The 52,276-nt window shown below is 36.1% G+C and overlaps 2 pseudogenes; one reads left to right on the top strand and one right to left on the bottom strand.

The window, feature by feature from the left end:
- Positions 1-23,326: 23,326 nt before the first annotated feature.
- On the bottom strand, positions 23,327-24,071 carry LOC124985470 (hepatoma-derived growth factor-related protein 3-like; annotated as a pseudogene).
- Positions 24,072-24,112: 41 nt separating this feature from the next.
- Positions 24,113-51,746, top strand: LOC124985691 (coiled-coil domain-containing protein 115-like; annotated as a pseudogene).
- The last annotated feature ends 530 nt before the right edge of the window (positions 51,747-52,276 follow it).

Below are 52,276 nucleotides of genomic sequence, written 5' to 3'. Positions count from 1 at the left end.
ACATATACATACAAACACACATATGTATAAGGAAATTTATGATGAGATTTTGCTCATGTAATTATGGGGTCTAAGAAGTCCGATGACTGTATTATCTGGAAGCTGGTAACGTGAGCTTCACTAGCACAACTCATTCCTAGTATTTCAAGGTCTTCAACTGGGCAACCTATGGTAATGTTTAGAGCAAGAGGAAAGGAGATGAAGTAACCCAGTTTAAGCAGTAAAACAGGCAAAAAAAAAAAAAAAAAAAAGAAGGAGGGAAAGAAGGAGGAGGAAGAGGAGAAGGAGAAGAAGAAGACAATGACTAATTTCATCTTTCTTTGCTCTTTTGAGGCTCTCAACAGATTGGATAAATGTCCAACAACACTGTGGACAGAAATTTACTTTCCTGAATCCACTGATTCAAGTGCTAATTTCATCTGAGTACTCTGTATCTTACAAATGCATAGATAAAATTAATAACCCCTATGATTATCTGAATATGGATAGGCACAAAATGACTGCAAAAGTGTACAGATATGGGTTAGTGCTCATATGCACATTTCCTAGTTCCTTTGATGGAAAGTGCCCAGAAAAAATAAAATCTTAGTAACAATGAGCACCTTATCATGCAAATCTTGATTTTAAAACAAACACCATACTCCAGTAAAAAAACACCAGAAGTTTTTAGGTCAAAAGACAATATTAAACAAATTTAGTTAAAATTCTAGTTGGCTTTTATTTACATTTCATGAATCAAGAAAATTACCATTCTACCAAATAGAATAAAAACTCTCAACAGGTAGGAGAAGGATAGTGGGTTTGATAAGATAGATAAAAGGAACAGACAAATGGAAAGAAAAGCAACAAAAAGTTGTTTCAGGTTACCTTTTCATAAAGTTAAAAGCATAGACTTCCTTATTACACTGGCTCAGACAGACAAGAATCATCTCTTTCTAGGAAGAATTTGTCTGTTTGAGATTTATCTGCTTCCTTGATGCTTCAGTCTGATGATTTAGCATTTAGCGTGATTGGCTCCATTTTGATTTGGTCTGGTTTACTGAGGCTAAGTCCAGGAGCTCAGTTCAAAAAAAGGGCCTTCCATAACATTTATTTAACACATAAGACAATGGGTGAATTCTACAGTGAGGTTAAGGAAGAATACAAGAAGGATGAAATGCTAAATAAGGGGCTAAAACAAAGAGGTAGTGATTAATTAAAATACTGTTTCAGAATTCACTATATTTTCAAACTAAAATAATTTTAAATATTTTTATTACTAAAGTACTTACAACTAAAACAGAGCAGAGTTCTATATTTAATGATTAACTGGTAACAGCAACTTTTCTATAGGAGAATCTGAAATTGAATATTTCATTAGGAACATTAGAGAACATGTTTCACTTTTACCACTATTGACATCCTTGTGTTGCAGACCTTTGAAAGCACTAAGTTACTACTCAGAGCCAGTGATAGAGAAATCCATAAAGTATTTTGTCTTTCTAGTAGACATAAGAAATGCGAATAAAATACAGAGATGAATAGAATCTCATCAGAATTACTTTTGACATCTTTACCCAGGCAAGAGATCAACAATATTCTTTATATATGTTAAATATTTTATAGTCTATATTATTTTTACATTTATTTCTACTCTCAAAAGATGCCCCCTTTGATATCTCATCCCTGTTATTTCTTGTCTTAAAACTGTAAACTTTGTTTTAAATAAGTAGTCTTCTTGGATTAGTAGCTAAACATAGATGTAATTTCAAACAGACAATAAAATGCAAAGACACTCATTGCATCCTTAGCTAAAAAAATAGTCTATTGCACAATGTGATAGCCAATTTTATTCTCTTACCACCAGCTCAATTAGATGTAGATAGTATGCAACACATAAATATTATCTTTTCTTCAAATGAGAGTTTAACCAAAATGTTTTGCAAAGTCTTCCTTATGTTTTTCTACAGGATATAATTAGTGTCTTGGCAATATACATTTGATGACTCAAATCTAAGTACAAAATTCAGCAGAAGATATCACCTTGGAGATTACTTTATGGAGTATTAATCTTACAGATCACTCAAATATAGTTAGAGAATTTATTAGCTCTAAATCTCAACACATGATATAGCTTTTCTCAGTTACTTTATGACTGTTCCCAAAGTCTATCAATCTTTCCTTTCACTTTCCAGTCCTATTGTAACACTTTCTTCCCCTTACACTATGGCCATGACCATGAGAGTACACTACCCTAATAGAGTGGTTATTGAGGTCCCTTCTTTACCCTAACATCCCCTTCCCTGCACTTGGACTCAAATTTCAGGATATAAAAATACTATTCGGGGGTACATTTACTTCCTGGGTAAGGGTTTTTATATCGTTTAAAAAAAAAAAAGAAATAAAGAAAGGAATACAAGATCCAAAGCAAAAACAGCATTTTGTCTCATGCTGTCTCTAAGATTTATGATTTCCAGGTGTTTTAATAGGGTGCAGCATGGACAGTTTGAGTTCTACTTCTGCTCTGCCTAGCCCCCCTGCAATTCTTTGAAGAATCCAAGAGCAGGGGGAGGGATGTTGGGAATAAAGCAGGGAGTTGAATGGACTCTAGTTATAAATTATCACAGGCCTGCAAAATCTGACATTGGTAAAACCCCCAAAGGGGGTTTAAAAGGGTCTCTAAAGCAAGGGAGAGTTGACATACCACATCGCCATATTTCCTGAGTGTATGTGTGTGCTTTTGCTTTGCTTTGGTACTGGGGATTGAAACGGGGGGGGGGGGGTAGGGTAGGGGGTAGGGGGGGTCTAACCACTGAGCAACATGACCATCACATTTTAGTTTTATTTTTAAATTTTGAGTCAGGGTCTCGCTAAATTGCTTAGGGTCTCACTAAATTACTGAGACTGGCTTTGAACTTGTGATTCTTTGACCTCAGCCTCCCATGTCGAGTCCGCTGGAATTAAAGGCAGGCATCACCACTGTGCCCAGGAGGCCAGGTTTCTAACTGAGGAAAGTTAAATGAATTTGCTCCTGGGAAACTGGGGAAGGGAGGTTAGGGTAAGTCTGGGCTCCGCCACCGCAGCGAGTGGAGTCTGCAGGACCGACCAGGGATTTTCAGCAGAGGCAGCGCAGGCTTCTCAGTGAGCTGACCAAAGCAGGGACGGAGAGCTAGGGGATCGGGCGTGGAAGGGCAGGGGTCCCATGTTCGGTGGCAGTAGGCAGCGGGTGGAGCTGGAACGCTGGTACAGGAGTTGCGAAGAAAGGCTGAGACTCTACTTTCTCTGCTGCTCCAGGTGACAGGCGGGCCAAGCCAGTCAGGGAAAGAAAGCCCTCCTGGGCCGGACAGAGAGGGTAGGACTGAACGTGGAAAGGCGCCTCACCGGGCTCTGCGCAGCCTCTCCAGTCAGCGCTCAGAAGAGGCTGCTACAAGGAGGCACTCACGTGGGACCACCGGCGGCCCTGGCCCTGGTCCACTCTGTGGCACTCAGTGGGCGCCGCCCTGAAGGAGGCGAGGAAGGCACCCCGCGCTCAGAACCTGGAACCCTTCCAAGAACAGGCTCCCAGGGCTGAAGAGGAACAGTTCCAAAGGCTGCGGGAATAACCAAAGGCGAAGGGGGTTTTATAAATGTAGTAGCTATTATATTTTTATTTGTCATCCAGATGTAGACAATTATTTAGTAAAGCACTTGTAATAAAACTAATCAAAGGAAATAACAGACACGGGTTATGATTATGAAATATGTTTAAGAAATATGGACATGTGGCCTTTGAAATAAATACATATGAAGCATCTTTTTTTTTTTTTACCTTTACCTGTCAGTCATATTTAGGTTACTGTATTTTTCACATATTCACAATTTGTAATTATGATTTGAAACTGGAAAAATCAATACCATTTTTAAATTCACCGTTTTATAAAATAGTTGACATCACTTGAAGAAAAGTCTTGCAAAGCCTGCAGGTATATTGTTGTAACAAGCAACATCTTGAGTTTGGGAAAAAATAGCTATTTTAAAGTAGAAAAACCAGGTTTGTTGATTTGAAACAGATGACATATACTTTTATTATGTTCTGGGTTAAATACCTAGTTTTAAGATTAAGAAAAAAGTATCACCAAAAAGAGTCCATTTCTAAAAAAATATTTTTAAAATACTAATTTTAATACACTTGGACTGAACTTCATCTACACACAGTGGAACCTTCCATTCCCTTGAAAAACAATAAACTAGAACATGATTCATATAAACCGAGCCAAGGAATAAAGAAAATTGCATGTCAGATCATTGATGTTGGCAAAATTATCTTTCCACAACATACACTCCAGAGTAAACTTCCTTCTGTAGACTAACTTTTCTTATAGAGACGACTAATAATTTTGGAATACAAATCATGTACATATTACTCTGTTATTGAGATCCTCTTCAAAATTCTGAGTTTATCACATGTAAAAAATTTTAAAACATACCCCAAACCAAATGTCTTCCTTTTTGATATATAAAACCACAAAATGTCCTCTTTCTCTGAGAATATGATTAAGAATGTAATAACTAATTAACCTTTACAAACTATTAGAATAAAATATAACTTGTGTCACTAGCATTGTTATACATTCTTAAATGTTCCTTAACAAACTCATAGTGATATTAGCATGATACATATTTCTGTATTATTCATTCTTACTTATTCTACTGAAATACTTAAATGCCTTTTTTATTGAAATTTAGGTTTTGGTGCATCCTTAACAATTCCAAGGTTGGTATAAGTAAACATATAATGCAATTAACCTAGTATTATTATCCCTTAAAGAAATACAGTGTATTAGAAATCAATTTGGTGTCACATTTTTGCTTAATATGCATAACCATATAACCTTGGTACTCCAAGTTTGGCTCACAAATCAGCATTATGAGTATGACTTGGAAACAGTTAGAAATTCAGACTCTCAGTCCCATCTCAGTCTTACTAAGGTTGAATCTGCATTACAAGGTTCTCCAGGGATTCATAAACTCAATAAGTTTGAGAAGCCTAAGTATAGACTTTCTAATAAAATATTGAGTTGACATGGTGTGCGTACTCCTCAAAAGTAAAGATACAATTATTTTTCACTGTGTTGGAAAGGGTGAGGGTAGATTACATTAAAACATAGGCACAGACAATTTTAGTATATGTGTCAATTGTGAACTTGATTGGATTAAGAGATCCCTAAGATTGAGACTTCTGAGTCAAGTAGTACCTCATTTTAGTTTGGATTTGCATTTCTGAGATTATTAGTGAAGTAGAACATCTTATTATACACTTGTTAGTAGCTTATATATATATATATATATATATATTTTTTTTTTTTTTTTTTGAGAAACAGGTCCTTTACCTATTTTCTAGTTAAGTTATTTGACTTTTTGTGGTGGTTGTTTAGTTATAGAAGTTCTTCATATTTTCTGGGCATTAAGGTCATATCAGGGATATGAGTTGCAAACATTTTGTACCATTCTGAATGTTTCCTTTTAACTCCAATGAATCCTTTGATGCATAATCATTCTGAGAATTAAAATTTAAATATGCATATGTATACGATTATATATATGGATAAATGTACATATAAATGTATAAAAGTATGTATACACAAATATGTACAAGTATATATGTCAGGAGTGGTGAATGAATCATGGTCTTTGAACAGTCCAGAGACAGAGACTGTCGCCTCTCTTGGAATTTCTCAGTGCAAAAGTGACAAGAGAACTACCCAATTGTATGGTGACATGCTGTTCAAAGGGGAATTCTTGCTAGCCAAGAAGTTTTTTCAGTTAGTAACCTTGGTTTCAAAACACCTGCTGCCTGGAGGTAAAGAGTTATGGGCATGAGCTGGTAAATCCTAATGGGTTGTTTTACTCACCATGGTTTTATTTATCTTGAAGAAGTTTTCTCACAATTAATCCACTTGATGTTTAATAAATGTGCTGTTATATAAGGTGTATTTTCATTTCTAAGTGGTAAAGATTATATTCCTTTTGAAGTATTTTTGCATAAAATGATGATATAAGTTTATGAAAGGAGCACATTTATTTTTGAAAAAAATGCCCAGTCTTATGTTGTAAAAATCTCTTTAGAAGTTCACCCTGCGGGCTGGGGAGATAGCTCAGCTGATAGAGTGCTTGCCTTACAAGCACAAGGCCCTGAGTTCAATCCCCAGTACCGCAAAAAAAAAAAAAAAAAAAAAAAAGAAGTTCACCCTGCTTTGACAGCCTTCAAAGCATCCATATCCTGAGAGCTCTCTCAGCAATGAGGAAGCTTTTCAGCATGGGGCTGTTGTCTCACCTCACACTGCTGACAGCTCTGATTGGAATGAATGGCTACTATAGGGAAAAGCCTGTAATAGTCTCCAAGCTTCAATCCCACTGCCAAACAGTAGTTGTTTCATGAGAATACACTGGAAGAAAAGACTCTAGGTAGTACTAGGAAATACCTTACTTTCACATAGTTATGAAGAGAACTATATAGTATTGCCCTCCTGTTCTTACCTGTTTTGATAAAAAACTCTAGATATCTACACTAAACGAAAACTTTACTAGAGGGACAATGTTACTATTTATTTATTCTGGTCTTTTTTTATGCTTCTTCTACGATCCACCCACAAACTATGTTGGGTGCTTTGTTGATAACTAAAGGCACATGATCTGATTAAGAGTTCTGAAGAAAGAAATTGAAAAGAATATCAAATGATTCATCATTATATTTATCAGCCAGTTCTCTTATCACTTATGTTCAAAGGCACTAATTTTTTGTCTCTTAACATTTAAAACTTTTTTTAAAAAGCATCATTTTGTTCCTGATTGTAAAAACATCAAAAAATGATTGATACAATTTTCATATTCTAAAATCTATTCATTATCTATGACCATGTTAATAAATCCTTCAGTATTTATACAGCACATATTATTTACCTATTCTTACTAGAAAACATTAGAGGTTCATAGGAAACATAATGTCATGTTTTCAATTTAAAGAATCGCAAGTCCCATCATAAGGACAACATGTGCCTCCAGGAAATAGAAGGTAATATTTAACTAAGAATTTGAAAGTTTAAAATAATTATATCTAAAAATATAGTACAGAAAGAACAATAAAAGCAGAATACTAAGTTGAAAGGTTCAATTACAGATGGACATTGGAGCACAGACCTGAAAAACCAATATAGTTTAAAATAAGAAAGTGTCATGTGGATAGCTAAATTTAATTGGGAGAACATGAGAAACAAAGAAGTTAACACAAACTCAGAAAATACTATGAGAAACACTATGGGGAATTTCAAAAGTGCAATGCAAAGAGGAGGAGTAGGCCTCAGGAACTGACAGCTGACTGGAAAAACATGTTTGAATGCAATGAATGTATTATTGATCAGAAAGTAAAATGGACTCTAAAACATACCACATGGAATTGAACACGAGTGGAAAAACAAAAATAGAATCTTCCAACAGGATGAGACAAAAGACATGTTTTAGGAGAACTCTATTTCCTCAGGAAATCCATGGTGTTAGTTTTATGTAGCAAACAAAATGACAGAGATAGAGTGATATGTCAGTGTGTGGGACCTGCAGGGCATGATAAGGAATGTTGTATCCTAGGTATTATGGATGTTGGGGTATTAGAGTGAGCAGTAAAGGGTAAGAGCTCATGACCAGGTAAAACAATGGATGATTGTCAGGCTAAAGTGTTTCAATTTTTTTTTTTCAAAAATTCTTGAAGGATTTTTTTGAGAAGCATGATAATTTCATGCTGTATTCTTCTCTCCTCTCTTTTATAATTTAGAAATTTTTAATTTTTTTTTATTTTTACAGACTGCATTTTGATTCATTGTACACAAATGGGGTACAACTTTTTGTTTCTATGGTTGCATAGGATGTAGATTCACACCATTCCTGTAACCTTTTGACCCAGTTATTCCATTCCTCTGTTTATCCCCAAGGAACTTAAAACCAGCGTACTACAGGAATGTAGCGACATCAGTGTTTATAGCAATTCTCATTGTCTTTTAATGCATATTCTCAATAAATGCAGATATCAAATTGGCATTGCAATAGTATTCTTTGATTATCACAAAAGGCACTTTAGTGTACAATGGAAAAGAAGGAGACATCTGAACCTTTCCTTTGGAGAGGTAACAAATAATTAGGAGAAGTAAATGACACAGAGAAAACACTGAAGAAGGTTTAAGATGAAGGGGATAAAAAAGACACATTGTCATGTTTTTAAATTATTTATTCTAGTTTATACATGACTGTAGGATAAATTTATAAAATTTTGGTAGATCATGCATAAATGGAATATAACCTCTCATTTTCTGATTATACATATTGTCACATTATCATGATGATTATGAAATGAAAGTACAAAGAAAGGCATTTAAAAAAATGGAGACATTTACAGCTATCCCTTAGTATTGAATTTTATAAAATCTCCCTGATTCAGAAGTCCACTGCTTAATTCATCCGTTAATTTTGTTATTCACATAATTCACAGCCTGTGGATAGACTTTTAGGAAAATGATTGATCATGTCTAAATTAGTATTATGTTTTCATTCATCAAAAAGAATATTCAAGAAAACAATTATGACTAAAGTTGGTGCAGGTGGCAGAGTTTCTGTGCTGTTTATAACAGTCCACAGAGCTTATATGCTTTTTCAAGACAAAGTTTAGGTTTCCCATCAGTTTAGTTTTATATTTTCCCCCAAATATTTTTATCTGGTTTTCAACGGTTTTGATGTTGATATTTCAGCCATAATTTCTCCAGAGTTCAAAGTTATGCAATAAGAAAGGAAAAGAGTGATGCAAATATCATGAAAATCTTTGCAGTTAGGTACCCACTTATTCCTTGTAATAATTTATCCCACTCCTCAGTATATACTCAAAGAACTTAAAGACAGCACATCATAGTGACATGCCAGGATAGCCAGCACCCCAGTAGGTCAGATTCCTGCTAGGAGGTGTGAACCACCTGGAAAAATAAAAGGTCTGAAATAAGCAGTAAGAAATAAAGATAAAGCCAGAAATTAGATTTTAAAATGTGGGCGCCAAATGGGTCTCCCAGTCTTGATAGAAACTGGAACTGAAAAATCCCCCCAATCCTTTATTTAAGGGGAAGTACATCACAGCATTCAGGGTGGCAGGGATATGGTTTCAGTGTGGCAGGGGTCTTGTTGTAAACAGGTTGTTTGGTACTTGGCAGGTTACACCCATCTCTGGGTGGCTTTGATCCTAGGGCTGAGCACCAGCATAATCTGGGCTTTCTTGAACCAGGGAATTTCACCCAGGAGTGCCCAGAAAAACAGCTTCCCTGCCTTAATGGCTCAAAAAAACCCCATAATTTATACATGACTCTCAACTGCGATGTTTATAGCAACTCAATTCATAATAGCTAAGTTATGAAACCAACCTACTTGCCCTATGACAGATGAGTGGGTAAAAAAAATGGGGTATATACACAATGGAATATCAGTCAGTCATAAAAAGAATGACTTTATGACATTTGCCAGAAAATGAATGGATTTACAGACTATTACGCTTAGTGAAATAAGCCAATCCCCCAAAGCCGAAGGTCAAATGTTCTCCCTTATATGTGGATGCTAGCACACAATAAAGCAGGTGGGAGGAAATGAAGTTCAGTAGATTATACAAAGGAGAATGAAGGGAAGGGAGGAAATAAGAAAGACAGTGGAATGATTTTGAAATAACTTTCCTATGTACATGTATGAATACTCCACAGTGAATTCTACAACTGTACAACCACAGGCTGGGATCCTAATTAGAATAAGGTGTTCTACATGTTTGTATAAATAAGTCAAATTATACTTTACTGTAATATATAAGTAAAAAGAACAAAAATAAAATTGAAATAAATATTTATTGAATAAAGTAATAAATAAAATAATTTATATGCTGAGGTTACCAGCACCCCGGTAGAACAAATTCCTGCTTTGAGGATGAGATACTTGGGAAAATAAAAAGTCTGAAATAATCAGTAAGAATAAAAGACAAAGCCAGAAATTAGATTTAAAGGGGGGTGCCTGATGGGTCTTCTAGCCCTGAAAGAAACTCGAATTGAGCAATTGAACAAAGCCTCAATCCCTTATTTAAGGGAAAGTACTTCAAAGGTTTCGGTGTAGCAGGGATCTTGAGGTAAACAAGTTGTTTGGTGCTTGGCAAGTTAAGCCCATCTCTGGGTGGCTGTGTTTGATCCTAGAGCTGTGAGCTAAAAAGCAGGGCACCAGCATGATCTGGGCTTTGTCCAAGTGGGGAATTTCACCTGGGAGTTCCCTGAAAAGCAGGTTCCTTGCCTCAATGGCTTAAACAAACCCATAATTTATGCACAGTTCCCATCATATATGGTAATGTCCACATTGCCAGAGGGAAATAAAGAGGAATTCAATAAAGCAAATTATATGTAAATTAGAATTGATTTTTCACATATATTCTATTTAATGCTAGAGGAAAAACAACTGAAGAAGCAGCAATTTCTTGAATCTGACATACATTTCCTTTGTACATATATGAATATACCACAATCTCAACAATGTGTACATCCATAAGACTGGAATCTTAATTAGAATAGGATATATTCCTTGATTGTATACATATATAAAAATGGATTCTACTGTCATGTATAACTAAAAATGAACAACAACAATAACAAAATCACTGCAGAAGGAAAAAGAAAGTATAGGATCTCCTCTATGGTGGTTTTCTCTGCAAGATTCAGATGACCAACTCATGGGATAGTCACCTGAGTAAACCATGAAAGTGCTTTGCTGTGATAATATACTTACAACCAAACATACCAATATGCAGTACTATATTTATCATCACTTTTTCCTTCCTATCAAAAAAGACAAGGGAAAAATTATTCATTGCCTTTACTTATGAAAAACTAGAACTTCTTTAGAAAATAAAGAACCCAAAAAATATGTATGTCTTTATATACACATGCATATTTAGAAATGATATGTGGTTAATTAAAAATGTTTGATTGTAATATAATTTCTTTCATATTATTCTTATATAATTTTAACAAAGAAAGCATCTTTTACTCATAAATGGTAAATGAATGTATCTTGTGAATGTATTTCTTCAAATATTGAATAAAATTTATACTTAGCATGTTAAAAAATACTAAAAATGGAAATCTCATGTTCAGTAAATACATGATAATAACTTGGTAAATAACAAGGGGATTGTTATATTGTTTAATTTCCAACTATATTTAAATTGAATATGAGAAAGAAATTAATGGGTAATGTTTGTCTCATTCCACTTTTTCTTTTCCCAACCCCACCCCTCATTTCCCTCTACACAAACCAAATTTTCTCCATTCTTCTCTTACCCCTCAACCCCATTTCCCCCATTATCCACTTATCAGAGAAAACATTCGGCCTTTGGTAAGTTGGGATTGGTTTATTTCACTTAGCATGATATTCTTCAACTCCATCCCTTTGCCTGCAAAAGCCATAATTTTATTATTATTTATAAGTGAATAATATTCCATTGTGTATATATACCACAGTTTCTTTATCCATTCATCTATTGAAGGGCATCAATTTTTTTTTCCACAATCTAACTATTGTGAATTGAGCTGCTATAAACATTGATGTGGCTGTGTTACTGTAGTTTGATGATTTCAGGTCCTTTGAGTATAATCCAAGGAGTGGGATAACTGGGTCAAATGGTGGGTCCATTCCAAGTTTTCTGAGGAATGTCCATGCTGCTTTCCAGAGTGGTTGCACCAATTTGCAACTCCACCAGCAATGTAAGAGTGTGGCTTTTTCCTCATAGCCACACCAATATTGTTATTATTCTAGATAATAGCCATTCTAATGAGTGAGATGAAATCTTAGGATGGTTTTGATTTGCATTTCTCTAAATACTAGAGATGTTGAAGACATGTATCTGTTGATTACTTGTATATCTTCTTCTGTGAAGTATCTGCCCAGTTCCTTAGACCACTTATTGATTGGGTTCTCATATTTTTGGTGTAAAGTTTTGTAAGTTCTTTATAAATTTTGGAGATTAGTGCTCTCTCTGAAGTGCTTGTGGAAAAGATTTTCTCCCATTCTGTAGACTTTCTTTTCACATTATTCATTGTTTCCTTTGCTAAGAAAAAACTTTTTAGTTTGAATCCATCCCATTTATTAATTATTACTTTCATTTCTTCAGCTCTGGAAGTCTTGTTAAGGAAGTCTGGTCCTATACCAACATGATGCAGATTTGGGCCCTTTGTCTTCTATTTGGTGCAGGGTTTCAGGCCTAATTCCTAGATCCTTGATCCATTTTGAGTTGAGTTTTGTGCAGAGTGAGAGATAGGGGTTTAATTTCATTTTGCTTCATATGGATTTCCAGTTTTCCCAGCACCATTTGTTGAAGAGTCTATTTTTTCTCCATTGTATGTTTATGGCATCTTTGTCTAGTCTGAGATCACTGGATTTATGTGGGTTTGTTTCTGTGTCCTCTATTCTGTAATTGGTTTACCTGTCTATTTTGGGACAAATAGCATGCTTTTTTGCTACTGTTGTTCTGCAGTATAGTTTAAGGTCTAGAACTGTGATACCTTCTGCCTCACTCTTCCTGCTAAGGACTGTTTTGGCTATTTTGGATCTCTTATTCTTCCAGATAAATTTTATGGTTTCTTTCTCTATTTCTATGATGTTCAAAACATTATAATTATTTCAATTTTTCTCCATTTAGAATGATGTTGAACTTGGTCTTAGCATAGATAGCCTTTACAATGTTGAGGTATGTTCTTACTATCCCTATTTCTTCTAGTGTTTTGAAATTGAAGGTACTGTATTTTATCAAACAATTTTTCTGCATCTATTGAAATAATCATTTGATTCTTAACTTAAGGTCTGTTGATGTGATGAATTACATTTATTGTTTTCCAGATGTTGAACTAAACTGCATCCCTGGGATAAACCCACTTGATTATGGTGTACTGTTGTTTTAATATGTTTCTGAACATCATTAGTATTTTAATTGAAATTGCATTGGATCTGTATAGTGCCTTTGGTAGAATGGCCGTTTTGACAATGTTAATTCTGCCTATCCATGAACATGGAAGATATTTCCATCTTCTAAGGTTTTAATTAATTTCTTTCTTTAGTGTTCTGAAGTTTTCATTGTAGAGATCTTTTACCTTTTTTGTTAGATTGATTCCCAAGTATTCCATTTTTTTTTTTTGAGACTATTGTGAATGGATTGGTTTTCCTAATTTCTCTTTCAGATAATTTCATTGTTTATGAATAGAAATGCATTAGATTTATGTATGTTGATTTTATATCCTGCTACTTTGCTGAATTTATTCATTAATTCTAGAAGTTTTCTGGTGCAGTTTTTTGGATCCTCTAAATAGAGAATCATGTCATTTTCAAATAGTGATAGCTTGAGTTCTTCTTTTCCTATTTATATTCTTTTAATTTCTTTGGTCTGTCTAATTGCTCTGGCTAGTGTTCCAAGGACAATATTAAATAGAAGTGGTGAAAGAGGGCATCCCTGCCTTGTTTCAGTTTTTAGGGGGAATGCTTTCAACTTTTCTCCATTTAGAATGATGTTGAACTTGGTCTTAGCATAGATAGCCTTTACAATGTTGAGGTATGTTCTTACTATCCCTATTTCTTCTAGTGTTTTGAAATTGAAGGTACTGTATTTTATCAAACACTTTTTCTGCATCTATTGAAATAATCATTTGATTCTTAACTTAAGGTCTGTTGATGTGATGAATTACATTTATTGTTTTCCAGATGTTGAACTAAACTGCATCCCTGGGATAAACCCCACTTGATTATGGTGTACTGTTGTTTTAATATGTTTTTGAATGAGATTTGCCAGAATTTTGTTAAGGACTTTTATGTCTATGTTACATCTGAAATTTTCTTTCCTTGATCATTTTTGTCTGGTTTTGGTGTCAGGGTGATACTAAATTCATAGAATGAATTTTGAAGTACCTTTCTTGAAACATGCTGGACACGTATCTTTCATGGGAACTAGTCTAACATTATCATCAGAAACACTGTGAACAAAAAAAATTTTAAAAATGCACACATTTCCTGTATATGTATACATTTTAACTCCTTTCATTCTTAGAACCCTATGGTGAATATAGTTATTGTCACTGTTTACAGAAGGGGACACTGAGAATATGGATAAGGCATCTACCTAAAACTGGACAATCATTAAAGTGATGTATCTAGAAATTAAATTTCCATCCTGTCTGACTCCAGAGTTCCCATAGCTTACACAGTTATTCACAATTCAGTAGTAATTTTAAAGTGTACTTTTCTCTTTAAAATGCCATATTAACCTCACTTATACAGTAGAGTGATATTTCTATCTTGTAAAAATTGTGTCATGAAAAATGGAAGATAGTGCCATTTAGAGGACTTTTTCCTCAAAAAAGAAATACAAATTTGTGGAAATGATTATAATATAGACAGATGTGAGCATCAAATAAGTCATTTCAATTTTGATGAGTAGAATCTTGCAGATAGCAAAGTAAAAGGGAATGACACATTTTACCATATTCCCAGATACACATAGACTGGTAGAAAAATTGGGCATGTAGATATTTGGTTTATTTATAGTGTGCCATACTTCACATAAAAGGACTGAGATTCTACTTTATGAACTACTAACATCATCCCCTAAGCCAGTGTCTATATAACAATCTAATAATTGCCCAACTTATGCAGATGATCATTTAGCTCTGTAAAAAGGGCAACAAAATCAGGCAGATTAATTGTATGACTGAAATAAAGAGCCCTAAGAGTTGTTTGGGGAATTTTTGCAATGTTGTACCAGAGGATTGATGCATTTGGCACATTCTCTTTTTGATCCAGGATATATTATGTGATTCTACAACAGAAAGAAAATTATTTCCAGAATGTTAACAAATGATTTATATAATCATTACATTGTGTGCATATGTATTCTGTTCTAGAATAAGAATCTCACTGTGGAAGGGGTTATGGGAGGGATGTGGGAAGGAACAAGGGAAGATTTTCTGCAGGAATATCTTGACCTCTCCAAGTACTTTTAAATGTACACCTGCCATGTCTCCCCACTTCTACCCTATTCTCCAGGTAAAGCCCCACCACACACATACAAACAAGTACAGTAGGTGCTACTGTTTGTATCACTAGCATCTTATATCCTTCCTTGCCACGTTTGGCAGGTGAGAGGAGGGTTAAGAATCAATAGAGAGAGATAACAGCAGAGTAGCTAAGGAAACAATTTTCAGATCATACAGAACACTGTGTCTACCTGCAAATAAGAATGAGTTACTCATATATCTTGTCCTTATTTTCCTTACCCGAGAGATGAAGAGTTGGAAATGTGTAAATTTTAATGGTCATTCCATTTTCACTCTTCTAATAGCATGTCATTTTTTAATGGATTCAAGATAAAGAAATCCATAATTAACAAATCAACTATCTCAGATTAGAAATAGGTAACTATATGCAAATTATGGTTTTGTTTTCTATTGGAACATACTTGCACGACTTTGTCTATTCTTTCTCTTAGTCCTACTTCCCTCTGTTCGCTAGTCTAAATCCACTAATTAGGAAATATTTTGCTAGAAATAGTATAGTTTAAATTTCATTTTTCATTATTGTTGTATCTCAGTTGCCATTGCCAAATATTTTTCTTATTTTTATTTGTATGATGGTCTTGAAGGCTTTAGTGCATTTACTTTGTTATCGAACATTTTTATTATTTATACTTAAAGTAAACTGGAGTTTTTGTTTGTGTTTGCTAACTTTTTTGCCTCCCAAGCAACACTCACTTTTAAGCATTTTAATGCTAGAGGCATTTGATATATATATTCTAGGCAGAGATCCAGTTTTGGAGAAAGAAAAATACAACATTTCTAACTAGTTCAACTAGTGTTAAAAAGAGTACTTTTAAGGTAGAAGCAGTATTTTGCACATTAAGAGAAGTTTTTTTCTAGCAGTGCCAAACTTTCATAATCTTAGGAATAGTTTTATTATTCTGTCCAAATTAATGCTTCATTCACTTGTCAAAGTAATGAGTTATAAGTTTTAAAACATGATCAAGTAAATTTCCTTCCTTCAGACACATTGCCATAATGTAGAAATGTATCAGAAGCCCCTGGATTAAGATTTCAAATAGATGTGTCAGTGAGGTTTATTGTCCAATAAACTAAAATGTGTAGGCACTGCACCATGCAAATGGACTTCTATTCTTGACGGTGGCTGCTGCCTTAAAAAAAGAAACAATTTGAAGGCAATAAACATATGCCAAGCAAAATAGGCTGCCTACAGACAGTGCACTGGGCCTAAGACAGTAGCTGGGAATTGAGCATAGAAAAAGGTTTAAATTGATTTTGGTCATTTGATATTCAGGGCATATCTGCCCTTCAGACTTTCTCTGAAACACAATGTTTCAGACCCTGTGAATTCAAATCATATTTGTTTCCACTGTTCCCCAGCACACAGAACTGCTGCAGAAATCAAGGTCCCAGACTTGTAATGGAAGCTTTCCCTTGGAACACCATTGGGGGTAATGGGATATTAAAATCCTGGAGTCTTAGATTTGCAGAGGCCTCGGTGGGTCTCTCTTTCCTTCTCGTATATACCCTGAAATATCTCCAGCAAATGTCCACTTAGGTTGCACTTGAACACTTTGTATCACAAAGAGATAATAATTCAATAACTCAAAGTCTCTTAACATTACCTCTTCCTAATGTTACTCCCAATATATCTGCCAATTCAACATGTTGGTTGTCTTTCTATCCTCTAGTGCACATCATAATTGTTTCATGACTATATTTAGACAGTTGAGGAATGCAGGCATAACCCCATTTACTTGCCTGTTTTGTATTTTCTTACTACCTACTGAGTCTCATGATATGCTCATATGCAGATTCTGAACAGGATTCATGCTGTGTTGTGAGAAACTAACTCCTAAAGATGTGTAAAAGATAAAGTAATAAAAGAAGAGCACAATCCTCACTGATCTCTGAGTTTCCACAAAAGACAGTCTGTTCTCTGGTTATTGTTACTATGCCATCACATTTTTCCTTGTTACAAGAATAGACCCTTGGTTAGACTGCTTTCAGTGACATTAGAATATTTCAGGTGACTCTATGTCCACATATATTGAGAGCAATGAAATACAACCTTATCCAATTTAAAATATCTTTTATATGTTGATTTTATAAGATTATTTTATTTATGTGGAAATTGTGGAACCTTAGATTATTTCTCTTTTATGAATAAAATACCAATGTCAAATTATCTGAAAATTCTAAAGAGATAAGTTGAAGTATTTTTTTCCTTAAAAGATACGGGGTATATGTTAAAAAAAATAATATGCAAGCAGACCATGTTCATGTACAAGTGCTATCATTTTCAAATTATGTAACCTTAGACATTTTATTTAACCTCTCTTGCCTTAGTTTTTTCATATGTAAAAAGATTGCATTCCACAATATATTGTTTTTAAATTCTAATGTAAAGCCATCAGCATAGTGTATAATATTTAGTATGCTTGACTCAATTTGGTCTAAATAGTTTGAAGAATTGATGATGTGAGATGATGGTGATAATGAATTTGAAAATGATAATCATGATTGTGATGCTGCTGCTGCTGCATCTAACATATTGAAAATAACAAAAATAAAGATGTAGTCTGGATTTAGGTAAAATTTCTTTAGGCTGGAGCTCAGACAGATGTGGGGAGTGAGAAGAAAGATACAAAGAAAGGAATCTATATTAGTGTGTTAGTTACATTTCCATCAGTGTAAAAAACTATCTCAAATAATCAAGTTATAAAGAGTGAAGGTTTATTTCATCTTATAGTTTTTGAGATTCTAGTCCATGATCAGTTGGCCCCACTAATTGGGTCTGTGGGTGAGGTAGCACATCATGGTAGGAAAACATGACAGAGCAAAACTGCTGACATCACAGTCGGGGAGTGACAGAGAGAAGAAGGGTCCACAATCCTACAGTTCCTTTGGGGAGCACACCCTCAATGACATAAAGACCCCTCACTAGACACTGCATAAAAGGATCAGATTTTAACACCTAATCTCCTTGTGGATCCTTTTCTGCCTTATAAAATGTTCCACCATGTCCCAATAGCCCCACCCTGGGGATGAAGCATTCAAACATGGGCCTTTTGGAAACATTCATGATCCAAAGTGTTCTGGTCAGAATGGCCAACTGCATGAATTATGATTATTTCCATGCTTGGAAGAGTGTAGTCTCACTTTTGTGGAAAATGTATGTGTTTAGAATGAAACTCAACAATGAAAGTTAATTCTGAAATAATGACATGTATTTTTATTAATATGACACTGAAGGAGATAAAATGAAACAAAAACCATCTCTTTATCCAAAACAACTAACACAAAAGAAGACAGGAAATAGCAATTGACAAGAGATCAAACATATTTTTTGGAAAACAAATGAAGGAATAGTAACAAACTTTGCAAGGTGGCAAAAGGTACTTAGAGAACAAGGTAAGCAATTTGCCTTAAAGAACCTCAGAAAAGTCTTTGGTGCCAGACAAAAGTCCATGGCAGGCTGATAAGGGGACAATCAATTAAAAGTCAATAAAATGCATTAGCATGTTAGGTCTTTGTCCCCCCTACCAATCTTCTGGACACCGATCATTACAGAGACAGGAGATTCAATCTCTTGTGAAATTTAAATTAACTAAGCCCAGAAATGAGGTGTGGAGGCAATAGGTGGCTGGAAATGGGAAAATGAAGCAATAACTATGCATAACAAACATGTTAAGGTTTGAAAACCAGTTGACAAATAATTAACAACTCAATAAAAGATACATAAAATGAGGCATATAAAATAGCAAGACTGTAATAACTAGAAAGAGAAGTGTTGACAACTAGGGAAGATTTTTAACACCTAATCTCCTTGTGGATCCTTTTCTGCCTTATGCTATATAAAAGGTGACCTTTTCCAGGCCTGGATCTTTTCCTTCTTTATGGATTGACACGATAGTAGAATCACAGATACTCTGACTTTTAAGCGTGTAACATGCTGGTCAATTAACTAAATGGTTTTCCATATTTCCTGTTGATGTTTCTACTTGGATGGCAGTTCAAAAATTGTCATTTATATTACTTATTATACCTCAATAAAATGTTTACAAGAGAAAAGCAAAATCACTTTTAAGAATGAATGCTAAACAACTTCAAAATAAATATGCGATAATTTATAAGAATCATGATGACCAACTTTTACCCTTGAAACATCATTTATTTTGCAAAATGAAAGAGAATATTCAAAAACTAAAATTTAGTTTCTCCCTGTGCATTCTTAGCTGTGATAATTTTCTCACAATTGTTTGCATTAAATTACCTAGAGAAAAATGTTTAATTTTTTCCAGTTTTCAAAACTTCTTGTTAGAAAACATGTGTTTCCATCGTAATAAAGCAGGCAACTATATCCCATGATGTAAACATCCACACTTACATAATCATGTCAGAACACAGTCTGTGGAGTGCAGTGAAAAGTGAAGAACTGGATGTCCTTTTTCACACACAATATCCACCTGCTTATTCAGGGCATCTCTGAACTTAGGGCCCTGTGGAATTACACTGGACAGATGTCCATGAACAGGTCACATCAGAATCAATTTTGTCTCTTATTCTTCCACAAATCCCAGACCTCCTTTCCCTTTTGCACCTTTTCTACTGAAAAGAAGAAGAAATAAGAAGGAGAAGGAGGAAGAAGAGGAGAAGGAGGAGAAGAAGAAGAGGAGGAGAAAGAGGAAGAAGATTTCTCTCAAAAAACAAAAAAAATCAAGGCAGATTTTTTTTTCTTGATTGGCAAATTAACTGACAGTAACAATAAAGGGTGAAATGTCCTTAAAAAAGGACATTTCAGAGTCCTGAAATTACTATGTGTCTCCTGGAGAATAATTCTCCCTGTTTGCAGTAATTTATAGGAAAAGATTTTCTCACAAACTCAAGAAAGAAAAAATTGGAAAATCACATCTACTAGAAAAAAACTAGTGTGATAAAAATATAAAAACACAAAACAAATATGTTCCTATATGAAAATTGACAGCAATAAGTACTTTACTGTTTATGTTGAACATTATTTTCTTGTCTCAGAAAGTCAATTAATAACTTGATGCTGTAATTATTTTAGTTTGAATGTATTTATTATTCAAAGTAATTATATTTCAAACAAGTTTTAGTATGGAAAGGTTTTATTTCTCTAGAATTGGAAACATGTCTCATTAGCTTAAAATGTTATTATTTAAGTATACTTGTAAAAATCTTAAAATTCTTAGTAATTCCAGAAGTTATTTAATGATCAAGTTTACTTAATATGGATATTGAATTACTTACTCTTTTGTGGGTCAGTTAATTAATTTGTGTCATGGTTTTATCAAGCCTTAATTTATCATGTGTTTTACTTTATACATCAATATACTGGTTATTTATGGCTCTAAGATGAGCACAACCTATATTTATATTTGAGCCATAATATGTTTACATAGAAAAATGCAAAGGGCATAATGCAAAGAGAATTGCATGAGGATGTATAACAAAATACCTAGAAAGTATCATAATTATAATGCCATAGTTCATTTATTCTGCTATAAATGAAATACATTTATATTTAAGATAACCCTAACCCTAATCCTAGCCCCAACCCTAACCCTAACTCCAGTCCTTTTCAGTTCATTGTTCCACTAACTCCAGCAAGTGCCTTTCACTTTTATGTCCAGTTGGCAGCAGCTACATTCCAGTTAGAAGGATCGATGCAGTAATAACACAAAAGGAGTGTTGGTGATTCTATTTCATTAATTCTCAATGACTGTTCTGATGTGGATGAAATCAAATTCCAAGAAGATGGTTCTTGGTGTCCAATGAGACTGAAAAAAGAAGCTACGAAAGTATCCAGCCAACCATGTGCAAAAATAGAAACTTCAAGTGTACTCAGTAAGCCTTGTTCAGTGACTGTAGCCAGTGAAGCAAGCAAGAAGAAAGTGGATGTTATTGACCTAACAATAGAAAGTTTTTCTGATGAAGAGGAAGACCATCCTGCCAAGAGGCAATGCATCTTTATGTCAGAAACACAAAGCAGCCCAACCAAAGGGGCTCTCATGTATTAGTCATCTTCTGTAAGGGTGCCCAGTGTGACTTCGGTTGATCCTGCTGCTATTCCACCTTCATTAACAGACTACTCAGTACCATTCCACCACACGCCAGTATCAAGCATGTCATCAGACTTTCCAGGTTTGGATTTTCTTTCCCTTATTTCAGTTGATCCCCAGGTATATACCTAGGAGTGGAATTGCTGGGTCATATGCTAACTCCATATTTAACATTTTGAGGAACTTCCAGACTTTTCCAGAGTTGCTGCACCATTTAAAATTCCTACCATCAATGTATGATTCAAATCCTCATCAATATTTGTAACTCTTATTTACTATAAGTGTCTTAGTGGGCTTGAAATGTTAACTGATAATGGTTTTGATTTGCATTTCTCCAATGATTAATGGATGCTAACCATCCTTTTATGTGCTTATTGGTTATTTTTATATTTTCTTTGGAGAAGTAATTATACATATCCTTTGCTCATGGGGTTGTCTTTATTATTGAGTTGTAAAAATTATGTATTTGTAGATACAAGTCCTTTTGAAGATATATGATTGGCAAATATTTTTTCTGTGGATTGTCTTTCACTTTCTTCATATGTCCCTTGAAGCATTTTAAATTTTAAATTTTGATGAAGCCTCATTTCTCTCCTGTGTTGCTCATGATTTTGTTTTCACCTAAAAATCCATTGCCAAGTCCATGATCATGAAGATTTAACCATATTTCTTCTTGCAAGAATATTATAGTTTTTATTCACATGTAGGACTTGGATTCATTTTGAGTTAATTTTTTTTTTATTTGAGATAATGGTTCTTTTTCATTCTTTTCTGTGTGGCTATCCAGTTGTTCCAGTATTCATTGTTGAGAAAAGTCTGTTCTTTCCCTGTTGAATGACCTTCGTGGTTCCTCTGTTAAAAATCAGTTGTCTGTAAACACATGACTTTCCATGCACTTATCCTAGCCAGCACCACACTGCCTTGATTGCCGTTGCTTTGTAATATGTTTTGAAATTGGAAAGTGTAAGTGTACAAGTTTATTCCTTTTCAAGATTGTTTTGGCTGTTCTGGGGTCCTGACAGTTTCACAAGAGTTTTAGAATCACCTTATAAAAGTCTAGGAGGAAGCCGGTTGGGATTCTGATGAAGATTGCTTTGCATCTGTAGATCACTTTTGGAACTATTTCCATCTTGACAGTTGAGTGCTTCTTACTTATGAACATAGGATGTTTTCCCAGTTATTTACATCTCTAATTTCTTTTAATGACTTTTTGTAGTTTTACAGTGTAAATTTATGCTGCTTTTGTTAAAATGTATTTATACATATTTTGTTATTTTTGATGCTGTTGTAAATGGAATTGTATCTTTCATTTTGAATTTATAAAAATACAATTGATTTAAAAAAACTCAAATTGACTAAATGTGTTTTCACAATATAAGCTGGCATAAAAATAAATAAAATTCTCTATTATCACAATAGCAACAATAATGTAAACATAATAATGGTTTATGGGTGAATATTAACTATTCTAATTCTATTTCCAAAAGAAAACAGTTCATTTTAAAATCTCTAATTAAAGGTCAATGCTTTATCTGGTTTCCCACAGGGCTGCTGGTGATTCCAGCCTTAAAATGTAAAGTATCTACCTTCAAGGATTAGCTCAGATTGTATTGGCATTGGGAAAAAATAAATCATTGCCTTTATTTTGGATTAAGACAAAAAGACTCACTAACTTCACATATAGAAACAATCTGTGTACATAACAACATGAGTTTTGAGAAGTATAAGCTCTCAATTAGCTTTTTCTAATACAGAATAGATATTATACAATATGATTAAAACTTTACACAGGGCCTCAGAACAGAAGTACAATTTTATTTTCATCTTTGATATACCAACATTATGTATCTAGGAATTACTTCCTGGGTTCTGTTGAAAAGAGGAAATCTTATCCTTAAGCATTATGGAGTGGGTATCTAAAATAATGCTAATTCATATGTAACCAAGTGTTTGGTGGTAGTGGGATGAAGGCAGGAAAATGATGAACATAACTGCCTTGGTAAAGGAATCCTAGACATGTATAAGTCTGTGCAAAAATCTTGATAATTCTTAATGGTTAAGGGCAACTTCATGAAACCAAGTAACATGAAATTAAATCAATAGCCTTTTTTAAAAAATGTCTCTTTTCCCAACAAACATAGAGTAATGTGAATAATGTACATACAAACTGGGTTTCTGTCAATGACAAGGACTATGAGTTGGTTCCTATCAAATCCAAGAATATTAGACAACCGAACATTTAACCTTCTTGTGGTTTCCCTTAATATGCAGCATTCATTACGGTACTTAGGTCCCTTCACTGGTTTTCTGCAAGTCTGAGGTTGTGTTTCTTGTATCACTGCCAGCACCTCCACCCTCAGAGCTGCTTTTGTTTTCTTCTTCTTTTCGGTCTTTATCATCTTCATCTCCTGGAGATTTCCGGGATTGTTTAGAGGATTTCTTTGATGTATATGATTTTTTTCCGTTTTGAACCTCCTTTTTCATTTTTTCTTTTGCCTTTTCCATCTTCCTCGACTCTCTCACCTTCTTCCTCACTGCTTGCATCTGCAGTGTTTCCACCTTCTCCCTCAGTTTCTGAAGAGCTCTGTTACTGAATTGCCTGGTATCCAGTAAATTTGACTCCTGGGTTATTTTCTATTTCCCACACTCCTTCATTAAATCCTTTCCGTTTGTTTGACTTCACAAACTTGTCTTTGTATTCCTTATACGGAAAAAGGTCTTTGGGACCTAGAAATGCAGCTTCATGAGCGCCAAAAAAGTTAGGGTACTTGTTTGCTGGAGGCTTCTCAGCTCCCTCTGGAAGTTCATCAATCCGCGCAGGTCAGTGTGGGTAGCCCTTCATCTTGGCAAAGACTAGGTCGCCTGCTTTGTACTCGCCCGGCTGCGGAGGCGCCATCCCGGAGGCTCCCCTCCTGGGTCGTCCTTGGTCCCGCGAAAATGCCAGGAGGCTGCCCCCACGGGCCGAGGGCTGCACCGCGCTCCCGCGGGCCTTCAGCCAGGCGAGTGGCCTCGCGGACTAGGCCAAGAAAGACTATTGACGTGGTAAGAGACACTAAGATGTAGTCTGTTTATTAGTCTTACTGATATTCTAGGTTATATGCCTTTTTGAACTTGAACAAAATCAAGCAAGTGCTGCCTATACTTCTTGGTATTTATTTTACTTTTTAATAATTTTATAATCAAAAGAATAAGTGAATAAATAAGCACCAGTCCACATACACATGTGCATATCAGTGTAATTACATAGATACATATGGACACCTGGAGCTGGAAGACAAAAGAAAAATTGAAGTCCAGTTATTTTTTTTTTCTTTACCATTCATGGAAAATTAGAAATTAATATCTAATTTACAATGTGTTGCTACTTGTATTACTTGGGAGAAAGCTGATTTATGAAGAGATAGCATGACCTCATCTCATAGAGCTCTGGTGCTCTACCATCAAGTTATTAAGCTAAATATAAAGGAGTGTGGATATTGACAGAAATAAACACTCACTCCACACTTAGCCTACAGCATCTTAGATGTATAGGCTACATGAAGCTATGAAATGATTAACTGTTCTATAATAAAACACTATTCACTCTTGTTTCCTATAATGCTGACAACTTGCTCTGCATGACACCTGGAGAAATTACATTCCCTGAACTTAAAACTAAATTTATACTTTACTTGAATCTGTAATTTTTCTTATGTACTACGCATCTTAATCCAGAATCCCGGGAACATCCTTTGCTCATTTTTCTACCTCACTTCTCTAACTGAATCCAGACTCACTTGTTGAGTCCTGTTTCTTCACCTTCTCACTACCTCAACATAGTGTGTTCTTCACTTGCATTTGTACAAAAGCCCTAGAGCTAGCATGTCAATTCTCTCCCTCTATCAACTGATTATTTTCATAGTTCCTAGGGATATTTTAATAAGTTGTGAATTTGATTTTCCTCCCTCCTGTTTAGATTCTTCACTGATCCTCTCCTCTCAGATAAATTTCCTAAGCATTTGCCTAAACTACAAAGGTATCATTGATAAAATCTTATAATCAATCTTAAGTTTACCATTTATCACCATCAAAACACAAATCTGTTTGTATAAAAACTGAGGAATTGAAGTTGAAGGGATCAAAGGCATCTATAACAAGTTTGAGGTAGAGAAGAGTTATTGGATATTCAATGATGATATCTAATGAAGCTAGTCATTAGTCAAAGTGGAGACAGAGTGGCCCTGGGCCAAATTATGGTAAGAATCATGGATCTGTAACTGTTGTTCAGAAGCTCCTGTTGTTCCATCTTGGCTTTATAAGCCTGCTGGGACATGTTCTACAGTAGCATCACAGGCTCAGTTTGCCAGGGACAAGTAGACAATGCCCTATGGGATCAGAATTATCCTGAACAGCAATAGAACACCCATAGCTATGTGACTTACTATGTCCGGTGACATCTTCTTAATATGGGAGTTCTATTTCAATTTCGCTTATCTGATTTTTCAACCTACTAAGAGAAAAATAAATTTATTTAAACCCAGAAAAGAAAAAAAAAAGACAGAATAAGTCAGGAAGACTGAAAAGTTACAGAAAGTTAAAAGTTAAAAGATTGAATGCTACACATACTAAAAATTATTTAATTTACTGAAAGTTATTTGAAAACAGAGTCCTCACAACTCTAAGTTCTGACACTTCTTCTTATGTCTAATCTGTCCTCTTCTCTAGCAGTTTGGTAGATCTTTAGTAGAATTAAAATATCCTAATACATCTAAATAACTTTCCCTGGCTAATTCTCAACCAGAAAGAAAGAAAAACAAGATTGAAACCCATAAACACCTTACTAAAAATTCATTCTTTTGCTTTTCTGAACACTTCTAACTTTCTCTGATAACTTTCAGAGTATTAGAGAATCAACTACTCCTGCTCTCCAGCTATGAAAAATTTAAGATAATGCATGTTATACTCCTGTGCAAAGTCATAGAGCAATGTGTAATAGTTGTGGAATTACTAGAAGCAGCAATGGAAAGATTCCATATTTTCTTTTTATCAAGTTTTGTCCTCTCCCATTATAGGGAGTCTAATCCTACCATAGTCATATAGGAATCCCAATTTACCCACACCTGAGAGCTCATATTGTACAGTTGGTTATAATTTATCTGATAAAAATAATGCAATTTCATGTGTCAGAAGATAATAAACCACTGTTATACATTATGGGAATGGATTCGCATGTTAACAAGTCCCAGTAGATAATAACCTAAAACAAAAGATACCAAAGGAGAAAAAGCCAAGGAACTGTGTATGTCATCACATACTATGTATGTCAATTAGCTTTTAGTTACCAGAATAAAATATCTGAAATGATCCACTTAAGAGGAGGAAAGGTTTACTTTGATTCACAGTTTCAGAAGTTTTAGCTAATGTTTGCTTGGCCTAATGTTGCTTTGGGTCTGTGGCAGTATAGCACACGATGACAGGAGCTGGAGGCAAAGGAGATATATTTACCTATGGCAGCCAGAAAGTGAAAGAGAGAGGAAGAAGCAGCACTGGATTTACAGTGTCTACTTCATACCCTCCACAACCTAACTCCTTTCCACAAGGCCCCACATCCTAAAGATTCTAACTGCCTCTTAATATCATCATGGGCTGGGAACCAAACTTTCAGCACATGAACTTTTGTGGAACATTCAAGGGCCAAACTACAACATTAGGAAATGCATTTCTAAAAAAGACACTCTTATACTCCTAAAGTAAGTTTGAATAAATAGAAAGTAACAATGGAAGCACACTCTTAAGCACAGTTTGACTTTTCTAGGGCTTCCTTGTTCTCTCTTTCTCATCTTTCCCTCCTAGTTTATTCTATACTTATTCTACTTCATTCTCCCCTGATTCATTATTCCTGAATCATTGCCTCTGACTGCTCTTATTTATTTATTTATTCAAGCATTGACAATTCTGAGTCTTTGCCATATCAGCAATCTAGACAGCATTCACCAGCCTATAAATGCCTCCCCAGAAGTGACCTTGGCATTCTGAGAACAATATAGTCTCCTTCTTACCCCTAGTCCATCAGGTCAATCTGCATGTTATAAAGTGATTGTAATTCTAGGGGGAAACTTAACTAATCTAAAGATTATATTATCTTTCTAGAATACATTTTTGTTAATGCTCTTATATGATAAAAAAGAAAAACAAAATTAAGCCCTGAGTGAAAGTATAAGAGACCAGCAAGAGTAATCAGGCATTCTTTATGCTTCCTTGTGAAGATGAGATTTTCTTCTCAATGTGGATTATTTTCTCTCTTCTTCTTCTTTTTTCTTTCTGTTGCAAACAGAGAAAACTTTTGTCTTAGAATTTAGACTGTGGGGTTGCAATAGAGAATAAATGCCTCTTTACTCACATTATTCTTCTTCTGCATGGATGGTTTCTTTTCTTTTAGTAATCTCTAAAATTATACACCAAAGCTTATACCCTAAGGGAAGTCTTCCATGATCTCTTCAACACTGGGAAGAAAAAAAGTCTGTATGTGTATGCATTGAAAATCTCAGGTTTGAACCTTAGTCTACCAAATTAGCTGCTTGAACTTGTTTTTGTTTATTTATATGGCCTGTATTTTCCTAAAATGTCTAATGAAAACAATATTTCCCTTGCATGATATTTTAAAAATTATAAGCACTGAACTTAGAGTATAGAGCTAATAGTGGATATTTAATAAGTGTTAGGTAATCTTTTTATTACTATTCAGTTTTCTTATTAATAATTAACTTTCTATTTTTATGGTAACGAAGTTATTTAACAACCTGGTATTCGATCCTTCGGTCTCTGTGACTATATGTCTTCCCAAATTCAGTAGAAATAGTATAGGCTGGGGATTCCCAATTCTGGGGTCCCTTCTCTTTGGAGAAGTCTATCTCTGTATCTCTGTCATTTTTGCAATAAACCTACTTCTTGCTTGCTATCTTTGTGTCCTATTCTTAAAAAAAGAAAAAAAGAAAAGAAAAAAATAGTGTAGGTTGGAAGGATTCATGTGCTGAAAACACTCGAGAGGTGCATTTCCAGAGTGATGATAATGAAGGGAAAGGGGAAAAAAAAAACAGGTGGGGTACTATATAAGGCAGTGTAGCACTTTCCTGGTCAAAAAGTCAAAGGGATCAGTAGTGAGAGAGCAGATGGCTCATGTGCAGGACTTAAGATGGATCAAGGGAAGTCCCACTGGAGTGATCCTGTACTGTAGGGAAGATTCATGACTGGCTTCTTCCTGCTTCCTCACAGGTCTAGGTTTAGTAACTAGGGAAATTACGTTCCCCATTTTTTAATTAAATCAGCTACCGACACAGTAAACATTATGAAAGTCAGGTCCCACAGATTTATAGTGTGGTGTTCCTTGCAAATTTGAAAGAGGAGAGTCAACATGGCCAAGGTGGGTAACAAGAGAGTAAGAAGATGGGAGGGAGCTGCGGGTGTACCTGGTTTATAAGGCAATGCACACCTGTCACATCAGGCTGAGTGATACTTGATGGCAGACTTTTTTTCTCTTTTATTCTATATCTGGTACTTGAAATAGTTTTTAACACTAAGTATCTGGCTTCAATGTAAATAAATGAGTGAATTAAAGACACAAATACACAGGATCATTGCATTGAGATTCCTTGGAATGTGTGGTAAAATAATCAATGGTATCAGCTGATTGAGTGAGATTTCTGGTTCAAAATATTTTGTGCCAATTAATAGCAATGAATGAACTACCTATTTGCTTATAGAGATTACCAGAACTACAAAAAAAAATCAACATTGTTTAGCATGATATCTATTACACTTAACATCTTAAAAATAACTGACTCTTTTCCTTTTTCCCATATTTCTTCATTTATGATCTCTAAAAATGTCCTCAGAAATTGTTGAATTTCTCTTTACTTTTATCATTTCTGTCATTTCTTAGTCCTAACTGATAAATATTTTAGTGCTGATTGCTCTCCAAAATGTTTCAAGTGACATCAAATATGTATATAAAACATTATGTTCATTCTGAAGAAAGAAGAAACACATAGAACGGCTAGGTAATTAAGCATTTGCAGAGGGTTGGCTAAAAACTGATGATAGAGTTGATTTTCACAAGTTAAGATCATAAGCAACACATTCCAGGACATAACACTACCTGTTGTAAGGTACTTAGATAAATAAGTTTATGACGAAAAGAGAAAGGACCTAGGAATTAGACCAGAGGCCCTGCACCTAACAGAAGAAAAGGTAGGTCCAAATTTTCATCATGTTGGCTTAGGACCAGACTTCCTTAATATGACTCCCAAAGTATAAGACATAAAAGCAGGAATCAATAAATGGAGTAGATTCAAACTGAAAAGCTTTCTCTCAGCAAAGGAAACAATCAACAATGTGAGGAGAGAGCCTATAGAGTGGGAGAAATTCTTTGCCACACACACTTCAGATAGAGCACTAATCTCCAGAACTTATATACCAAGAATTCAAAAAACATCACACCAAGAATACAAATAACCTGATCAATAAATGGGCTAAGGAAATGAGCAGACACTCCACAGAAGATATACAAGCAATCAACAGATATATGAAAAAGTGTTCAACATATCTAGTAATAAGAGAAATGCAAATCAAAACTACCCTAAGATTTCTTCTCACCCCAAGTAGAATGTCTATTATCAGGAATACAAGCAACAATAGGTGTTGACAAGGATGTGGGGAAAGGGTACACTCATACATTGCTGGTGGGGATGCATATTGGGGCAGCCACTCTGGAAAGCAGTGTGGAGATAACTTAGAAAACTTAGACTGGAACCACCATTTGACCCAGATATTACACTCCAGATATCCCACTCCTTGGTCTATACCCAAAGGACTTAAAATCAGCATACTACAGTGATACAGCCACATCAATGTTTATAGCAGTTCAATTCACAATAACTAGATTGAGGAAGCAACCTAAATGCCCTTCAATAGATGAATGGATAAAGAAAGTGTGGTATATATACACAATAGAATATTATTCAGCCATATAGAAGAATTAAATTACGGCATTTGCAGGTAAATGGATGGAGTTGGAGAATATCATGCTAAGTGAAATAAGTCAATTCCAAAAAACCAAAGGTCAAATGATTTCTCTGATAAGTGAATGATGTATACAAAGTTGGGGGGAAGCAAGAATGGAGGAAGGATAAATTATATAGAGGAAAATTAGGGGTGGAAAGGGGGCAGGGGAAGGAAAAATAATAGAATGAGACAGACATTTATGATTACACAAATGGTGTGAATTTACATTGTATACACCACAGAAATGAAAGTTGTACCCAAATTGTGTAAAATGAATCTAAATAATAAAATTAACAAAAAAGAGAAACACAGAAAGAAAAGAAAAGAAAAAGGAAAAACTCTTTTTTTCAACTAGAGTGTCACTAGAAAGGCCAAATGGTGATATGAGGTGGCAATTGGCAAGGCCACGGCAGTGACAGTGTGCTCCCTTCTTATCTTTAAAATAATAGATGGGAAGAATTTAGAGCTTTCCTCTGTAGGTTGTGTATGAATATGAAGCAACATATCCCATGACTATGTACAACTACAATGCATCAATAAAAATATGGGGAAAAAATCTTAAAAATTTAAAATTGAAAAAATACCAAGATGTACTAAATGAATTTCAAGTAAATTTTTTCATTTGAAATAAGAGCACTAGCAGGGAAAAAGCTTCAACATTGCCACTTGAAAACATTTTCAGCAATGTAAGGACAAGTTTAACAGCACTGAGCACAAATCATACAGCAGGAGCTATCACCACTATTGAAGGAACAATCAGATGATTAAAATCCAGGAATCCTTCCTGCAGAGTTTTGCAGGGAGTCATCTTTCTGTTTGCCAGTTTTTACAGGCTACAAGTTATAAAGGCAATAAAATTTGTTAAAACACATTTTGAGTGCCGGAAGGTAAAAGTCAGAATCTTCCATTTTGTGTTTTACCTCTTGGGGGTATTTAGAGACATAATTTACCTAACTACATAATTTTGTCATTTCATTATTGCCTATGTAAGTAAAAATTTCCTTAATACCAATGAATTACTTGCTCCAGTGGCACCAGAGTCTTCATTATGCCCCTGTGCCTGGTAAGCAAGCATATTGCAAATGACAGAATATGGAACTTTTATTCATGTTCGACACAGTTTATGGTGGTTTTAGTCACTGGAAAACATTAGACTATTTTCTTTCCAGATTGAACACAATAGCCCATCAAAAACAGCTGCAGAATCTCTAAATGAGTGAATGGTGGGACATGTGAGCACGGTTTGGCCCATTACTCAGTTTGCAATTTTACCAGCTCTCTCCCTAAACCTTGATTTCTGTTACTTATCTCAATGTGGAAGATATGACTTTTCTGCATTGCTCCCAAGGGAAGATCTATTTGCAATGTTTTTTATATCCAAAGCAAATACTTTTACCCTTCACAGTAACCCCCAAATCTGAACTTAAATTATCAGAGTCATCAATCTCATTTCCCATGACACTGTGAATGGAAATATGAACAATCATTATTACAAGCAGCTGAACAGTCCTGCTTTAAAGAAATTTACATATTAAAACAAAAATGCATAAATTGAAATTGATTTGATTAGAGGAATTTTACACCCACTAAATAAACATACAGCTTATTCTTTAGGGTCACTCCTGTATTACCATTTTGCTTCACTAAATTAGAAGTGCTATCACTAGATAGTAAATCCTGAAGTGTGTTACTGAGCAAACTCAAAAGGCCATAAACAGACCAGAAGCTCAAATATATCGACAGAAACAAATTAGACACAAAGTTTAAAAATCGACTTTCATTACAGGAAACTTTGAAAGGACGTCAACAATTCATCTTTTTTTTTTAAACTGTTTTAATGACTCAGCAGATGACTCTACTAATGTTTAGCTGCTGAAGGAGGTAAATTTAATGATGCTAAGTATTTCAGAGTTCAGGAATATTTGGGCTGTGAACTGCTCTACAATAATTGGAATTTACTCCAAATGAGTTTTCCTATGCCTATTATTCTAAATGAGTGCTTAAAATGACCTGGTAAATAATCCCAAAGGAATGGTTTTAGAATCTCATTAAATGACTAACCATATTTTACTCCCTAGGAAGTTCAGAGTTAATGGCCCTTAAGTGGAAAACTTTGTGGTGTGTGCACGTGTGTGTGTGTGTGTGTGTGTGTGTGTATGTGTGTGTGTACATGCATATGCATGCCCATAGAGTCATAGAGTGTAGATGAGAGTATGTGTGCATATGCGCAAATATAAATTTAAATATGATTGGATCATTGAACAATGAAGGGTTCTGTCCTGCTTGTATTTTTCTAATTGACATCAATCCAAATGTCAAGTTTTAAGGGTTACTGGGACACAGACTGAAAAAGGAAGAAGGATGAGATGGGAATAAGAACCTAAGAGGCCATTGGAAGAGACCCTAACCTAGATTTTAGCTTCCATAAGCCAAGCACCACAAGGTAATGTGGGATGCATGATGGGACTTACATACAAGATGAATACAAAGCTGTTCTATCCACTCCTATGAAAGAAGAAAATGGCATTACGACTCTGGACAATAGCTTATCAGTACCAGCAAACCTTGAAGCAAAATGTAAGGCATCTTTCCTATTTTTGTAGATATAGTGAAAAATCATTTTGCCATCTCCTTACATATAAAATATGCAATTTTAATTTTTGAAGACTATAATTACAAGAGTTTTGCTATTGAGTTCTTTTTTCTTGAAATTGAATCTACTTTTTATAAATAAAATATTCTAGAATTCATATAATTCACCCATAATTTCATGTTATGTCATAATTTCACCAAACTATGAACTTAAATGTTTCCATTAATAAGTTGTATTTTAGTATCTGCTGAAATCTATATTGCTGTATTCAAGTTGTTTTATGCCCCTTGTCCTAGACTCTTTTAAGACTCTTGTGTAGATCCTCAGTGGTGCATTTAAACATCTAATAATATACTTCTGCCTCTTAATTTATTGTTTTTTCATATATAGTCACAGGTCTTTTCCTTAAATTAATGCAGTGATTGCAAAAAAAAGATTGATACTTTCCATAACATACATAGAAATACAACACAGAAAGTAAATATGTGACTATTTTATTGCTCTAAAGATCAGAGCTTTACTTGATTTTGGGTCTCTAGTTTTGTTCATGGGCAGATTACTGCAGGTTGCAGAGATCTCCCATCTCACAAAAGCATTGTAGGGTCTGTCTGTGCCTCAGATTCCATTTGAATATTCCAGAGAATATTTTCAACTGCCCTTTAAGTTCTACCTCAACTGTCCTTAACTTCTTGACTGTTCATGAACTTCTTCAGAATGAGGTAATTATGTCCCAAGGGAACAAATTTCTTCATGGAAAATTCCAACACCCCCTTAAGGAATGTATTCATGCCCAGAAGCTCCAAAAAAGAGCAAGGGCTTATGAAGTCAACCGTGCAAGATAATTCTTCCCTAGTTCCATTTCATGTGCCATTACTTAAAGATAAAATAATATCTCTGTCCTTTCCATTGTTTCAAAGCACTGTCCATTCCTGCTTATAATCTTTTCTATCTAATCTTCACTATGTTGACCCATATTTGTATTTTCCATCATTTCTTTCCATAGCTTATGACCTAAGGATAGTTCAATATAATAAATGGTATACAAACAGATGACTAGATAAAGGACATCCATATAAGTTTATATTTAAATCTTTGGTGATAAAAAAACTAAAGAAAGAAATATTCATTCTCAAAATAGTAGCTACAAATTCTGAGATGTAATTCTAACTAAATAGACAATTTACTATTTATATTCCCCAACTCCTTACTTTGTCAGTTCTCAAATTTGTAATTTTCTTCAGTAACAATGAACAAGTCTTTGCTTTATGTTTTGTTATTAAAATGTTATTTAGTTATTGGTTATTTTCTGCCAATCTTTGAAAGTAGTCAAGTTTTGAAGGAGGGTATGATACTTGATGTAGCAAACTGGGTCTTGCTGCCCAGTTGTGCCACAAATTCTAATAATATGGGGAAGAATGAAGGAGAAAAAGCAGTATAATGTTCCATTTTCAATGTAAATCATAAATCATGATCTCCAGTAGAAGGCAAATATTGAAATTAATACTCTAGCCTAGGTAATTAGAAAATCTTTAAGTATTTAGTTAAGTAGAAATTCATACAAAATAAAAATGCATTAGTTTCTTTACTAAACCCCCAACAAAATCTGTTATAGATTAAAAATGGGGCCTGCTATTGAGGTTGAAGGATCACATGGTCAGTTTGGGCTCTTTGGTCTATAATGCTTGAAGCAAATTTTTAACTGGACTGATTTTTTTTCCAAATGAAGGATTTTTCTTTTTTAAAAATTCTTTTTAGTTATATATGACACTAGAGTATATTCTGATACATTTATGCAAACATGGCATACGTCTTATTCCAATTAGGATACCAGTCCTGTGGATGTGGATGATGTAGAGATTCACTGTGATATATTTACATATGTATGTAAGAAAGTTATATCAGTTTTATTCTACTTTCTTATTCCTGTCCTCCCTCCCTTCCCTTCATTTCCCTTTGTCTAATCTACTGAACTCCTATTCTTTTCTTTCACCACACAGCACATGTTTTGTGTTAGCATCCACATATCAGAGAGAACATTTGGCCTTTGGTTTTTTGGGATTGGCTTCTTTCCCTTAGTATGTAGGATAGTCTCCAGATCTATTCATTTACCAGCAAGTGTCAAATGTCATAAAGTCATTCTTTATTATGGCTAATATTCCATTGTGTATATATACCTTATTTTCTTTATCACTCATCTATTAAAGGGCACCTAGGTTGTTTTCAAAGCTTAGTACTTATGAATTGAGCTGCAGTAAAGGTTGATGTGACTGTACCACTGTAGTTTCCTGATTTTAAGTCCTTTGGGTATAACCAAGGAGTAGGATAGCTGGGTCAAATTGTTGCTCCATTCCAAGTTTCTGAGGCATCTCCATACTGCTTTCCAGAGTGGATGCACAATTTGCAATCCCACCAGCAATGTATAAGTGTGCCTTTTTCCCCACATCCTCACCAACATTTATTGTTACTTGTATTTCTGATCATTGCCATTCTGACTGGAATGAGATGGAATTGCAGTGTAGTTTTAATTTGCATTTCTCTAATTGCTAGAGGTGCTGAATATTTTTTCATATATTTGTTGATAGATTATGTTTCTTCCTTTGTAAAATGTCTATTCAGTTCCTTAGCCCATACAGTGATTGAATTATTTGGGGTTTTTTTTGCCAGTTTTTTAGTTCTTTATATATACTGGAGAGTAATGCTCTGTCTGAGATGCAGGTGGCAAAGATTTCTCCCATTCTGTAGGCTGTCTCTTCATGCTCTTGAGTGTATCATTTCCTGTGAAGAAGCTTTTTCATTTGATATCATTCCATTTATTGATTTTTGTGCTTAGGAATCTTTTTGAGGAAGTCAGTTCCTAAGCTGACTGATGGAGTGTTGGGCCTACATTTTCTCCTAGTAGGTGTAGGGTTTCTGGTCTAATGCCTAACTAGGTCTTTGATCCACTTTGAGTTGAGTTTTGTGCAGGGTGAGAGATAGGGGTTAATTCTCATTCTATTACATATGGATTTCCAGTTTTCCTAGCACTACTTGTTGAAGAGGCTATCTTTTCTCCAATGTATATTTATGGTACCTTTGTGTAGTATGAGATAAAATATCTTCTGTTAAACAGAAGAATTTAAAAATATACCATGAGAAAATAAAGAGGATTACATTTCATGCAGTATTAATTTGGGTTCTTTAGAGAAACAGAACCAAATTTTATATATGTATAAAATAACAAATTGGTTCCTTGTATAGGGAGTCTCTGAAGTCCCAGGTCTTCAGACAGTGAACTGGAGATTTATGAGAGCTGATGCTCTATTTGAAGTTCAATTCCAAAGATATTTTGAGAAATGTCTCTCAAAGTTATTATGCACACAAACTACCTGAGAACCAGAAGAGCTAATGGTATGAGTTTCAGTCCAAGTTCAAGTCAGGAAAACAAGTCCAATGACCTGGCTGGCTTGGAATCAGCCTGGAAGAGTGTGGATTCTCAGTTATTCAACCATTTAGTTCCATTTAAGGCTTCAGTGGATTGGGTGAGCCCTTCCCATATTGGGGAGGGCAATCAGTTTTACTCAGTTTACCAATTCAAAGGTTAATCTCACTGAGAAACAACCTCACACACATACACTCAGAATAATGTTTAATGAAATGCTCAGTTACCCTGTGGCCCAGTAAAAATTGGCATAAATTTACCTATCCCACATGGAAAGTGGTACAAGAGATTCATATTAGGCATAAATTGAAATAGTCATGTCTAAACTAAATGATCCTTACAAATTAAATTTAAAAATAGAGTCAACTGAATAGAAAACCAGAAAAAAGTATCTGATAAGAGAAGACATTCAAATTGACAATAAATATTATTTCACAAAAAATCATGATATGAAAAAGTGCTCAACCCTATTAGTAGTTCAGGAATTCAAAAATTAAACCACAATGAGAAAATGAAAAATCCAATTGGAAATGTGTGCCTGTGTCAGCTTCTTGATGCTTGATAAATCCTAAAGTTTGGTTCATTATAATTTAATTAATAAGAATCATACAGGCAAATAGGATATCACCTAGGTACATCCATGTGCCTAGAGATACATGAAATTAGATATATGTATTCATTTTTAAAAGTATACTTTATATCTAACATAGTTATCTTTATTTTTTACACAATTATTTTCAATTTTTATTTTTATTTTTTACTTTTATTTGCTCTCTTTAGTAGTAGAATATATTTTGACATATCACATAAACATGGAGTATAACTTCCCATTTTTGCAGTTGTACAAGATATGGATTTACATTGGTCATGCATTCACACGTGAACATAGGAAAGTTATGTCTGATTCATTTTACTGTATTTTTCCATTTCCATCCACCCTCTCTTCCCACTACCTCCCCCTGTCCAATCAGGTAAAGCTCCAGTACACCCCACTGTCCCCCCCATGTATTGTGAGTTATCATGTGTGTATCAGAGAGAATACTGAGTCTTTGGTGTTTTGGAATTGGCTTATTTCACTTATCATGATCATCTCCAGTTCTGTTCATTTATCAGCAAAAGCCGTAATTTCATTCTTCTTTATGGCTAAGTATTATTCCATTGTGTATATATACCACAGTATCTTTTTTAATTGTTTTTTTACTTATGCATGACAGAATGTATTTTGACATATTATACATTCATGAAGTATAATTTCCCATTTTTTTGGTACATGATATGGAGTTCCATTGGTCATGTATTCATATATGAATACAGGAAATTTACATTTGATTCATTCTATTGTCCTTGTCATTTCCAGCCTTCCTCTCTTCCCCCCAACCGCCCTACCCAATCCAGTGAACCTTCATTTCTCCCCAACCCACACCTATTGTGAGTCAGCATCTGCAAATCAGAGAGAATATTCAGCCTTTGTTTTTTTGGGATTTATCATGATAGCCTCCAGTTTGACCCATTCGCTGGCAAATGCCATAATTTTATTCTTTTTAGCTTTGTAAAATTCCCTCGTGTGTGTATACCACATTTTCTTTATGCATTCCATCTGTTGAAGAATACCTAGATTGGTTCTAAATCTTAGCTATTGTGAATTAAGTTGCTGTAAACATTGATGTGGCTCCATCACTATAGTATGCTGATTTTAAGTTTCCTGGGTCTATGCCAAGAAACGGTATAACTGGATCAAATGGTGGTTCCAATTCAAAATTTTCTGAAGAATCTCCATACTGCATGCCAGAGTAGTTGCACCAATTTGCAGCTCCACCAGCAATGTAAGAGTGTACCCCCTTTCCCGACATCCTCAGCAACAATTATTGTTACTTATATTCTTGATTGTTGCCATTCTGACTGGAGTGCGATGGAATCTCAGTGTAGTTTTAATTTGAGTTTCTATAATTGCTAGAGCTGTTGAACATTTTTTTCATATATTTGTTGAACACTCATATTTCTTTTTCTGTGAAAGACATTTCAGTTCCTTTGACCATTTGTTGATTGAGTTATTTGCTCTTTTTGACATTAAGTTTTTTGAGTACTTTGTATATCTTGGACATTAATCTCCACCTGTGGTACAGGTGGCAAAGATTTTCTCCCATTCTCTAGGCTCCCTCTTCATGTTCTTGATTGTTTCCTTTGCTGTGAAGAAAATACATAGTCTGATACCATCCCATTTATTATCTTCTAATATCAAGGTGGACCACACTAAGACTAGGAAAGAGAGATGTCTCTCAAATTCAATATGTACATGACCTACCTAGCAATTGTTGAAGTATATTTTATAACTGATCTTGTAGTTCCAGTGTGGAACCTCATCTTTTGCACCTAAAAACCTCACAGGTGAGATCATGTAGCTACTGCTAGTGGGTGGACCATACTTTAAGAGCAAAGGTGCAAAGTAGTTTCCCTGTGTTAGTCAAGCAAAGAATAACTGCAGATATCTGAGTGTGGTCAAGATTTATAAACACTTGAGGAATCCCAGTTCCTGGTCATTTCCTGTTTCACCTAGCTACTGTGTCTTGGATTCTGGTATGATGTAGACCTCCGAACTATTAGGTGGGTCCTTCCTACCTTCTGAGGTATTTTGAAATTTTTCTGGACTTGAACGAGGTACAAATAAAAATTATCTTTGGATAATGATGAAAACAAACAAACAAACAAAAAAAAAGGATTTCACTTTCTTTTAGGATTCTAATAAACCTTCTGGGAATTAGAAGACTGAGAAATTTTAAAACATTTTATTAGCTAGGTTTATGTTCCACAAAGGTTGAATAAATGTGGAAATCTTTCAAATTCAGCTTTCTATACTAAGATGAATGCTACTTTATAATTAAAAGCATAATAACAAAATAAATTCTCCTTAAATAAAGATTAACCAGGGACAACTTAAGATGATTTCTGTAGTTGTGCCTAGACTTCAATATTTGTGTATCTAACTAAACTTTATCTTCTACCACCAGAATGTATTTGTGATCTAATATGTTGATAATCCAGTTTGTGACAAATTTTTTGAATCACTGAGTAAGGTGGTCACCAAGCACTTATTATACACAAAATTCAGAAGGCAAGTAAAGAAAAATGTGACTGAAATTTTAACACTGAAAATAGCTATGTATGATGGAAGCAAACCTGCATTTAGTAAAGAAAGCCTGTATCTGAGCTCTTTGGTATTAGGATTCAGTTTTGTATGGGAACCAAGTAAAAATGTTAAGCAACAACAGAAAAAAACTCAAGTATGTTTCAAAAGGACATAAAAGAAATATGGTTCAAGAGATGGTGAGCTTTAGAAAGAGTTAAGAACAAATCTGGAATGTGTGTGAAAAAAGAGAGGAATTTACTTAAGAGGAATCTTTAATACTGCAGTCCAAATTAAACATGAATGAAAAGAATCACAGAAATAAAGCCAAGAAAAAAACCTACCTTAATATTTTTTAGGGATTTGTGAAAAGCCAGATATCTCATGCTTTACAAACCATTACAAGATCCATAAGAGTGAATTAGATCCAGACTCAAAAAAAAAAAAAATTCACTGGAGTAATATCTACAGAGAAAGTCTGATCTAGGAACTTCTTAAGCATTTACAGATATAGAGGCAATAATAAAAAGGTAAAAATAAATATCCTTGAATTAATGGAATAACTGCAAAAGATCTAAAAAGATTTGGAAGGGATGAGGTTTGAGGCAACAATCATCACAGGTGAGAAAGATTTATGAAATCCATTATGGAAGAACAGGTGCCAATAATGTGTGGTATTAGAGTTCTAGGGAAAAACCCAGTGAACCTGCCCATAACTCAAGTGTATCTAAGGACAACAGCAGTTAGATGTTGAGCTAACACCACTGTAATTTCTGAGTAGAGTTACTTCTTCAGAGTGCTGACTTGGAATTTGTTTTGACCAAAAGAATGTTTTGTAAGGACCCGGATTTGACCCACTCATTACTACACCTGGAGAGCTCTCTAGGCTGAAAGTTAGGAGAAGATCAAGAAAAGAAAAACTAAAGGAGCTCAAAGACACAGTTACCTAAAGAGAAGAGTCATATAGGTTCTGAAAACAACGGAGAACAAATAGAAGACCAAAAGACTTTGTGAAGATTGTAAGATCAAGGGAGTCAAGGGAGATTTCATTCCATGGGATACAGCAGAGAGGACTGCTTACCATCAGTCATTCCCAAAGGAGATGACTACTCTGCAGTGTACCCTAGAGAGCAGTAGATGAGGTGAAAATGGAATAATGAATGATATAATAAATATAGAGTCATGGGGGCAGGATAGGGAGGGCCATCCTTATGGGGTTGTTCTCCAGTAGAAACCATGAGATTTATGTATTTATATTGTGGTTAAAAATGTTTGAAGTTGAAAATGTTTTAGAGGAAACTCACCATTTCTCACAATGGGAGACCAAGAGGTAGTCAGTTGAAGACTCCAACTATTTTGGTTATTTTCTTCATTTCTTCTGTTGTTTTCAGTATTCATCTTATTAAAAAAGATTCCATGAAAGATATAGGTTGGTGGTGTTATCATTTGTATTATGGAATGTTACTCTTTTTCTGATTAATTTACCCAAACATTGCCTATATTGACATACAAGCCCTACTTTTCTTTCCTTTGTAAAAGATGGGTAAATTCTGTGCATTATTTATTTTCAATATCTAAGAGAAATGTTCTTTTTTAAAATTTTTATTTGTTCTTTTTAGATATACATGACAGTAGAGTGAATTTTGACATATTATACATACATGGAGTATAACTTATTCTGGTTAGGATCTCATTCTTGTGTGTTGAGATTCAATGTGGTGAATTCATATAAAAAAAGTAATGCTATTTACGATACATTCTACTGTCTTTCCTATTCCTATCCTTCTATCTACACATCATTCCTCCATGTATAATCCACTGAACTTCTATTCTTCCCCACCACGCCCCTGTTGTGTGTTAGCATCCACATATTAGAGACAATATTTGACCTTTGGTTTTGGGGGACTGACTTGCTTCCCTTAGCATAAAAGCCTGTCCAGTGACTGGTAAATGCTATAATTTCATTCTTCTTTATGTGTATATATACCACATTTTCTTTATCCTTTCATCTGTTGAAGGGCACTTAGGTTGGTTCTACAATCTGGCTATTGTGAATCGAGCAGCTATGAACATTGATGTGGCTGCATCTCTGTAGTATGCTGATTTTAAGTCCTTTGGGTATAAACTGAAGAGTGGGATATTGGGGTCAAATGGTGGCTCTATTCCAAGTTTTCTGAGGAATCTCCATACTGCTTTCCATAGTGGTTGCACCAATTTTCAGATGCAACAGTAATGTAAAAGGGTGCACTTTTCCTGACATCCTCTATAGTACTTTTAATAGTATGGCCATTTTGACAATATTAATTCTGTCTATTCAAGAACATGGGAGATATTTCCTTCTTCTAAGGTCTTCTTCAATTACTTTCTTTAGAACTCTGTGATTCTCATTGTAGAGGTCTTTTACCTCTTTTTTTGGATTGATTCCAAAGTACTTTTTTGAGGCTATTGTGAATGGAATAGTTTTTCTAGTTTCTCTTTCAGCTGATTCATCAAGGGTGTATTTAATTTCATATCCTTCTACTTTCCTGAATTAATTTATGAGTTCTAGATTTCTGGGTTTTTTTCTATTTTTTTGGAGGGAGGGGTAGAAGGTATTCCAAATATAGGATCATGTCATCTGCAAATAGAGATATTTTGAGTTCTTCTTTTCCTATTTGTATCCCTTTAATTTCTTTCTTTTTGTCTAACTGCTCTGCCCTGAATTTCAAGCAATATGTTGTTCCATTTTTTAGAGGAAATGCTTTTAATTTTTCTCCATTTAGAATTATGTTGGCCTTGGGTTTAATTAATATATATATATATATATATATATATATATATATATATAGCTTTTACAATGTTAAAGTATGTTCCTATTCTCCCCAGTTTTTCTCATGTTTTGAATATGAATGGATGCTGCATTTTGTCAAATGATTTTTCTGCATCTATTGAGATAATCATGTAATTCTTGTATTAAATCTATTTATATGATGAAGTGCATTTATTGATTTCCATATGTTCAACCAACTTTGCATCCATGAGATTAATTCCAAATGCTCATGCTGCAGTATGTTTTTAATATGTTTTTGTATGCAATTCTCCAGTGTTTTATGAAGATTTTTTTTTCTGTTTTTGTACTCATGATTGAACCTAGTGTGCTTAACTTCTGAGACATATCCACAGCCCTTTTTATTTTTTATTCAGAGACAAGGTTTCACTAGGTTGCTTACAGCCTCACTATGTTGATGAGGCTGGTTTCGCATCTGTGATCCTCTTGCCTCAGCTTCCTGAGCTGCTGGGATTATAGGTGCACACCACCAAATAATTTTTGTATCTATGTTCATTAAGGAATATATTTCCTTGATGTGTCTGTGTGGGTTTGTTATCAGGGTGACATTAGCTTCATAGAATGAGTTTGGAAAGGTTCCCTCCTTTTCTGTTTTATGGAATAATTTGAGGAGGGTTGGTGTTAATTCTTCTTTGTATACCTGGTAGAATTTGACTGAGAATCCATCTGGTCCTGGGCTTTTCTTTGTTGGTAGGCTTTTAATGGTATCTGCATGTTATTGCTTGAAATTGATCTGTTTAAATATTCTATGTTATCCTGATTCAATTTGGATAAGTCATATATCTATAGAAATTTGTCAATGTCTTCAAGGTTTTCTATTTTATTTGAGTATAAATTTTCAAAATAGTTTCTGATTATCATCTGTATCAGTAGACTCCATTGTAATATTTCTTTTTTTACGCATGATAAAAAATTTGATTTTTCCCTCTTTCTCTTAGTTAGCTTGGTTAAGGATTTATCAATTTTATTTTTTAAAGAACCACCTTTTTGTTTTGTTGATTTAAAAAAAAGTTTCAATTTTATTGGCTTTGTTTCAGTTATATTTTTTGTCTTTGATTTAAATATTTGCTATCTTGTATTGCTTGTTGTGTTGATTTTTTCTTCTTTCTCTGGGTCTTTGAGATATAAGGTTATTTGTTGACTTTCTATTATTTTTAGTTCATTAAAATGTATTTATTTTTAATTTTTTTTCATTTTTTTAAATACATACTGACTCCATTTTCATTGTACACATATGGGGTAAATCATTTCATTTCTAAGGTTGTGCGTGATGTAAATTCATACAATTCATGTAATCATACATGTACATAGAATAATGATGTCTGTCTCATTCCACCATTTTTCATATCCCCCTCCCTCTCTTTTCCCTCTACATAGTCTAAAGTTTCTCCATTCTTCTGTCACCCCCCACCCCCATTATATATCATCTTCCACTTAACAGGGAAACCATTTGAACTTTTAATAAATGAGCTCAGTACTATGAACTTTCCCCTTAAATATGCTGTCATAGTGCCCAAAGATTTTGATATATTTTGTTGGTATTCTCATTTACCTCTTGGTAGTTTTTTTAATTTTTTTAAATTTTTAAACCTAGTTTTCTTCTGCTATTGATTGTTCACTCAACAGAGTATTCTTTAATATCCAGGTATTACAGTAGTTTCTATTTTTTATATTATTGTTGATTTCTAATTTTATTCCACTATCGTCTGATAGAATGCAAATTATTATCTGTCGCGTCCCCTCTGCCCGCAGAGAGAGACACGGCAAACGTCTGAAGCTTTGGAAGTTTATTGTACACAGTCTTCCTTCCTTTCTGTCCCCTTCTCTCGCTCTCTTTCCCTCTCCTGCACTCCACTCCTCTCCCGCTCGGCTCTCGCCCGCTCCGGCCGCTTCTTCCGCTTCTCGGCTCTCGCCCTCGCTCGCACTCCCTTCTACTCCCGGCTTCAGCTACTCCCGCCCTCCTGCCGCTGCTGCTGCCGCCGCTTCTTCCGTCCCTTCCTCAGCTTCTGCCCTCTACTCTCCCACCCACCAGGCTTATATACACTTCAACCAATCAGGGGAGAGTACACGAGATAAATGCGGACAGCTGCAGGCACAGGAGGGGTACACGAGGGGGGGCATGCTCTAGTCACATCGTTAACTAGCCAATCATTGGAATTCGCTGGTTGTTTACTGTATAGCTGGCCGCTTTTGGCTCAGCATCAGGCGCCATCTTGACCATGTCTAAGGCTGGGGGCTCTAGAAACCCCGACAGATCCCCCTTCTTTAATATTAAACTAAGGCTCGGGACCGTGTCTGTCTTAGGCTGAGTGGTCAGCATATGTCCTTACCCGTCATCAGAGCCTGCAGAGCATGCTGCAGCTCCTGTCTTAGGTCGGTACACAGCCACCTCCTTCATTACCCGTCTTTGACTACCGATCCAGCATCAAGAGCCATACTAATGGGGGGCTGTCGGCCTTTAGGGCGGTCATGGCCTGATGGAAGATAATCTGATCTTTCTATCGGCTAGCTCGTAGATGCATGCCAAAACAAATGGAGAGAAGGAGGCCAAGGCAGAGGAATACTATCCCAGCTCCTAGGCCTGCCCACTGTTTGACAGATCTATAAGCATTAACAAAGTAGACTGACAATTTTTCTAGGTAACCCAGCCGCGGTGCTGAAATACAATACGGGTAACACAAACAGCTCTTAGGGAGTAAACGCATCCCAGTCCCAAAAGTTCTTGCAAAGTATCCACTTGTTCTTGCAATAAGTCCATTCTCCAATTTGCAAGAAGTAAACTTGCAGTTAGATGTTGGTTCAGAGTCTCTACAGTCTGTAAGGCTGCAGCTGTATTTTCGGCCAAATGATCGTTGTTACTGTATGATTGTGTCATTGCTGCTACTGCAGAGACTGCAATGGCAGTGATCACGGCTACTGCAATGCCAAAGCCTCTTCTGTTTCTTGATAATAGCACTGGCGCTTCTGTATCTACAACAAAAGCTAGGACTGGTAGGAAGGTAGGAATGCGCATCAGAATCCAGCACTGTGAGAGATATTAGTAGTGTTAGTTAGCAGAAACATGAAGAGAAGAAATACACAAGCTGGCATGGGAGGAAAGGCAATATTTCTGGTATAGTTAAGGTCGGCAGGACAAGTTGTCCTACTCTGGGTCTGATCAGCATGATTCCAATGGCAACGTGCAAAGGTTCTTCCTGTTAAAGCAAAGAAAGGCTAGAGATCGGTGTATCCTTGTCACCAAAACAGCACGACCTGAAAAATAACAGGCTTGTAGAGAAATTGGTGAAGAATAAGAGAAGAAAGGATAAAAAATGTGTTAATTAGAAATAAAAGATATGGCCAGACTGACAATGGCCCATAGGTTCCGGGTTTGCCTTTCCGTCTGAGTTTCTGTTATTGGAGGAAGGCTCAGGCTCGTCACCGCAAGGAGGAACAGCATCACTTGCATGTTGTAAAACTCTGACCAGCCTTTCTGGAATCCAGACTGGAGTCAGTTGATCCTGTGGGAAAATACAAACAGACCCTCGGACCCAACGAAGGACTGGATCCGGTCCTTTCCAACAACCTGTCAGGATATCTTTCCATTTTGCCCATACTTGAGGAGTATTATGGGGATTATGATGTCGATCAGCTGCAGAATGGCCGTCCCTATCCAGAGTTAAGAAATTTAGAATGAAAAGAACTAAGTTAAGTTTATCTTTAGGAGACTTGTAGGAGGCTCCTATTCCCCCTTTTTGTTTATTTAGACAATTTTTTAAAGTAAGATGTGCTCTTTCCACAATGCCCTGTCCCTGAGGATTATAGGGGATGCCAGTGACTGATTGGATGTTAAATGTTTGTAAAAACAACCGAAAGCTTTTGGAAGTATAAGCAGGACCATTATCTGTTTTAATGACTTTAGGTATGCCCCAGCCAGCAAACGCTTGTAGGCAATGTTGAATGACATCTTTTACCTTTTCTCCAGAATGAGCGGAAGCCATAATGACTCCTGAAGCAGTGTCTACTGACACATGTACATACTTAACAGTACCAAATTCAGGAATATGGGTTACATCCATCTGCCAAATATGACCAGGTAGCAGTCCCCTGGGGTTAATTCCAAAGGATTGTACTGGGATTAAAGGAGCACAATGTTGACAATTTTTTACTATTTGTCGAGCCATACATTTAGATATAGGAAATTTTCTGCTCAAAGTAGTGGAATTTACGTGAAATTTTTCATGAAAGAGTTTTGCCTGTTCCTCTATGGAAAAGACAAAAATTGATTTAGTGGCCATATCTACCAAGTCATTAGCATTGGCCAAAGGTCCTGGTAAATTAGAATGAGCTCTAATATGTCCTACATAGAATAGATGTTTACGCTGTAGGATAAGGTTTTGTAGCGTAGTAAAATAAGAAGCTACAGTGGACATAGAAGAAATATGGGGTACCGTTTCAAGAACCTGTAAAGCGTTAACGATATATAAGCTATCAGATAGAAGATTGAATGGCTGATTATCTGCTAATTTAAAGGCTAATATTACAGCTGCAAGTTCAGTAACCTGTGCGGAGTTGGGTGGAACTATTATGGTGTGAAGTTGTTTACCGATAAGTACTGCACCTACTCCATTTTTGGAGCCATCAGTAAAAATGGTTACACAGTCTTTAAGAGGCTGGACACTAGTCACTTTTGGAAAAACTATGGGAGTATTTTTACAGAATTGAATCCAGGGATGTTGGGGATAATGGTTATCGAACTGAGCTGAAGTGGAACAATATAATACTGACCAATCATCATCATTATTAATTAGCCATTTAATTTGCTGAGTGGAATAAGGAGTTATAATAATAGACGGATGGATTCCAAAAACAGTAATGCAAGATTCTATTCCCTTGAATATTACCTGAGCAATAGCTTGGGGATATGATTGCAATGTTTTAGCCGGAGAGCTAGGGAGATTTACACTTTGCAAAGGTCCTCCTTGCCAAACTATGCCAAAAGGGGTATGTTTCTCCGAGATTATGATTAAACTTAATGGATGAGTAGGATCACAACGATCAACGTAACACTGCTGAAGTCTATTCTCTACTAGCTGCAAGGATATCCGTGCTTCGGGAGTAAGTTTCCTAGGGGAATTCAAGTCAGGATTACCTTTTAATATATCGAATAAAGGTTTTAATTCCCCTGTGGATAATTTTAAATAGGATCTGATCCAGTTAATGTCACCTAAGAGTTTCTGAAAATCGTTCAAGGTATTCAATTGATCTGTCCTGATGGTCAACCTTATTGGTCTGACTGTAGTAGCAGTGAGCCTTGTACCCAGATATTCTTGGATCTCCTCTAATTGTAATTTTTCAGGGGCTATCATTAGTCCTCTCTTTTCTAATGCTTGAGTCATAAATTGTAATGCTTCTAACAAGACTTCTTTTTCTGGATGGCAAATAAGTATGTCGTCCATATAGTGATAAATCAACAATCTCTTAAACTTTTGTCTAGTAGTTGTTAACGCTTTATCTACGTATATTTGACATATAGTAGGACTGTTAGCCATACCTTGAGGCAACACAGTCCATTCGAATCTCTGGTCAGGCTGAGTGTGATTAAGAGAGGGCAAAGTAAAGGCAAATCTCCAACAATCATTTTTGTGTAAGGGTATAGAGAAAAAGCAATCTTTTAAATCCAGAATAATAGTAGGCCAATTTTTTGGTAGTGCAGTGACAAGAGGGAGTCCACATTGGATGGGTCCCATAGGGTACATTTGTTCATTTATGGCTCTTAAATCATGTAATAACCTCCATTTTCCTGATTTTTTCTTTGTTAAGAATATTGGAGTATTCCAAGGAGAGGTAGAATGTTGTAAATGACCTGCTTGTACCTGCTCTTGTACTAACTTATGAGCTGCCTCTAGCTTTTCTTTTGTTAGGGGCCACTGTGGAATCCAGCGAGGCTTATCATCTTTCCATATTATAGGGATTGATGGCTTATCAGTGGCCCCTAGGAAAAACCCAATCCATGAGAATCATTTTTTGGTGGAGGTAAAGGCAGTGGTTGGGTAGATCCTTGGCTATGTCTTCCTAATCCTTTTTTATCATCATAATTCATATTTTGTAACATATTTCTTACAGGAGTCCCTTGGTAAATCTGGTCAGTGGTGAGTTTCATATCCATTTGCTGCAGGACATCTCGTCCCCATAGGCTAATAGGAACATTACAGACATATGGCTGAAATATTCCTGTGTGTCCCTCTGTATCTTTCCATGATAATGAGGAAGCACTTTGATTGGGGCTTTCTGCTACTCCTAAGCCTCTCAAGCTCTGAGCTGCTGTGATCAATGGCCAGTGCTTTGGCCAGACCATTGCACTGATAATACTTTTGTCTGCTCCCGTATCTAATAAACCTGTAAATTCCATATTTCCCACTTTTAATTTTAGGAGGGGCCTCTGTTCCATATCCATAGTAAGGTTTATTAAAGTGGTTCCTGTTGATCCAAAACCTCCTTGTCTTTTATTTGTATTTTTACTGGGCCACAAAGAATGTTGACTGGGCAATATAAGCATTTGTGCAATGCGATCCCCTGGAGAGATGACCGTAATTCCTTTTGGTGAAGAGACCAAGGCTTTTATTTGTCCAGTGAAATCAGGATCGATAACCCCTGGGTGTACTATAAGTCCTTTTAGTGTTGAGGAACCTCTACCTAGTAATAGTCCTACACTGTTCTGTGGGATTTTTTCATGCCAGTTGGTATCAATCATCTGCATCCCCATATCTGGGGTTAATATGAGCCTGGAGGTGGCACAGATGTCCAATCCTGCACTCCCTGAGGTGGCCCTGCGCTCCCCTTCTCTGTGGGAGGATACCACCGTCGGGGAACTTGTTGAATTACCCCGTATATTTGTTGCGGGCCCCGGGGAGGGCCCTGTCTCCCGTTTTTTTGAAGTTTAGGATTTAAACCTAAAAAATTACCTTCCCTATCTCTAATAGACTGACAGGCACTGCTCCAATGACTTCCTCTTCTGCATCTTGGACATAGCCCTGAGGCATAAGGTGTAACGGATTTTACTATAGTTATCTCTTATCTTTTGTTAGGGCATTATCTCCTTGCTGCTGATTTTGTGCATCTATTGAAGCGTATTGGCCTTCTCCTATTAACATTTCTATCGGGAAACCTTGCCACTATATTTCTGCAAGCAGTTTCAACAGCTATTTCTTGCTACTGAGCTTCCCCAATTAGCCATTGTTCTCCAGATAACACTGCTCTGCATACCTGTCTCCAATAGTCTTAACTGCCTCTTTAAAGTTTTCCAATGGTTGATGGTATCTCCATTTGCTCCTCAAATACGGGCAGGTTCTACAAATTTTGAAGCTCTTTTTATTAGGCTTAGGTTTCTCCTACCTTTTCCCCTTGTTCTTAAGTTTTCACTACCACTTGGTTATTTCTTTTTGGGGGTTCTTTGTGTTAAACCTAATTCCCTTTTTTCCCTTGTTCTTAGATTTTCTGAGCAATTATTCTCTAGGTCACCACCACTCAATTTTTCCTCACTTTATTCTCTTTAAGCGTTCTTTTCTGTTGCTATTAGGCCCTGTTCATGAAGATCCCCCTTGTGGCACACTAAGCAGCTTTTCTTACTTAGCTGTTTTTTCCCCTCAATGGCGTCCCATTGTTTTTTAATGGTTCCCTGAGGGGTTGCTGCATTCAGACCCCATTGTTACTAATTTGAATAGCTTTAGTTATGGCAATTACAATAACAAACAGTGGCCTAGCTGCCAGGAGCAACGAGATTACTGAAAGGAAAACTATCAAGTGCGCATTAAAATTTTTATAGCGGCTTTTCACGTACTACCTAATTGGACCGCTCCAAGCGTGTTTCTACTTTCACTTTAATTAGACCGCGTTCCACGCGTCAGGACCGCTGATGGCGTATCCCGATACTGGACCACCTTCCGTGTGTCCTTATTTTTATTTTAATTGGACCGCATTCCGCGTGCCCCCAGGACCGCTGATAGCGTGTCCTGATACCCTTTAACTGGACCGCAGTCCGCGTATCCGGATAGTCGCTATACCGCGAACGTCGAGGCGCCTCTCCTTTACCTGTTTACCTTTTTTGACTTCTTTATAACCGGTTTAGCTTGTTAAAAGATTTTAAGATATCTTACCTTGCCCTTTTTATCTTCCCGGGTTTCGGCACCAGCTGTCGCGTCCCCTCTGCCCGCAGAGAGAGACACGGCAAACGTCTGAAGCTTTGGAAGTTTATTGTACACAGTCTTCCTTCCTTTCTGTCCCCTTCTCTCGCTCTCTTTCCCTCTCCTGCACTCCACTCCTCTCCCGCTCGGCTCTCGCCCGCTCCGGCCGCTTCTTCCGCTTCTCGGCTCTCGCCCTCGCTCGCACTCCCTTCTACTCCCGGCTTCAGCTACTCCCGCCCTCCTGCCGCTGCTGCTGCCGCCGCTTCTTCCGTCCCTTCCTCAGCTTCTGCCCTCTACTCTCCCACCCACCAGGCTTATATACACTTCAACCAATCAGGGGAGAGTACACGAGATAAATGCGGACAGCTGCAGGCACAGGAGGGGTACACGAGGGGGGGCATGCTCTAGTCACATCGTTAACTAGCCAATCATTGGAATTCGCTGGTTGTTTACTGTATAGCTGGCCGCTTTTGGCTCAGCGTCAGGCGCCATCTTGACCATGTCTAAGGCTGGGGGCTCTAGAAACCCCGACAATTATCTTTATTTTTTGTAATTGCTAAGAGTTTCTTTCTGTCCTGAGATATGGTCTATTTTTGAAAATGATCCATGTGCTGCTGAAAAGAAAGTGAATTCAGTCATTGATGGATAAAATATTCTTTATATGTCTGTTGAGTCTAAATTTTTAATTTTATTTTTTATTTCTATAGCTTCATTATTTAGTTTTGTTTGCAGGATCTGTTGAATGATGAGAGAAGTATGTTAAAGTCACCCAATATTATTGTGTTGTACTCTATTTTTTTCTTGAAATTGAGAGGGTTTGTATGATGTATAAGAATAATCCGGAGAGCCGCAGGTGGCTGGCCCAGGGCGGCACCCGATCTGAGGTCGGAGTTGTCCTCGCTGCTCCTGCAGCTGCTCAGAGAGCTGGAGGAGCTGGAAGTGAACCGCGGGGGCGACAAATGCTCCAGCGGAGAAGGGCTGGCTCTCGTTGGCAAAGGCTCGCTATGCAATGGGTGCCAAGTCGGGAGGGCCCTTACAGTATGCCTCTCGCATGGAGCCCTAGGTCTGTGTGTGTGCCAGTGAGACTCAGAACGGAGCCCAGACATTCAGGGTGGTGAGAGCTGATACCCAGACTCCAGAGGAGGTGGGACCCCGAGAGTCAGCTTTGCACAGAGGCAAAGGCCCTACCAAAACTCCAGAGCCAGAGCCCTCTGCAGCCCCACAAGACCCCGTGAACTGGTTTGGAATCCTGGTTCCTCACAGTCTGTGGCAGGCCCAAACCAGCTTCCTCCAGGAAGGCCTGAAGCTAGCTGCAGATATAGCCAGCCTCCAGACCCTTATTGGCTGGGGTCGAAGCCAACTCCGGGAGATCCAGGAGAAACTCAAGCAGCTGGAACCTGGGGCTGCTTGACCTGTGTCCACAGAGGCAGGCACTCAGCACAGCTGTTCATGGATGTGGCCGTCTTTTGTCATTCTTCCTTCATAAATAACTCCTGTTCCAACCTCCACTCCAGCTTATGTTCCTCCTTAAAATGTCATTAGTCTTCATGTTTTTTACTTCATTAGGTGTGAAGTTCAAAGTTTTTAATCCTATGTTCACAGTATGAGATGTAAATATTTCTTCCCAAACTGAGTAATATTGAAAGTCACCTTCTTTGGAACTACTTTTAGGCCCATGTTCTCATAGGACAACCTTCCCCACCCCACCCCCACCCTGCCCCTGCCCCAAGAGCAGGTGCATGGCTGTTCATGTTAGTGAACAGTTAAACAACCTCAGAGATTGGTCAACTGTAGTGTCATTCCTGGGTAATGAAACACTGCACAAACAGTGGCAGGGAAGGATAAGAGGTCGTGCTTCAGGGTCACCAGATCCTTAAAACTCACTTGGATAGAAGAAAAGATGAGCAACAGACCAGGACAATGTGATTCAAGTTAATAAAA

This window comes from Sciurus carolinensis, chromosome 5 (assembly GCF_902686445.1).
Source record: "Sciurus carolinensis chromosome 5, mSciCar1.2, whole genome shotgun sequence".
Taxonomy (NCBI): domain Eukaryota; kingdom Metazoa; phylum Chordata; class Mammalia; order Rodentia; family Sciuridae; genus Sciurus; species Sciurus carolinensis.
This window is presented reverse-complemented; position numbering and strand designations above follow the sequence as displayed.